This window comes from Amblyraja radiata, chromosome 29 (genome assembly GCF_010909765.2).
Source record: "Amblyraja radiata isolate CabotCenter1 chromosome 29, sAmbRad1.1.pri, whole genome shotgun sequence".
Lineage (NCBI taxonomy): Eukaryota > Metazoa > Chordata > Chondrichthyes > Rajiformes > Rajidae > Amblyraja > Amblyraja radiata.
Window position 1 is genome coordinate 28596535 of NC_045984.1, and position 71657 is coordinate 28668191.

Sequence of the window (71657 nt, forward strand, 5' to 3'; positions counted from 1 at the left end):
AATTTTGTATCCACCAGACACTGTATCCATCATACACTGTATCCACCAGCCACTGTATCCACCACCCACTGTATCCACCACCCACTGTATCCACCACACACTGTATCCACCACCCACTGTATCCACCACCCACTGTATCCACCACCCACTGTATCCACCACCCACTGTATCCACCACCCACTGTATCCACCACCCACTGTATCCACAACACACTGTATCCACAACACACTGTATCCACCACACACTGTATCCACAACACACTGTATCCACCACACACTGTATCCACCACCCACTGTATCCACAACACACTGTATCCACCACACACTGTATCCACCACCCACTGTATCCACAACACACTGTATCCACCACACACTGTATCCACCACCCACTGTATCCACAACACACTGTATCCACCACCCACTGTATCCACCACCCACTGTATCCACAACACACTGTATCCACCACACACTGTATCCACCACCCACTGTATCCACAACACACTGTATCCACCACACACTGTATCCACCACACACTGTATCCACAACACACTGTATCCTTCACTTGGCAACACCCCAGCGACAGTGAAAAGCGCGCCATCCGCCGCTCCAATAGCAACGCGGCCCCGCTTCCGGCTCGCCGCCCATTGGCCGTCGATGCGGTCATCCCCGCATGTGTAATGAGGCGGTGACGTCACGGCGGGGCCGCAGGGGGCGGGGCTGGTCCGGGGCTGGGGCGCGAGCAGGAGATGGTGGTGATGGAGGCGGCGGCGGCGGCAACAGTAGCAACTCCAGCTCCAGCTCCACAACAGCAGCAACAAGCAGGAGGAGGCCGCGCCGCCGGACACATGCAGCCCATTACCCCCACATCCACTCCCCGCCGCCCCCCCTCCTCTCCCAACGCTTCCGCTCTCGTGGTCGTGGCCGAAGCCGGGAGGCCCGAGCTGCTGCCCGACGTGATTGCACAGGTCGAGCGAGGTAGGTTTGCAGCGGGGACCCAGCATGGTGGATGGTGGTGGAAGCAAAAACAGGCGAGGTCTCGGGGAGAGGATGGGGTTGCTGGCTGGGGGAGGGAAGACGTGGGCCGTTGCAAATATGCATTGGTCATTTGCAACTGTGCATTGCCCCTTTTTGCAACTGTGCATTGCCCCTTTTTGCAACTGCATTGCCCCTTTTTGCAACTGCATTGCCCCCTTATGTAACCGGGCAATGTTCCTTTTTGCAAGTGGGCATCGCCCCTTTTGCCGCGGTGTGGCTTTTTGCATTTGGGGGAGTGTTGCAGTCATTGAGGCCTTTTGGGAGGCATTGCAATCTGCGGGCTCGGTGGGCCGAAGGGCCTGTTTACGCCCTGTGTATCTCTAAACTAAACTAACATGGTGTCCGTCATTAACTTAAGGTGGTGTCCTTTATTGCAATGACCGTTGGTTTCTAAGGTACTTTGGGCAGTTTGGTGTGCCCCTTGCTCGTTTAAACTATAGTTTAGTACATCTCAAACACTCATGGAGTATTGTAACGAGTAATCTCATTACCTGCGTGGGTTCATCGGTAGTAATGTACAGCAGTGGCAAGATTGTGTGTGGGAGCTGTGAGTTACACAAAGGGACTTGTTTGTGGACTAAGTGGATTCCATGTTAGGAAGTTGGGTAGATAGGCATCCTCTGGCCAAGTGAAAGACTGTGGACCTTTTTTCAGATGATATGAAGGGCCTGAGATTCTGTGTGCATTTCACAAAAAGCAAGTTAGGAAAAGGTTTAAGGGACGCTGGCCTTAACTTAGACTGGAATACAGGAAATGATGGGGGGGGTGGGGGGTCATTACAGTTCAGAAATAGGCAGAAAATGCTGGAGTAACTTGGCGGGTGAGGCAGCATATCTGGAGGACATGGGTAGGTGACGTTTAGGGTCGGGACCCTTCCTTCAGGCTAATTTTCTGAGATGTTTAAGAAGGAACTGCTGATGCTGGAAAATCGAAGGTAGATTTATGGAGCGAAGGAAATAGGCAACGTTTCGGGCAGAAACGTTGCCTATTTCCATCGCTCCATCGATGCTGCCTCACCCGCTGAGTTTCTGAGATGTTGCCTGACCGGTTGTGTTACTCCAGCTATCATTGGGTTATAAACCCGCACGTTTAATTATAGTTTGGAGGAGTAATTTGATTCTGAGCAGTGTGTCTGCACTTTGGAGTGAACTTGATGCAGACTGGCCTGTAGAAAAGGAATCGGTGATGTTTCGGGTCAAGACCCTTCTTCAGAGTAAAGGGTATTCTCAGGTCTCAGCCCAAACTCTCAGTCTGAAGAAGATTCTCGACCCAAAACGCCAACTATTCCTTTTCTCCAGAGATGCTGCCTGTCCCGCAGAGTTACTCCAGGATGTTGTGTCTATCTTTGGTGTAAACCAGCATCTGCAGTTCCTTCCAACACATGCAGTCTGCACCCTAGCGGCATAAACATTGAATTCACCAATTTCCGGTAGCCCTTGCTGTCTCCTCCCCTTCTCGGCTCTCCCTCAGCCCTCGGGCTTCTCCTCTTCCTTTTTCCTTTCTTCTCCCCGTTTTCCCCACCCCCCCCCCCCCCCCCCGACCCTACACCAGCCTGAAGAAGGGTTTTGGCCCGAAACGTGGCCTATTTCCTTCGCTCCACAGATGCTGCTGCACCCGCTGAGTTTCTCCAGCACTTTTGTCTGCATGCAGACTGACCTGTCTGGTGCTGTGGCTAAAATTGTGCACAGGTTATTCTCGCGATAGAATCTTGCTGACGCTGTCAGCACCGTGAGGATAATTTCCAACTATGTTTTAGGCCCTCTGTTAGTCGTCAATATGCCATGAGCTGTTTTTGTCACCTTTTCAAGCAGCCTGTCAACTAGCCCTGAGACTAGTGCATCTTGGAGTCCAGATCCCTCTGTGTCACCCTCTTGTTCTGCCGCCTCACTGCCTGCCTTTTCTTCCCCTCCAGGAATCCAGTCGTGGGACATCGATGCTGCTGCCTACAGCCTCGACGCAGAGTTGAAGCTCTTTGTGTCCAGACACTCCGCTACCTTTCCAGATGAAGCAAAGGGTGAGGCTGCAGCTTTTAATTTCACTCGTCACAATTAGTGCGACCTGCGCGAAGACGAGTCGCAAACCTAAATCCGAAACAACGATAAAAAGGAAGTGAATATGTGTTAAGTTGGATGTGAGAGCCATGATCTCAGTAACGTGTAGGAAGGAACTGCAGATGCTGGTTTGCACTGAAGATAGACACAAAATGCGGGAGTAACTTAGTGGGACAAGCAGCATCTCTGGATAGGAGGAATGGGCGACGTTTTGGGTCGAGACCCTTCTTCATAGAAACATAGAAAATAAGTGCAGGAGTAGGCCATTAGGTCCTTCGAGCCAGCACCGCCATTCGATATGATCATGGCTGATTATCCAAAATTCTGGCTTTTCCCCCATATCCCTTGATTCAGTTAGCCCTAAGAGCTTAATCCAACTCTCTCTTGAAAACATCCAGTGAATTGGCCTCCACTGTCTTCTGTGACAGATAATTCCACAGATTCACAACTCTCTGGGTGAAAAAGTTTCTCCTCATCTCAGTCCTAAATGGCCTTCCACTTATTCTTCAACTGTGACCCCCTGGTTCTGGACTCCCCCAACATCGGGAGCATGTTTCCTGCCTCTAGTCTGTCCAATTCTCTAAGAATTTTATATGTTTCTATGAGATCCCTTCTCATCCTTCTAAATTCCAGTGAATACAAGCCCAGTCGACCCATTCTTTCATCATACGTCAGTCCTGCCATCCCGGGAATGAACCTGGTGAACCTACGCTACACTCACTCAAGAGCAATAATGTCCTTCCTCAAATTAGGAGACCAAAATTACACACATAACTCCAGATGTGGTCTCACCAGGGCCTGCTGTACCTGCATGCTTACTTTCAGTGACTGATCTTTAGAGAACGGGAGGAAACCGGAGCTCCCGGAGAAGACCCACAGGTCAGGGGGAGAAGGTACAAACTCCATACAGACAGCGCCCGTAGTCAGGATTGAATGTGAGGTTAACTGGTCTTCCATTCCCCATTTCCTCTCTCCCTCCTTAAAAAGCAGTTACATTGGCTACCCCCCAGTCCACAGGAACTGATCCAGAGTCGAGAGAATATTGGAAAATGATCACCACGATTTCTAGGGCCACCTCCTTGAGTACTCTGGGATGCAGACCATCAGGTCCTGGGGATTCATCTGCCTTCAGTCCCAACAGCTTACCTAACACCATTTTCTGACTAATGTGGATTCCCTTCAGTCCCTCCCTCCCTCGGTCCCCTAGTATTTCCAGAAGATTGTTTGTGTCTTCCTTAATGAAGACAGAACCAAAGTATTTGTTGGAAGCTGTGGACGTATTTCTATTCTGACTGGCGATGTTGCAATCCTCTGAACTCGCCCTGGTCTGCCGGGCCCCTTGAATGTTGAAGTGTGAGGCAGGTCTAGTTTTGAATGCAGGATTGTAAAGGCTTTGAGTCGGGAGGAACTGCAGGTGCTGGTTTAAACCAAAGATAGACGCAAAAAGCTGGAGTAACTCCGCGGGGGGGGGGGGGGGGGGGGGGGGTCAGGCAGCATCTTTGGAGAGAAGGAATGGATGACGTTTCTGAAGAGGGGTCTCGAGCCGAAACCTTACATCCATTCCTTCTTTCCAGTGATGCTGCCTGTAAAGATGTTCGAGTCCTGCTCGGGCCATGGGCTAGTATCTTTGTGTTGAATCTTTGAAAATGGAAGCACGATTCTGGGGCCCCCCCCCCCCCCCCCGATGCATTGCGTTGATGTCCATAAAAGTCAGTCAAGTGATGTTCAAGTGTAGGGTGTTATTTTGCAGCATAATATGGCAACCAATTTAGTGCCGAGCCATCGCTTAGTGTGATCGAAGAATGATTTGGTGCAAACTTGCTGCTGGGTCAAACCTAGGGCGGCCTGGTGGAGCAGCGGTAGAGTTGTTGCCTCACTGCGCAAGAAACCCGGGTTCAATCCTGACTACGGGTGCTGTCTGTACGTTCTCACCGTGACCTCGGGGGTTTTCTCCAGCATCTCCGGGTTTCCTCCCACATTCAAAAGACGTCACCTATTCCTTCGCTCCATAGATGCTGCCTCACCCTTAAGGGTCTCGACCCAAAACGTCACCTATTCCTTCGCTCCATAGATGCTGCCTCACCCTTAAGGGTCTCGACCCGAAACGTCACCTATTCCTTCGCTCCATAGATGCTGCCTCACCCGCTGAGTTTCTCCAGCATTTTTGTCTACCTTCAAGTTGTTTCATAGATTCTTTGCCTTTTTATTGCCAAACTGGGGGAAGAGGTTGAGCTGCCAGACCTTTGACCGTTGGTGGCAGGTGTTCAGACTTGTGGCCCAGGGAGGAATGTTGGGAATCTTGCTCGTATGAATTAGTGTCTGCGTGTTTTCTTGTGGCCGCTTCTCTGACCTGTCGGTTTAATGAAGTGGCGCGGTGGCAGAGTGGCTGCCCCGCAGCGCCAGAGACACGGGTTCAATCCTGACCACGGGCGCTGTCTGTAGGGAGTTTGTACCTTCTCCCCCTGACCTGTGGGTCTTCTCCGGGAGCTCCGGTTTCCTCCCACTCCCTAAAGGGTATGGGAGGGGACGGGACGGGAGGGGGGGACTGCTTTCCATGCCTCTTCCCCGGCTACCATCCCCCGAAGAGCAACTGTAAGAGGGGGCTATAAATGAATGTTGCTGTCCTCCCTCCCTCTCACTCCCCACCTTCCCCCTGTTCATGTTCCTTCTCTCCCTGCCCCGTCACTTTCGCCCCTCTTACTTCCCTCTCCCCCCCCCCACCCCACTTCTCTCTGCCTCCCCTCCCTTTGTCACCGACTCTCTTTGTTGTTTAAATGGCATGGGTAACACTGTAAATTGTCCTTAGTGTGTGTAGGATAGTGTTAGTGTGCGGGGATCGCTGGTCGGCACGGACTCGGTGGGCCAAAGGGCCTGTTTCTGCGCTGTATCTCTAACCTAACCTAAGCATTGAGCAGTTAGTACAATGTCCTTGGTGCGACAGACCTAATTACTACATCTGTCTTTATTTACAGGCACTGGGGAAAAGCCCAATGTCTCTCAAACAGCACAAGCTGGTGTCAAATATAGCGACCTAACACCAACGGAGTTAACTATTCAATCCCATACTTGGGCCTCTTTGGAGGGTAGCTTCATTCAGCTTTCCACCTTTGTCAATATAGTGAAATGTTGGCATTTTTCCAACAGTTATCCGTTTTGGCTAGCTCCATTGACTGCACAAGAGAACACTATTGCAGGCAAAAAATGTGGCTTCTGCACCAAATATTTTCACACCTTTGACCTGACATTCGCTGGCCTTGTCCGATGTTGATTTGTTCATTTTTTTAGATTAGTTAGATTTAGATTAGATACAGCGCGGGAATAGACCCTTCAGCCCACCTAGTCCACGCCGGCCAGCCATCCCCGCACACTAACGATGTCCGACACACACCATGGGCAATTTTTACATTTATAACCAAGCCAATTAACCTACAAACCTGTTTGCCTTTGGAATGTGGGAGGGAAACGAAGATCTCGGCAAAGACCTCTGGAGAAGGGTCTCGACCCGAAACGTCAACCATTCCTTCTCCGCAGAGATGCTGCCTGTCCTGCTGAGTTACTCCAGCTATTTGTGTCCATCTCAGAGAAAGCCCAGGTACAAACTCCGTGCAAACAAGCACTCGTAGTCAGCATCGAACCCTAGTCTCTGGCGCTGTAAGAGATCGTGCAGCTCATCTGGGGTGAGTGTAGTTAAAACCATAGGGTGAGCTATGGGAATGCCTATCTCATGGAGGCAAATTGTAGAGTCGGGCCACAGTTTGCTGCTCGTGCAAGAGCAGTGTGAAAGCCTGCATCTCCAGATTCAGAGACAGTTTCGTCCCAGCTGTTATCAGGCAACTGAACCATCCTAATGCCCCAGTGCCAATTAGGAAACCTGAACGGAAACCTCTGGAGACTTTGCGCCCCACCCAAGGTTTCCGTGCGGTTCCCGGAGATTGCAGGTGATTGCCGGAGGTTGCGGGTAGTGGAAGCCGGTAGGGAGACTGACAAAAACCTCCGGGAACCTTGGGTGGGGCACAAAGTCTCCAGAGGTTTCCGTTCAGGTTTCCTAAGTGGGACAGGAGCATTAGGGTTCTGACCAAAAATATCACCTGTTCGTTTTTCTTCCAGAGAAGCAGTCAATGCTATCAATTGTAAAGTGCTTTAATGTCACCTGGAAAAGCCAGAAAATATGCTGTGAAAATGCACCGACAGTTCCTTAAAATGTTCTCATCTCTTCACATTGAGGCTTTGTTAGGGCTGCTCTGAAGTCTGGCCAAGGCAGGGGATGAAATATCAAGGTCATATATCTGGTGTGAATAGACCTTTGTGTGTTGTGCTGTGTCCCAAGTGATGCACTTCCCACATGACGTTGCCGTCCAGAACGTCTCTGCCGATGGTTTCGAGGAGAGGCCCTGGGGGTGGAGGGGGAAAGATCATTTGTATCTGATCTGCTAATTCAGAGACAGCGAGCGGCTCACACAGAATGTTCTGTTCAACACCGCACGTGGGTTAGAGCAAACCTTCCAGCGCAGCCAGTGACATAATCGGCCAGGGCTCTCCATCGTGCTTCCAATGCGCAGGCGTAATGCCGATGATACGGCACGGTGGCGCAGCGGTAGAGTTGCTGCCTCACAGCGCCAGAGACCCAGGTTCGATCCTGACCGTGGGCGCTGTCTGTACGGAGTTTGTACGTTCTCCCCGTGACCCGCGTGGGCTTCTCCGAGATCTTTGGTTTCCTCCCACATTCCAAAGATGCAGAGGTTTGTAGGTTAATTGGCTCTTGGTAAAATTGTCTCTAGCATGTGTAGCATACTGTTAGTGTGTGGGGGTCGCTGGTCGGCGTGGACTCGGAAGAGCCTGTGCTGTATCTCAAAACTAAACTAGAAACCCGGGAATACCGGGAATACTCATCAGGCAGTGCTGCGTGAAGTTCTTGTCCTGGAAGCCAGCCTGTAAACACCGCCACAATGGCCTGTATTGGCGTTGGACACTCTGCATTAGTGTAGAAGTTGGGGCCCATCGAACGACCGTGGGTTTTCTCCGGGTGCTCTGGTTTCCTCCCACACTCCGGTTTGTGGTTTAATTGACCGGTTATGTTGCCCCCTGTGTGTGGGGGGGATAGTGTTAGTGTACGGGCTGATTGCTGGTTTGCGCAGACTCGATGGGCCGAAGGGCCTGTTTCCGCTTTGTGTCTCTCAAGTCTAAGGAGTCGGCTCCGCTATTCAATCACGGCTGATCTATCTTTCCCCCACCTCAAGCGGTTTCTCCTGTCTTCTCCCCATAACCCTTGACACACGTACTCATCAAAAACAGCACCTCATATTCCATCTGGGGACCTTGCGTCCGGATGGCATTAACATTGAATTCTCCCAATTTTGCTAGCCCTTGCTGTCTCCTCCCCTTTCTTAACCCTCTAGCTGTCTCCTCCCATCCGCCCGCCCTCGGGCTCCTCCTCCTCCCCTTTTCCTTCCTTCTCCCCCCCCCCCCCCCCCCCCCCACCCCCCATCAGTCTGAAGAAGGGTTTCGGCTCGAAACGTCGCCTATTTCCTTCGCTCCATAGATGCTGCTGCACCCGCTGAGTTCCCCCAGCAATTTTGTGTAGCTGCCAACTGTGCACAGCTACAGGATTAAGGGTACAACATGTCGTGCAAGATGCATGGGATTAACAGTTCCTTGGTTGTATGGATGTGGAACTGGCTGAAAACAGAAGGCTGTGGTGGAATGACTGGATGTTTGAGTTTAGTTTATTGTCAAGTGTACTGAGGCACAGTGAAAAGCTATTGCTTTTGTTGTGACCAGCAGTATTCTGCAAAGACACACACACACACACACACACACACACACACACACACACACACACACACACACACACACACACACACACACACTCTCTTAGATAGATAGAGAAAAACAATGGTACAATCATAATCGGGTTGGTTAGTAATGCCCCTGTCCCACTTAGGAAACCTGAACGGAAACCTCTGGAGACTTTGCGCCCCGCCCAAGGTTTCCGTGCGGTTCCCGGAGGTTGCAGGTAGTGGAAGCAGTTAGGGAGACTGACAAAAACCTCCCGGATCCGCACGGAAACCTTGGGCGGGGCGCCAAGTCTCCAGAGGTTTCCGTTCAGGTTTCCTAAGTGGGACAGGGGCATTAGTTTGCACACGACACCATGATTGAGGTGACAGACTGACGTCGACTGAATGGGCAGATAAATGGCAGAATGAGTTCAATCTGAGCACGTGTGAGATGTTGCATTTTTGGAGGACAAATATAAGGGGGAAACGTACAATTAATGGCACGGCCCTTAATAGGTGCATTGATGCACAGGGATTGGAGGGGATATGGATCGTGTGCAGGTAGATAAGTGAGGGTCTTGGGATCATGTTCGACACAGACATTGGTGGTGTGGTGTACTGTGGGAAGGAACTGCAGATGCTGCTTCATACCGAAGATAGACGCAACATGATGGAGTAACTCAGCGGGTCAGGCAGCATCTCTGGAGAAAAAGGAATGGATGAGGTTTCGGGTCGGAGCCCTTCTTCAGACTGTGTTACTGCCCTGTGCCGTGGATACCCTTTCACCTTCTGTTCCCCAGTGTGACTTTGTACCAGTCTGTGGGAGAGGTTATTGAAAGCAGCATTGAAAGATGAGTCTCCTGGATCCATATCATTGATTTCCATTGTGCTGGCCAGTGGCTCCCTGCTTCATCTGCAGTCTGGCCGTGAGACTCTTTGTTCCCCAGTCGCTGACCGGGTTAGTTGGTCCCAGCTCGCTCTCGCAGGGTCCAGAGGTTCTGCCTGGTGTTTGACCTCCCCTGAACCTTGGAGGAAGAAGGGTTTCGGCCCGAAACGTCGCCTATTTCCTTCGCTCCATAGATGCTGCTGCACCCGCTGAGTTTCCCCAGCAATTTATGAACCTTGGAGGAATTAACTTTGTTGAACCCTCGCAACAACAGGATCTCGATGTAGAGGCTCCCGTTGCACTCACCCCCCCCCCGCACTTCCACCAGTTTCCCACTGAGCTGGCGCCGTGTGGGGGGGGGGGCTCTCGCCTTCAGGAGGGGGGAAAGCGAGCGGCATGAAGGTGCCGTGAGTACCGGGCCCGTCCCCGTCTCTGTCTCCCCGGCCTGTGAATCGCCGCTTGATTTAAACCCCCCCCCCCCCATTCAATATAATAAGCGAAATTACGATAAATTATTAGCCATCGTACTAGGTAACCATAACCGTCCAATATCAATCTATGTGATGCAACCAAAGACACAGTTCATGCAAAGTCATAGTTGGCGTTAGTCTTGTGTAATGCTGCTGACTGACGTGCAGAAGTTGAAGAAATAATGTTGGGCGAGTCCAGAACCAGGGGCTAATAAAGGGGAGGTCATTTAAGACTGAGGCGAGAAAAAACGTTTTCACCCAGAAAGTTGTGAATTTATGGAATTCCCCGCCACAGAGGGCAGTGGAGGCCAATTCACTGGATGGATTTAAGAGAGAGTTAGATAGAACTCTAGGGGCTAGTGGAGTCAAGGGATATGGGGAGAAGGCAGGCACGGGTTATTGATAGGGGACGATCAGCCGTGATCACAATGAATGGAGGTGCTGGCTCGAAGGGCCGAATGGCTTCCTCCTGCACCTATTTTCTATGTTTCTAAGCTGTTCTTGGTGGCCACGATCATCAGACTCCTGTACTTTCTTCCTGGTGGTCGTTACGTATTGAGAACGTGGCCAAGTTGGTCTTTGAGTCTGTGATACTGGGGGTGCCTTAAAGGCTCCGTCTCTGATCTCTTTGATCCCTTTCCGTGCCAACTGTAACGATGCTGGCATCAGGTTGGCAGTGGATCAAACGGCAGCTCGTTCGCCCTCCCCTGGATTTCTCTCCTCGTGCTCTCTCCTGTGACACCCCAGTGGTTCTCTGGGTACATTTGGACCATTGCCTGATAGCTATGGTTAACCAGATGCCCGGTAATGGATGGAAGTTGTTGGCAGTGCCCCAGCAAGCCTCCTCTTCCTCTGAGATGAGGTTAGTGCCACACATCTGCAGTTTGGACTCTGATCTGGGAATGTATAGACCTGCTGAGAAACCTCCAGCTTGGTTGAGAGAGAGAGAGAGAGAGAGAGAGAGTGTGTGTCTGTGTCTGTGAAATCTGCCTAACCTGTTGAGTGCAGGTGCCGGTGCAGAGTGAGTGCTGCAAATGTCCTTTTATTTAGGTTTATGGTGTTCAAACCAAGTCCGTGTCTGCTCTCGGCAATGTGCAAGATGCCCCGGCACTATTTTTGAAGTACAAGTGAGATTGAACAATAGTTAACCTTCATTCAAGATCGCAAAAACACATGATCTTGCTATTATCGCAGTGCAGTCTGTGGGATTTGCTGCATGCAGCTTGACTGGCATTGGCTGACTCCGGAGCTTGGAATGTATCCCTGTGAATCAGTTTGTGGAAGTCGCTGAGCCCAAATGCCTCATTGAGATGGTTAGAATTTCAGCGCGGAAAACAGGCCCTTTGGCCCACCGAGTTCGCATCGACCAGTAATCCCCGCATGTTAACACACGCACGCACACACACACACACAGACAGACAGACAGACAGACAGACACACACACACACACACACACACTAGGGATAATTTTAAATTTAGTCCACACCAATGAACCTACAAACCTGTATGTGTTTGGAGTGTGGGAGGAAACCGAAGATCTCGGAGAAAACCCTCGCAGATCAGGGATTGAACGTACAGACGAGCGCCCGTAATCAGGATCTAACCCGGGTCCCTGGCGCTGTAAGGTAGCAACTCTACCGCTGATCCACTGTGCCGCCCATGCAAGTCCTTTCTTTCCGCTGCAGGGAGCTGCTGGATACTGAGGTGTTGGACTGTGACCCTCCCTCCCTTCTGTATCGACAGACATCCCTGTTGGGGTGGGTGGACCATCATTAGAACAAAACCCCTCCCTCCCACTCCACAGGGATGCACTAACAAGCCAACTGGCTTGGAGCACATGGGACAGTTGGCCTGCTGATATCCGGCCTGCTAGTGACTATCACTACTTACACGGGACGATCTGCACTATTGCTCATCAGTTACTAGAATCACAGAGTAACACAGCACGGAAACAGGCCCTTCGGCCCAACTTGCCCACCAGGGCCAACATGTCCCATCTACACTAGTCCCACCTGCCTGCATTTGTCCCATATCACTCTAAACCTGTCCTTTCCTTGCACCTGTCTAAATATTTCTTAAACATTGTTATAAAACCTGTCTCAACTTCCTCCCCCGGTAGCCCATTCCATATACCCACCGCCCCATACATGAAACAGTTACCCCTTAGTTTCCTATTTCATCTATCTTCTCCGCCTCTTCCTTTCTTCTTCTCCCCCCCCACCCTAACATCAGTCTGAAGAAGGGTCTCGACCCAAAACGTTGCCTACTTCCTTCACCCCATAGATGCTGCCCCACCCGCTGAGTTTCTCCAGCGTTTTTGTCTACCTGTGCGTCTACCCGACCTGTTCATCTCAAGATTTTGTACATCTCTATAAGTACACCCCCTCATCCTCCTGCGCTCCCAATCTAAACCCTATCCTTTCTTATCCACTGTTAAGCCCAAATGGAATTTCTGGGTGAGGGGGGGGGGGGGGAATTGTCCCAGAGAGTGGGAGCAATATGGGACTTGCTCCCACAGGATGTAATTGAGGGCAATTGTGGAGATGAGTTTGTGAGCAATTGGATAAACCTGAGAGAGTGGAATGAAGGTACGGGAGCAGAACCTCTGCTGGGGACAGATGGGCCGAATGGACTGGGTCTGCCCTTGTGTGTCAACATGGAGAGGTTGGGTTTTTTCTGGTTGCTCCGAGGATGTGTGGTGTTAATTGGCTCTGTAAATTGTCCCTGGTGTGAATTGAATAAATGTTATTGGCCAAGTACGTATAGATACAAGGAGAAGGGTCTGAAGAAGGGTTTCGATCCGAAACGTTGCCTGTTTCCTTCGCTCCATAGATGCTGCTTCACCCGCTGAGTTTCCCCAGCGTTTTTGTCTACCTTTGATTTTCCAACATCTGCGGTTCTTTCTTAAACATACATGCAAGGAATTTGCCTTGGTGCTTTGCTCGCAAGTAACAATGCGTGTAGGATAGATCTAGAGTGAACGGTCGATCACCGGTCGGCACGGACTTGGAAACCGCTCTTCGGCCCACCGAGTCCATGCTAGCCCACACACAAGGGACAATTAACGTACAAACCTGTACGTCTTTGGAGTGTGGGAGGAAACCGGAGCACCCACGTGGTCACAGGGAGAGGGTATAAACTCCATACAGACAGCACCCATAGTCAGGATTGTACCCGGGTCCCTGGTGCTGTAAGGCAGCAACTCCAATGCTGTGCCGCTTGCCCCACTGAGCTCTTGCTCGCTGTGTTTCTATTATGTCGTCTCTGCTCCTAAAAGTTCCCCGTGGGGGCAGTTCGGAGCGATGGGGATAAAACGAAGGCTGGCCATTCCAGGGGTGATGTCAATGGGCACCCCCTCTCTCTCCTCCCGGAAGCGCTATGAGCCGCGTCTAGACGCCGTTGGATTTGTGGAGGAAGTGTTCTGTAGAACTAGTGTGTGTGAATGAATGTTGTGAGGGAGATGTCACAATATCATTGGTGGAACTGTGGTCAGGAGAACTGTGGTCATCTCATTTCCTCAGTTTAACAACGTGTGGATCAAAGAGCGATTGTTGCGTTGAACTGTTAACCTCGCCATCTGCGATGATCTACAAGCTGCTGCTGGTTAAAAATATAATTCCTGATCATTTCTACCTCCACAGCCTGAATGTTATTTAAAAAAACCCAAATCCGTCCAGGTTGGAGATACAACATGGAAACTGACCATTCGGCCCACCCAGTCCATACCGCCCAACAATCACCTCCTGTACACTAGTTCTATCCTTACACACTAGGGACGATTTAATCAAAGCCAATTAACCTACAAACCTGTACGTCCTTGGAGTGTGGGAGGAAACCAGAGCACCCGGAGAAAACCCACGCGGTCACAGTGAGAACGTACAGACACGGTATTTTTAAGGCAGAGCTAGATGGGTTCCCCGGTCGTCAGGGGTAACGGGGAGAAGGCAGGAGAATGGGGTTGAGAGGGAGAGATAGGTCAGCCAGGATTGAATGGCGGAGTATACTTGATGGGCCGAATGGCCTAACCCTGCTCCTACCGCATGACCTTATGACAGCACCCAACTCTACCGCTTTGCCACCCTGTTCTTTTGACGGGGTCAGTGAAAGGCTAGTGGTGTTGGGGTTGGTGTGAGGCTTGTTTAATTATGCCTCATCTCCACAGTGTTCTAATGCTTAATTCCAGGCTTTTTCTGAAAGGTTTTTCTAAAGATTTTGAGTCCAGTTTCGGCACTTGGCAAATCCAGCCTGCCCTGTGTTTGAGCAACTGGAGGATGAGGACCCAGTACACAGTACTTCACTCCACTCAGATCCGCATGTTCAATAAACGTTTCCTTGCCTACCTGGAGTAAAGGATCAGTCCAAAGATGGGTCTCGACCTGAAATGTCACCCATTCATTTTCTCCAGAGATGCTGCCACACCTGCTGAGTTGCTCCAACATTTTGTCTTATCTTCGGTGTAAACCAACATCTGCAGTTCCCGTCCATAGCTTCATAGTTCTTAGTGTCTCATTGTGTAATGGATGGGATTTATATAGCGCCTTTCTAATACTCAAGGCGCTTTACATCGCATTATTCATTCACTCCTCAGTCACACTCGGTGGTGGTAAGCTACTTCTGTAGCCACAGCTGCCCTGGGGCAGACTGACGGAAGCGTGGCTGCCAATCTGCGCCTACGGCCCCTCTGACCACCACCAATCACTCACACACATTCACTCACAGGCAAAGGTGGGTGAAGTGTCTTGCCCAAGGACACAACGACAGTATGCACTCCAAGCGGGATTCGAACCGGCTACCTTCCGGTTGCCAGCCGAACACTTAGCCCATTGTGCCATCTGTAAGGTTAGAGCTGGTTTTAGGCTTAGCTTGAACAGGTACTTCTGGGGTTAGTTCTGGCTTAAGCTGATTATAATTAGGGGTGGCACAGTGGTGCAGCAGTAGTGTGGCTGCCTGACGGGAGCCAGAGACCCCCGGTTCAATCCTGACCACGGGTGCTGTCTGTATGGACTTTACACGTTCTCCCTGTGACCACGTGGGCTTTCTCCAGGTGCTCTGGCTTCCTCCCACACTCCAAAGACCTGCAGGTTAATTGGCTTCAGCAAGAATTGTAAACTATCCCTATTGTATAGTTTAGTGCCTGTGTTCGGGGTGATTGCTGGTCAGCGTGGGCTCGGTGTATCTCAGGTCTAGAAAGCGCTCTGCGGATCCAGCTGGCAGCTGCGTTTAAGAAGGAACTGCAGATGCTGGGAAATCGAAGGTAGACAAAAATGCTGGAGAAACTCAGCGGGTGCAGCAGCATCTACGGAGCGAAGGAAATAGGCAACGTTTCGGCCCGAAACGTTGCCTATTTCCTTCGCTCCATAGATGCTGCTGCACCCGCTGAGTTTCTCCAGCATTTTTGTCTACCAGCTGGCAACTGGATGTGGGCCTGATACTATTGAGCCTTTTTCATAGTCCTTAATGCCTCATTGTGTAAGGTCGGAGCTGGTATTGGGCTTGGCTTGAACATGCACTGCTGGATATTAACTGTGGTCTAACCTGATCCTAGTTTAGTCAAGTGTCTGCCATTCTGGGAATGGAAGTGTTGGATCTGTTGCTTTTGCTTTTCTCAATTTGGTTTTCTCGTTGTTTTGTATCTTAGGTCAGAAAATTCTCCATCATTGCGACGAGGCGCTGGAAGCTCTGGTGCTGATCAACCCCACCAACGAGTCGCTGTGCACTGAGGTGAGATCCAAATCCTCTCCTTCCACGCTCCCCAGATCTCATGGTTTCTCGTGCAATGTCTGACTTCCACACGCTGACTAACTGCACAAACTGTCCCGTGAGTTTAATGGTTCAACTGCTGGAAGCAGATGGTTCATAGCTCATAAGAGAGCTAGATAGGGCTCTTAAAGAGTGTGGGGTCAGGGGATATGGGGAGAAGGCAGGAACGGGGTTGATCAGCCATGAACCCATTGAATGGCGGTGCTGGCTCGAAGGGCCAAATGGCCTACCCCTGCACCTATTGTCTATTGTCTAAGTTCTAGGAGCAGAATTCGGCCCATCAGGTCGACTCTGCCATTCAATTATGGATGATCTTTCTTTCACTCGCAACCCAATTCTCCTGCCTTCTCCCCATAACCCCTGACACTCGCACTGATCAAGAATCTGTCAAACTTTGACCTCAAATTATTCATTGTCTGCGCCTCCACAGCCTTCTGTGGCAATGAAATCCACAGATTCACCACCCTCTGACCAAATAAATTTCTTCTCAACTCCTTTCTAAAGGTACATCCTTTTAGGATTATTTTTTGATGAGGGTGACTTGTGGCAAAGCTGGTGCCTTGATGGCATCTTGGCAGGTGACCATTGACCAATCTAACTGGATTATATTATAAATGTCTTTATTTAAGTTCGGGGCACGAGTTTCTGACCCAAGTTTCTTACCCCGAACTAAGTTTGAGATTGCAGCTTGCAAAGAGGTCACTCTTGGCATGATATAGTTATTTGCTCAAGTGTCACAAATTAATCTTGTCTCATTACATGATATCAGACCTAAAATAGCCTGGTCCCTGATTGAGGAAACATTGTCCACCTTTGTCCACCTTCTTTCTACATCCTAAAAGAACTCCGGCAAATTTCTCAAATGCTTTTTCACTTCCGTAAAAACGCATTATGTCTGCTTGAGTGCCTTGTGACGTTCGTAATGCCTAAAGGGCCGTCGACTTGCCGGCACCCGTCATAGTTACAGCAGGTCTCTGAAAATTTTCAACATGTTGAAAATCCAGCGGCGACCAGAAAAAAAGATACGACCCTTAGGGCGACCACCCACCACCAAACGGGCGTCACCTATTTTGCCCACTGTACTTAGTTTGACTGAGTAGCTATGTAGCACAGTATGATCATCTTTGAAATAGATGGATCATCATTTTCATCCTAACTGTTACGAGTTGGATTTGAAATTAATTTGGTGTTTGAATACAATGGTAAAGGATAATACTGCTCTGTAATTAGAGTAAACAGGCAAGGAACAGGTATCATCTTACAAGTAGGTGTAGGTGTCGTATATAAAATATTTCCAATATGACAAATGTAAATAAGCAAGGAGTTGAGGTATGATTATCAAATATTTTCTGTGTAACTTAAGAAGTGATAAACAAGTAAAATGTGCTATGTGTCATTAACAGAGAGAGTGGTGAATCTCTGGAATTCTCTGCCACAGAAGGTAGTTGAGGCCAGTTCATTGGCTATATTTAAGAGGGAGTTAGATGTGGCCCTTGTGGCTAAAGGGACCAGGGGGTATGGAGAGAAGGCAGGTACAGGATACTGAGTTGGATGATCAGCCATGATCATATTGAATGACGGTGCAGGCTCGAAGGGCCGAATGGCCTACTCCTGCACCTATTTTCTATGTTTCTATTAACAAAAATGACAGTCTAAATTAAGGGTAAACGGGCAATAAAACTCTGTCATTTTAAGTTAGCAATTATCAAAAAATGTCTGCCTTTTATCCAATTATCCAAAAATGCCCCCTTTTACCCCGGTCTGGGGCATTGCCCCTTGGAACCCTACCAGGGGGCGTTGACCACCGGACCCCCATCTCTCTTCCTCTTCTTTCCGGTGTTTCCTGTCTCATGCCTGAGTTGCAGGAAGAGCACCTCATCTCTATTTTCCATTCCAGGTTCGGACTCTGATATCGTCAGCCTCGCGGCACAAGCTGCTGGTGTTGGCCGGGCCGTGCTTGGAAGAATCGGGGGATCTCCTCTTGCAGAAAGGGTCTTTCACGTTCCACGATTTCATCCAGATCTTCGCTGATAAGGAGGTTGTCTATTGCAATATTCCATCTTGTCTGCTTATCCATTAACCTTGGGCGCAGTGCGTTTCTGTCTATGGTTGCGATGTACAAAGGGCCTAGATTTCAGCAAAGCTCACTTCAATGATGAGATAAAAACAGCATATTTGGGCATCTTAGTATTTGTACTGCCCAAGGCACTTCAATTTTGCATAACCATATGAAATGTTGAATAATTTAAGGAAACATTATGCAGGTGTCCAAAACATTAGCACAAGAGAGATAGCTGAGGTGATTTCCGAGGACTCTAATCCTAACGCCAGGATTCTTGGTCTGCAAGTGCGGACTCCTAATAACCCCAACTTAAATCCCCACTCTCCTCCGGGAAGAGGAATTCCAGCTTCCCAGAACATCCCGTTTCCCTCGAGTGCCCGTGCCTTCACCTTTTGAACCCAAAGTCTGAAATCCTCTCCAAACCACCTTGCCCTCAATTCCTGTTCCTCAAAGCCTGCAGCACCTTATTTGATGTATCTCCCTGCACCCTCTATTGATCACACCCGCGCCCTTTAGATTTTGTTTATTGCACCTCTATTAGAGGGGACGGGTCCTTTACACTTACTCCAGCTGTTCCTGAACCTCCTCCATTCCAAGTACCCCCCCCCCCCCCCCATCTTATTCTTGTGTGGGTTTTCTCCGAGGTCTTCGGTTTCCTCCCACACTCCAAAGACGTGCAGCAACTTATGGCCCACGTGCTGGGTCCCAAATCATCCAGCCCGCAGGCGTTTGTTTTTTTTTTCCAATTAGTTTTTGCAATCTGGGAACTGTAGCAATTCCCGGGGCATGCAAGCTGATCTGGAAACTGCAGCCAGTCCCGGTGACCTGGGAACTGCAGAAAACTAATTGAAAAACACGTGAAAACTAATGCGAAAACCAACACTCTGTGACACTATGGCGATAGATGTGGCCCGCCATCCGCTCACAGACGGGTCCTGGCCCCTATGCAGAGCAAGGTTGCCGACTCCTGACGTACAGGCTTGTAGGTTAACTGGCTTGGTAAATGTAAAAATTGTCTCTAGTGGGTGTAGGATAGTGTTAATTGTGCGGGGATCGCTGGTCGGCGCGGACCCGCTGGGCCGAAAGGGCCCGTTTCCGCGCTGTATCTCTAAACTAAACTAAAAATTCCTCCGGGATAAAATGTTCCAATGTGTAGGCTGCTGGTTTACACCAAAGATAGACACAAGATGCCGGAGTAACTCAGACGGACAAGCAGCATCTCTGGAGACTAGGAATGGGTGATGTTTTGGTTCGAAACCCTTCTTCAGATCGAGTTAATTTAGTAGTAAAGATGAGGAACGTTCTCTCCAGAGATGCTGCCTGGGCCGCTGAGATACTCCAGCATTTTGTGACGATCTTAAAGTGTTCCGTTTCTGGCGTTGGGATTAGGGTTCTTGTGAATCACCTGGGCGATCACTCTTGTAGCAGCACATCTTCCTTGTAAAGTGATGAGGACAGAGTTGGAGGAGCCCTGGGCCCTGGAGATGGGGAGCATTGATGCTGTGAAGTTATTTAGTAACGAGGTTCAGACTTGTTCTAATCCCAGAAGCACAAGACTGGGAGTTACTGTGGGCTGGAGAAGACAGGGGAGTGGATGAGCAAAATGTTTCAGCGGACCATTGGGTGGGCTGAAGTATATGCGTATAGATGGGTTGGATGGTGCGTTGACGAGTTGACCTTGTGTTGCTGTTAGATCGGAGAGCTGTTGAGCTTCACGCCTCCCGCTGACAAGGCCAGCCTTTGCCTCTGCTGCCCTGACCTGGGCGAATGGAAACGATCCAGCCTGGAGCAGCACAGCCTGCAGGAGTTCATCGAGATCAAGGTGAACCCTCCGGCCACGCTGTCTGAGATGGAAGGGCTGCAGGAGTTCTTGGAGTACCTGGCCGAGTCGCTGGAGGCGTCGTCTCCCTTTGACCTGCTGGAGCCCCCGGCCACAGTGGGCTTCCTCAAGCTCTCCAAGCCGTGTTGCTACATCTTCCCGGGCGGCCGTGGCGACTCGGCCTTCTTCGCCGTCAACGGCTTCAACATCCTGGTGGGCGGAGGCTCGGACCAGAAGTCCTCCTTCTGGAAGCTGGTGCGCCACTTGGACAGGATCGACTCGGTCCTGTTGACCCACGTCGGCACCGACAACTTGCCCGGGGTCAACAGCCTGCTGCAGAGGAAGCTGGCCGAACTGGACGAGGACCAGTCGCAAGGCTCGGAAACGAACGGCGACTGGGCCAAGAACCTCATCTCGCCCGAGGTCGGCGTGGTGTTCCTCAACGCCCCGAGCCGACTCCTGGACACGGAGAGGGAGAAGGCCAGGCGGGGAGTGGACGAGGCCAGAGTCTTGCTTCACTATCTGGACCTTCTGGACATTAACCCTCTCCCACTGCACAGGAGCGTTGGCAACTCCATCGACCCGATCATCCTCTTTCAGAAAATGGGTGTTGGTCGCTTGGAGCTGTACGTCCTTAACCCCGGCAAGGACAGCAAGGACTTGGACTTCATGCTGAACCAGTGGACGGGCAGCAGTTGGCCGAAGGGAAGGGAACTGCCCATTCAGTGCCTGGTCTCCATCTGTGCCCTGGTGGCCTGGCATCCGGCCAGCCGAACAGAGAAGATAATCCGGGTGCTGTTCCCGGGGTGCGCTCCGCAGGGCAAGATACTGGAGGGGCTGGAGAGGGTCAAGCACCTGGAGTTCCTGAAGCATCCGGCGGCGAAGCGCAGCGACCTGGAGGCCCTGCAGAAGGAGAAGGGCAGCAAGGTCAAGCGTACGGGCAGCCGGGAGAGTCTCCAGAGCCTGACCAGGGGCTCGTCGGGCAGGCCGCCATCGGCCAAAGACAAGCCGGCAAGGCCGGAGAAGAAGGAGAACGCCACCGGCAAAGCCAAAGCCGCGGGCAAGGCGGGCGCGACTGAGACTGGAGAGAAACCGAAGGCAAAAACAGCAGCCAAGGAGAAACTGGTGAAGAAGGAAGCCCGGCCCGCTAAGGTGGAGGAGGGCAAAGACGCCAGGGTGGCGAAAAAGGAAGACGGCAAAGAAGCGGAGGACAAGAAGCCGACGAGGAAGGACCCGGTTAAAAAGGAGCCCAAGAGGTTTGAGAAAATAGTGGCCAAGCCCCCTGCCCGAAGACCATCGTCAGCTGCAGAGACCAGGAAGGGTTCGGCCAAGATCGGGGCATCTGCCAGCTCCAGAGAGGCCAAGAAGGACCGGGCGGCTGCTGCTGCTGCGGGGACGGAGCCGGCCAGAGCCAAGAGCGGGCCGGTCAAGAGGGGGGTGGGGGCTGAGCCGGATGGGAGGGGGGGGAGGGGAGTCACAGCCACGCCCTCCGGGATGTCCACTCCAGAAGACATGACGGCAGAGTTTGAGAAGCTGGAGCTGGAAGGGGGCGGAGACCCGGCGGTCGGTCAGCAGGTCCGTGCCCAGGGTCCGGCGGGGCTGGGGGAGACCTTGCCCGAGGAGGTTGGGAGACAAGAGCAAGACGTCGCTGTGGAAAACGGAGAGGAGCAGGAGGAGGCTGGGGAGCAAGAGACTGGCATGGAGCGGTCAGCCGGGGATGGTGCCAGAGCAGTGGGTGTTGAAGGTATGCTACCAATCCATCCCGTTAATGGTCAGATCTGTGACACTGACAATGGCCATGACTGTTTTGAGCTGGAAAGTCCCGACAAGTTCAGGCACTTTGACGAGAGTCTGACCCCCGGCGGGAACGTGGCCGCCCTGTCCCCCCTGGCCAGAACGCCGAGGAGTGACCGCAGCGTTAACTTTGACCTGACGCCCACCGAGGTCCCGGGGCCGGCCCCTGCCGCCAGCCGGGACGATGCGGAGGACGAGCCCTACGCCAGCTCCGAGGAGAAGACCCTGGAGATGGTCACCCCTCCAGGCTCCGGCCCCACCAGCGCTGGCCACACCCCGTTCCACCAGTCGCCGACCGATGGCGTCCTCCCCGGGAGCGAAGACGGCCTAATCGAGGGCGTTTCCAGCCGCCTGCGCGGGGGGGAGTGCAATACGCCGGCAGACGGAGCCCTCCCCCTGCCTGACCCGAGACCACCGTCTGAGAGTGCCAGCACACCACAGGACAGACACACTGGCTTCCTGAGCCTGAGCCCGTTCAAGGAGGCGGCCCCCGACATCTCGCCCACCCTGACCACCCCGTCTCTGCCCGCGGAGGTCGGCTCCCCTCAGTCCACCGAAGTGGACGAGTCTCTGTCCGTCTCCTTCGAGCAGGTCCTGCCGCCGCTGACCGAGGTGGTGCCGGAGGGGGGACCCAGGGTCCTGGCCAACGGCGCCTCCCCCGAGCACGACGTCCTCTCCGGGGCGTGCGACCCACCCCACCCCATGACCCTTCCCCTCCGGTCACTGCAGGACGCCTTCCGCCCCCTGGTCCCCGGCCCCGCGGACGGAGACGGGACGGACGGGCCCGGACCCCCGGCAGTCACGTTCCCCTCCGAATCCCCTCACGACGTTGACCTGTGCCTGGTGTCACCGTGCGAGTTCAAACACCCGAAGACTGAAGTGTCCCACGCGCCCTACGCCAACCCCAGCCCGAGAGACGCGTCGGACGACAGCGACTTGTCCCAGGAGAGCGCCAAGATGGCAGGGCGGCCCCTCACCTGCGGGAAAGTGTCGATGGACCAGACCACCACCCCCACCTCCGCCAGCGAGTCCCTCCCGTCCCACCTGGGCTGCGACGCTGCGCCCGCAACCGAGGACTGCCCGTCCATCACGGCTGACGACGGCATGGACTCTGAGGACAACTCCGAGAGTTTGCCCCTGGGCCGCTCGGCTCTGGGTCTGGCCCCCAGCTCCTGCGACCCACCTCCCTCCCCGCTGAAGGACCCCCGCCCGCCCCCGCCCCAGCCCGGCATCTGCATGGTCGACCCCGAGGCATTGACCCAGAGATCTCACCCAGTCGTGGTGGAGAAGTCTAAAGGGCGGAGGCCAGGGTCTAAGCCGACCGTGGCCGCTCCGAGTCGCAGAGGTGAGAATGCTAAACAGGCAACTTTGTCCAAACCAAAAGGTCCCCAGCCCACATCCAAAGAGGCGGAAAAACAGGCTGCGGCCAGCAAGACTGAGCAGCCGGGGACAGTCTCCAGGGTCAGCTCCAGCCAGTCCATCAACTCGGAGGAGAAGAGGGGAAAGAACTTCCAGGCGTCGAGTTACAGATCGGTTTACAGCGCCTCTCGCAGCTCAACGGCAGGTCAGTTGTGTGATGTGGGTGGGATCTCCTGGCCCAAAGATCGACACAAAAACCTGGAGTAATGCAGCGGGTCTGACCTCATAGAAAAAAGGTGCATTCGGCCCTTTGGGCCAGCACCGCCATTCATTATGATCACGGCTGATCATCCGCTACCAGTATCAGAATCGCACTTTATTCGCCAAGTATGTTTTGCAACATGCGAGGAATTTCATTGGCCAGGTCAGTCATACAATTAAAAGCAACAAATCACCCAAATCCCCAGATCCCCTCCCTCCCTCTCCCCACATAAGATAAATCGAAGAACATTCAGTATCGAGCTCCTGTTTTCTCCCCCCCCCGTATCCCTTGATTCCGTTAGCCCCAAGAGCTAAATCTAACTCGCTCTTGAAAACATCCAGTCAATTGGCCTCCACTGCCTTCTGTGGCAGAGAATTCCACAGATCCACAACTCTCTGGGTTAAAATGTTTTTCCTCATCTCAGTCCTAAATGGCCGACCCCTTATTCTTAAACTGTGACCCCTGGTTTTGGACTATCCCAACATCGGGAACATTTTTCCTGCCATTAAGAATTTTATGTTTCTGTAAGAAACCCTCTCATCCTTCTAAATTCCAGCGAATACAAGCCCAGTTGATCCATTGTTTCATCAAATGACAGTCCCGCCATCCCGGGAATTAACTTGGTGAACCTATGCTGCACTCCCTCAATAGCAAGAATGTCCTTCCTCGTATTAGGAGACAAAAACTGCGCACAATACTCCAGGTATGGTCTCACCAGGGCCCTGTACAACTGCAGTAGGACCTCCTTGCTCCTATACTCAAATCCTCTCGCAATGAAGGCCAACATGCCATTAGCTTTCTTCACTGCGTGCTGGACCTGCATGCTTACTTTCAGTGACTGCAAGGACACCCAGTCTCTGGGGTAAAAGAAATAGGTGAAGTTTCGGGTCGAGACCCTTCTTCAGACTCAACCAGAAATGTCACCCATTCCTTTTCTCCAGCGATGCTGCCTGACCTGCTGAGTTACTCCAGCTTTTTGTGTCTATCTTTGTTTTAAACCAGCATCTGCAGTTCCTTCCCACACAGATCGCTTGGCCCATTTGGTTTAGTTTATTGTTGCATGCTCATCAGTCAGCGGGAAGCGAGCGAGTTCAAGTCTGGAGAAGGGTTTCGGCCCGAAACGTTGCCAATTTCCTTCGCTCCATAGATGCTGCTGCACCCGCTGAGTTTCTCCCAACATTTTTGTGTACCTTCGATTTTCCAGCATCTGCAGTTCCTTCTTAAACAGTCAGCGGAAAGACACTGCTTGGCCAAGTCAATGGATATTTTTAATGCGGAGCGAAGGATTCTTGATTAGTACTGGTATCAGATGTTGTGGGGAAGGCAGGAGAATGGGGTTGAGAGGGAGCGATCGATCAGCCTGATTGAATGGCGGAGTAGACTTGATGGGCCGCAGGGCCTAATTCTGCTCCTAGTGTATTGATGCAGGATAGAGTATATTCAGTGCAAGATATAGTCTTATTTAAAGATAATCCAAGAGTCTCCAACAATGAAGATGGCAGGACAGGACCGCTCTCTAGTTGGTGGTAGGATGGTTCCGTTGACTGATAACAGCTGGGAAGAAACTGTCCCTGAATCTGGAGGTGTGCACATTCACATTTCTGTCCCGCATGCCACCTCTCACCTGGTGGTGAAGTCACATTTACAGTATTGTGTTCAGTTTTGGTCACCCTAGGAAAGATGTTGTTAAAAACTGGAAAGGGTTCAGAGAAGATTTGCAAGGATGACGCCAGGACTCGAGGGCCTGAGCCATAGGGAGAGGTTGAGCAGGCTAGGACTCCATTCCTTGGAGCACAGGAGGCTTTAGGGTGATCTCATAGAGGTGTACAAAATCATGAGAGGAATAGATAGGGGGAATGCACAGTCTTTTACCCAGAGTTACCATACGAAAATAAAGCCACAAGCCACACAACTACATAAGTTGACATATGGCCACCGCAGAGGATTCCCCACATTCCTCACCGTGATGGAAGGCACAAAAAGTCCAGACTACTTCCTCTTTATTCTCCCACGGTCGGGGCAGTCGAAACTCCCGTGTCGAGGCGATCGAAACTCCTGCGGCTTGGAGTTCCCAAAGTCGGCCTCTGACCAGAGGCCGTGGACTCCGAGTTGGATCCCTGGCAAAGGGATCGCGGGCTCCGCGATGTTAGAGTCCCACAGCCACCCGCGGTGGAGCGCTCGATGTCTGTCTCTCCAGCAAAGGCCGCCAACTCCTCGATGTTAGGCCGCAGTGCGGACGGAGATACGATACGGAAAGAAAATCGTGTCTCCGTCTAGGTGAGAGATTAGAAAAAATCCTCCTACCCCTCCCTCCCCCACACATAAAACCAGCTAAAGAACACTAAAAACATCCATGTAACACATACGACTAAAACACAATGAAGGAAAGGACAGACAGACTGTTGGCGAGGCAGCCATTGCTGGCGCCACCAAGTGGCAGATTTTATAGGAACCTCAGGAACAATGTTTTTTTTATTTTTATTTTTTTTAATTTTATTAGAAGTTAATACAGTACAAAACAGTACAGTGGAACCTAATTTTAGGTGCCAACTATGTCATACCGTAATCCATTCTATGTACAACCTCTAGATTTATGTTTTGAGAAGGAAGTAAGCAAGACAAGAAAAAGAAAACAACAGAAAGGGGAAAAAGAGGAAAAATAGATGGTAGAGAATAGAAAAACGTGAAGTGTGTATATAAAAAAAAAAAGAAAAAGTGGGAAGTAGAAATGGGAAAGAAGGCCCCTTAAAAGAGAAATTTTCAATTCTTTATTCGGAGATGTAGATCTATCCACGGCATGAACTGAAATCAGCAATCTTTACCGTACAGAGGAGCAATGTTTTTACACAAAGGGTGGTAGGTATATGTAATCTTGCCAGTTGAGGCAGGTACTATCACAGTGTTTGACAAAACCATTTGGACAGATACATGGATCGCAAAGGTTTGGATGGAGATGGGTCAAACACAGGCTGGTGAGACTAGTGTAGATGGGAGATGTTGGTCGATGTGGGCCGGAGGGCCTGTTCTAATCGGGGTTGGTGCTTCTGTACGATGATAGTCTTGCTGAGCTGTGAGCAAACCTTGGTACCTGTGATATAAAAGGAACTATTGGAGATGCAAGGAACTGCAGATCTGTACTCTTAAACAAAACAGAAACTGCTGGAGGAACTCAGTTGGTCAGGCAACATCTGTGGGGGGGGGAGGGAAGGGCACTTTGGGTCGAGACTTTTCTCCATTCTGAAGATGGGCCCCGACCCAAAACATTGCCTGTCCCTTCCCTCCGCAGATGCTACCTGATGCCTGTTGATGAATCTAACTCCAGCATTGTAATTACTAAAGGGCCTGTCCCACTGTACGAGCTAATTCAAGAGTTCTCCCGAGTTTAAAAAAAAAAAATCAAGCTCGTGGTAAGCACGTAGAATGTACGTAGCGGGTACGTCGGAGCTCGGGGCGGCTCGTAACGCTAACGGCAGGTACTCAGGGAACACGGTAAGCTCGTGAAGATGTTTCAACACGAGAGCCCCGAGTACCTACGAGTGGCTATTACCGTAATTCTCCGAGTTCGAATTGGGGAAACTCGGGAGAATTACCTCGTACAGTGGGACGGGCTCTTTACATCAGCAGTTGCTGAATAAGTAGGGCATGTTAACACCTTCTAGGGCCAACAACTCATTCATTCATAGACACAAGATGCCGTAGTAACTCCAGCAGGTCAGGCAGCATCTCTGGAGAAAAGGAATGACTAGGTGACGTTGTGTGTCGAGACCCTTCCTCAGACTCCCTTCTTGGGTCGAGAGCCGAAACGTCACTTATTCATTCCTTCTCTCCAGAGATGCTCCCTCGCCCGCTGAGTTACTCCGGCATTTTGTGTACATCTCTGGTGTAAACCAGCATCTGCAGTTCCTGCCAAACCCGTTCATTCCACGGGTTATATTTACAGGTGCGGTGAGCAAGTGCCCTCCAGTGTACGTGGATCTGGCGTACATCCCCAACAGCCACGGCGCCACGACAATCAACACCGACTTCTTCAGGCGGCTCCGATCATCCATCTATGTGATAAGTGGAGATGACCCTCAGAAGGAAGGGGCCATGAGGAACATTCTAGATTCACTCCTGGAAGGCAAAGCGGTGTGGAACAACAACATGCAGGTGAGCACCCACTCCGACATGGGCCATCACGCCCAAGTCAGTGGAGGCCAAGTCAATGGATGCTTTTACGGCAGAGGTTGATAGATTCTTGATTAGTACAGGTGTCAGGGGTTTTAGTGTAGTTTAGAGATACAGCGCGGAAACAGGCCCTTCGGCCCACCGAGTCCGCACTGACCAGCGATCCCTGCACATTAAAAAACACACACACACACACACACACACACACACACACACACACACGCACACACGACAATTTCCACATAAACCAAGCCAATTAACCTACACACCTGCACGACTTTGGAATTTGGGAGGAAACCGAAGACCTTGGAGAAAAGCCACGCAGGTCACGGGGAGAACGTACTAACTCCGTACAGACAGCGCCCGTAGTCGGGTTCCAAGCCGGGTCTCTGGCGCTGCATTCGCTGTAAGGCAGCAACTCTACCGCTGCGCCACCTTGGCTGCCCTATGGGGAGAAGGCAGGAGAATGGGGTTGGGAGGGAAAGATAGATCAGCCATGAATGATAGCCAGGTAGCAGGCTGGAGAATTTTCACCCACCAACTGGCAAGTAACACACTCGATATCACAATGATAAATAATCTGATTGTTGTCGTAGGGCTGTTTGTGGGCGTGTACAACGTTGGCTGCCTGTTACCTGTGCTGCATTGACCGCATTTAAAGTCACTTCATGTCCCAAGGTCATTGGAGGTTGCTGGATGAATGAAAGTATTGGGAGTTGCGTGGAAGATTGCTGACGCAATTTCTGTAACTTGCTGATGTCGTGCGTGCAGTACACAGTATTTCTGTCGTGCAAAGCAATGTTCTCGCACGGCTCATGGGCGGTGCAGCGGTAGAGTTGCTGCCTTACAGCGCCAGGGACCCGGGTTTGATCCTGACTGTGGATGCTGTCTGTACAGAGTTGGTACGTTCTCCCCATCACCTGCATTTGATTCATGCGGCATCTCTGGTTTCCTCCCACACTCCAAAAGATGTACAGGTTTGTAGGTTAATTGGCTTTAGTTAGAATTGTGAATTGCCGTGTGTGTGTCATACGTCATGACGCCGTGTTACAGCTGCGTCATGCGCTCATTTCTATGACCGTCTGACTGACACTTGAGTCAATGATGCCGGCAGCCGCAGAGAAAATCGGCAATTCTGACAGACCATTTAGTCTGCGGGAATTGCTGGTTGGCACGGACCTGCCGGGCAGAGGGGCCCCTTTTCGCACTGTATCTGGAAACTAAGCTGAGATGTGCTCAAGCCAAGATGGTGATGAAGCTACACGACATTGCGTGCTGGTTGTAGATCTACAATCTTTCATTACAATCGCTCCAATCTTTTACATCCTTATTTCAACATCAGCATTTATCTTGCTCTAAACATTATCCCCTTTATGCTGGGCACAGTGGGTGGCTTGATTGTGATCATGTACTAGGTAGCAAGCAACAAAAAGGCTTTTAAACAGGACCTTGGTACAGCTTACAATAATAATCTAAATGTAAACACTTGGACAGATGATACTGTGCTTTTGGCGGACGAGAGGCCATTGGGCACAACAAATGTTTGCTCGCCTAACACCATCTAACAGTCGTGAATTTTGTAATGGAACATAGAACGGTACAGCACAGGGACAGGCCATTCGGCCCACAATGCCTGTGCTGACCACGGTGCCAACTTACACTGATCTCATCTGCCTGTACATGATTCACAAGTTATAGGAGTAGAATTAGGCCATTGGACTCGGTGGAGGCAGGTTCTCTGGATGCTTTCAAGAGAGCTGGATAGGGCTCTTAAAAATAGCGGAGTCGGGGAATATGGGGAGAAGACAGGAACGGGGCACTGATTGGGGATGATCAGCCATGATCACATTGAATGGCGGTGCTGGCTCGAAGGGCCAAATGGCCTACTCATGCACCTATTGTCTATTGACCCATCGAGTCTGCTCCGCCATTCAATCATGGCTGATCTCTGCCTCCTAATCTCATTTTCTTGCCTTCTCCCCACAAGTGGACTTTATTGCCTTCCAGCCTCCCATCACAGTGAGGAATGTTGATTCCTCTGGGGTGGGTGGACATTCATGATAAACTTTTTTATGTGCTGTGTGTATTTTTGTTTTTCACTTACTACGGCTGTCTGGCGACTAAAATATCACTGTACCTTAATTGGTGCATGTGATGATAGATGTGAACTTGAACTTGAACTTGAACTAACCCTTGACGCCCGTTCTAATCAAGAATCCATATCCATGTATTTCTTGCACTTCCATGTGCCTCTCTTAAATGCCACTAAGGTATCTGCCTCCACCCTCACCACCACCGCCGCAGGCAATGGGATCCAGACCCCTGTTAAAAAACACCACCCACATTTATCCATTAAACTTTCCCCCTCTCGCCTTATAGTTCTGCCCTCACCCTGTGGGAAAGAAAGGTTCTGAATGTCTACCCTATCGCTGCCTCTCATTTTATATACTGCTTCTATCAAGTCTCTCCTCAACCTTTAACGTTCCAGGGAAAACGATCCGAATGTATCCAACTTCTCCCTGTAGCCGAATCCTGCTACTCCAGCGTTCCGGTAGACCTTCCCCTGCATCCTCTCTAAAGCCTCCGCGTCCTTGCTGTAACGGGACGACTAGAAATACTCACAGTTTAGCCACAGTCGTTAATGTCCTGCCCACCGACTCTTGTGGATTGCTGGGGCAGTGGGCTGTTGTAACTGAACCACCCGAACACAGCCTGAGGGCAGGTCCTGAACTACCATCTACCTCTTTGGTGACCCCCAGACTATCCTTGTAGGACTTTGCTGGCTTTACCTTGCACTAAATGTTATTCCCTTTTCATGTTTATGGCCTCACTATATATTCGCTCTCGCTCTCTCTCTCTCGCTCTCTCTCTCGCTCTCTCGCTCTCTCTCTCTCACTCTCTCTCTCACTCGCTCTCTCCCGCTCTCCCTCTCCCTCTCCCGCTCTCTTTAAATTCAATTCAATTTCAATTTTAAAACTTTATTGGCATGATAAAAACATTGTTATATTGCCAAAGTATAAAACATGACATATATATTTAAAATGCATAAATATAAATACAAGTATACAGTGCATGGATAGATATGTCCCTGTACATAAACTCGCAATAGGCCTATAGCCCTTTATTGATTGCTACACGTTCTTGCAGCTGTAAGCAGTACAACACAAGAGCAAGTTTAGCAATTCAATATTAATTTCTTAGTGTTAGTTAATGTCGATTAGTGTGTGCGTACATACGTGCATGTTGGTCATTCACCGTCTCTCAGGTTATGGCATGCTGTTACGTATTGTGCACCAAGATGTGCCGTATTTCCTTCGCCAAGGATTATTCTCAGTTTTGATGTATCGTCTAGGTCTTTAAAATCAGGGGTTGCCACACTGAGTTTGTCAAAGTATGCTTTCCTTGTTTTGTCAAAAAAAAATTGCATTTTAGGAGGAAGTGCACCTCTGTTTCAACCTCATCTGTCGAACAGTGGCCGCATATTCTGTTTTCTCTTGGTTGCCAGAATCTCTTCTGTCTTCCTTTTTCAACTGCCAAATAGTGGTCACTTAACCTGTATTTGGTGAGGGTCTGTCTCTGCTTTATGTCTCTAACAGTTGAGAGATAGTCTGCCAATTTATAATCTCTTTTTAGGGCACGGTAACATTCTAATCTGCTTTGGCTTTTGGTTTCTTTATCCCAATGTTCCAAATATGTTTCTTTACATTGTTTGATAATTTGGTTCACTCTAACTGGTGATTGGGAGTAGTCAGTATTGATCTTGAGGCGGGTCAGGTTTAACCTGGATAGGGGTTTTTAACTGGTAGGGGTAGTTAGTCTCAGTACCAACCTGACACAGGAACTCTTTTCTGGGCTCCCTCTTGTGTTTGAGGGCTTTAATAACTAGAGGGTATCTGGGGGGAGAGATTTAGGTGATTACAAAAAGTAGTGCGCTGTTTATGGATATGTATTATCAGTGGGTATCTGCCTAGTTCGCCCCACGTGCATTTGTGGGTGGTGCTCTTTCCTCTCGAGCCTCTCTCAGCGTCGAAAAGATCGCGACAAGATCCAAGAACCAGAGAGAAAGAGAAACGAGAGCAAGAGAGTATAAGAGATGAATAGAGAGAAGAGAGAATAGGGAAGCGAGATCCGACACCGAAGAAAGACGAGACCCACGAGAGCAAAAGAAATATCTCCCGGACTCTCCCATCTCGCCCTAGACCCGCATCTCATCTTCACCGTCGCCTCCATCTAGCAATGCCCTCTCTCCCTCTCTCCCTCTCCCTCTCTCACTCTCTCCCTCTCTCCATACACACACCCACACAGTCTCACTATATTAAAGTATCACTAATGACTATTGTAATCATGTATTGTCTCTGCTGACGGTTCACGAGACAACAGCTTTTCACTGTACCTCGATGACATGTGACGATAAACTAAAAGATTTTGTGACTCTCCCCCTCGTCCCTTATCTTTTGCAGGTGACTCTAATCCCGACCTTTGACTCTCCCATCATGCACGAATGGTACCAGGAGACACACGAGAGGCAGCAGTCGATGAACATCACCGTGCTGGGCAGTAACAGCACCGTCGTTATGCAGGAGGAGACATTCCCAGCGTGCAAAGTTGAATTCTGATGGGCGGGCGCAAAGACTGTGGAACGCTCTGCTTTTGCCAAGGACCCAGAGACAGAGCCAGGCAGGCTTCCCTTCAACACCAGCCTGCCCCCTTACCCCCCTCTCCCCCCCTCCCCCCCCCTCCCCCCCCCACCCCCCCCCCCCCCCTCCCCCGGGAAATACGTAGGCCACTTTCTGAATTGTTTTGTTTCTAGTGATGATGCGTTGGGTAATGCACAAAACCACGGAATCTTTGTCCCAGTTCCTGTCAAACCTCTCTTTCAGTTGCACAATTGTATTGGCCGACTGGGTGTAGTCCACACGAGAGCGGCAGTGAACTGGGTCAAGCGGCAGAACTAACCCTGACCGTGGTGGGAGGGTGAGACTGACCCGGGACCAAGGGTGTGAGATGGGAGCTGCTGTCCACCCATCATTCTGAAGTGGCGACACTTTGGTGTACGTGTGTTGTATTTTTTACTGCTTTCATCCCCGGCACAGACGGCACAGACACACATCACTCTGGAACAGAAATCTGAAGCGATCTGTTCTGGTCAAGTGGAGTTGACATTCTTGACGTCAATATGCATCCCGGCTGCTGGTTGGACTCCAAGCCGCTTTGAAGCAGTGAGGGCGGAGACACTGTTACGCCTTTTCTTGGCTTGCGACCGTTGTCGTTTAGACCTGGCCACCCAGTGAATCTGTCCACCTGATCCTCTGAGCCCGAGACCATCTTGGCTGCTGCACCACCCGAGGTGTGAGTCTGGTACATCTAAGACGTGCCACACTGTAAAAGTCCCGGCCTTCAAGCCTCGGTGGACAACCTGGTGGGACAGCCCGGTGGCTGGTTTGGTCTTGAGCTGGTGCTGTGTCGATGCACGATAACCAGAGGCTAGGTTGGTTCTGTTTCACCATCGTCAAATTGTCCCTTTGGCCCAGGTCCAAAACTGGGCAAAGTGAACAAAATCTGTGCAGTGTCCCGATCCTCACTAATGTCACTTGATATTCGTTTTCCAATGAAAATGGTGCCTGAAGGCAATCCACTGGAAAGGGTCTAATTTAGTTATTCAGCCATTGATACCACCATTGACCACAAGATCTTCTGACTTCTCTTTGATTGTCATGTGTTCTTGAGGCAAATGACCATTCAATCATTAGAGTCTTATCACCGGTTGTAGGATGGTTGTCCAGTGTCATTAGTCAATAAGGCTAGTACTAGTTAAGAAACTGTATTCATTTGGTTGTGTTGGGCAGTATTAGAGTCGGCTTTGACTCTTGGAGAAAACAGAAAAATGCCCCTAGATTGTTACGTCACCACTTCTAGAAACCTCAATCAGTGAGGATCTCGGGTGCTGCTTGACATATTAAATATATATTGCATGTTAATTAGCTTGGGTAGGTTAAATGTTTGTCAAGGAAGGCAAGTGGTGGGAGATGGGTGGAGATTAAGTGCCCACCAGAGGGCAGATCTGGGGACAAGTTGCATATGAGGGCTTACAAGCTGCCATTGGAAGCTCACTGAGGAGTAGACGGTGAATTAGAGGGTCCCTGATTAACACACGCACACACAAGCTCCAATTGCATGTCTGCCACTCCACCCTCTCACGAGGAGTTAATTAAAGCTACAGTCTGTGAAATAGTTTTTAAGATAAAATCCCCTCCTCTCCATTCTGGCCTCCCAGCAGCCTGTACTCCAGAGTAACCATCACATTCTGGTTTCTAAGTGCGGGTCTGAAGCTAGTGATGCAGATCAGAGAATAACGCTTTGCTCGGAGAGTTCCTGCCATAGATAGATAGGGCTTTGTGGCTGAGAACTGTTGGGGGAGAGGACATTGGCTTTGGAAAGTTTTGCTTAAAGGTCTTGGATGAGAATGTTAGCGTGCTTCTGATCTCTGGAGTTGAGGGAGTTGTGTTGGGTTGTGGAGGACTTGTGAATGTCTCCTCCGTGGAGATCCCACCATGAGGCCGTTAGCGCTGGTCACTTTGTCCGCTATCCTTGAAGCTCGGCCTCTGTTCCAAGATGGTGGCTTGTCACCCAGGCCAAGGCTGGTGGCTCAACGGGGGAGCCTTGTGTCAGGAGCGTGTGATGGTTCGGGTAAGTAGTAGAGGGGAGAGGAGGATGTATTGTGAAATGAGTTAAGTCGGCCATGGTGAAGGCAGGGGAAGGGACAGAATGATTGTAGAAAAAAATGTAGAAATTAAAAACAAAAGATTTGTACCAAAGGCGAGACGGGCAGCATCTCTGGAGAAAAATGATGGGTGATGTTTCGGGTTGGGACCCTTCCTCAGACTGAACGCTAACAATGACAGTCAGTGAATGGCAATGTGTCAATTGAAAGTCTGAAGAAGGGTCAGGACAAGGGAACATCACCCTTCCTTTCTCCACCGAGATGCTGCCTGACCTGCTGAGCTACGCCAGGCCAGCACTTTGTGTCTGATCTTTGATTGAATGTGAGTTGTACTGAGAGCACAGAACCTCGTTTATACGTGGACTGGACAAAGCATTAATACAAATGTCTCCGGTCTAATGGGGTACAGGGTCCCTCAAAGTGGGGTTCAGCAATGTTTTGGAATCGAGCACTGTTCCTTTTGCCCGCACGCTCCCACATGCCCAACCTGTCTCCCATTGTTCCAGAGGATAGACACACAACAAATGCAGGAGTGGTTCAGCAGGACCGGCAGCATCTGTGGAGAGAAGAAATGGGGTCGAAGCCATTCTTCAGACCAGAAACGTCACCCGTTCCCTTCCCTCTCTCCAGAGATGCCGCCTGTCCCGCAGAGTTACTCCAGCATTTTGTGTCTATCTTCGGTTTAATCCACCATCTGCACTTCCTTTTCCTGCCATTGTTCCAGACCTTGTCCAGAAGACCGTCGCTCACTGCAAGACCACCACCTGGAGTGAACGGTCTGTTCATAGTTTACATCCTGTGCTCTAGAGAGAGCTCGAGTCTCGAACACCTTGCTTGCCCCCTGATTCCAGTTCCTCAAGTTGACATGCACTCCAGTGAGCGTCTGTACTGAAAGCTAATGACGATCAGTGTAATCGATGCCGCGATTCCAATCTAGTTATTTATTATTCAAATTAATATATAAGCTGGTTTACACTATTTTGTAATTGCTGCTTTGTGTCGGAGCAGCACTGTTGATCTTTTGTGTCGAGCTTACCGATTTTTAACAGAAATATTTTTAACGTGAGGCTAATCAGTATTAAACACTAATTAATGATAGTTCCAGGTTAAACGCAACATGTAGCTCGACTTGATTCGTGCATTTCATTGGGGCCACACGTACAGTGTCCTTGGACGTCCCGTGCTAGCTGACTGCCGAGCGACTCAAGCCATGCGATGAGGGGGGAGCTCTGTGTTTCTGTTGCAACTGTTTACAAGTCGCCCTGTGAGAATTTGGCCCGGGTTTGGAACCGGTGATGTGGGTCACCAGACTGAGAGATAGCAGGTCCTGCTCGACATCTGCCATGGTGGAGAGATCTAAGGTGCGGTGGAAGTTGGAGAAACTCTGCTCCACCCACCCTGCTGAGGGACAATTGACTGATTCTCAGTTCCTCCCCTTAACCCGTGAAGCTGGGAGCCCAGGTGGAAGGATGTCACTTTGACTCGCTGCGTTGAACGTTGATCAGTACCCGCACTCTCTAGTCTGAGTTCAATGTGAAGAAGGATTTGCCGTTCCACATTTCACTTTAGCCGGGAAGCTGTCTGCACTGGTTGGCTTGGATCACTTTCTGTGCAGGCTACTAATCCCTATCACTTGCTTTTAAAGATTGTTCTGTGTGCATACACTGACATGTCTCTTAGCACTACCTTACAATTCCTGGCTTTAATATAGAGTTGAACAATAAAATATTTCAATAAAGGGACTAATTTTCATTGTTTGCTTTCATTATATTTTTTGGGACTGCATTTTCTAAACCGTTGAATTGATACAAAGTTGTCGCTACACAGCCGGAAGTCTGGAAATGTATGAACTTATGAAATGCAACAAATATGACATTCTTGCCATAGAGGGAGTACAGAGAAGGTTCATCAGACTGATTCCTGGAATGGCAGGACTTTCATATGAAGAAAGTCTGGATAGACTCGGCTTGTATTCGCTAGAATTTAGAAGATTTGAGGGGGGGATCTTATAGAAACTTACAAAATTCTTAAGGGGTTGGACAGGCTAGATGCAGGAAGATTGTTCCCGATCTTGGGGAAGTCCAGAACAAGGGGTCACAGTTTAAGGGGGAAGGAAGTCTTTTAGGACCAAGATGAGAACATTTTTCACACAGAGAGTGGTGAATCTCTGGAGTTCTCTGCCACAGAAGGTAGTTGAGGCCAGTTCATGGGCTATATTTAAGAGGGAGTTAGATGTGGCTAAGGGGATCGGGGTATGGAGAGAAGGCAGGTACAGGATACTGAGTTGGATGATCAGCCATGATCATATTGAATGGCGGTGCAGGCTCGAATGGCCGAATGGCCTACTCCTGCACCTATTTTCTATGTTTCTATAATTTATTCAGTGGTGGGCGTCTCAGACATTTGGTGGCCACCTTCCAGTTGCCCATTTAGGGTGGTCCAATGGTAATGTTCCTTCCTTACAACGCCAAGAGTCCCGGGTTCGGTCCTGGCTGCGGGTGCTGTTTGTCTGGAGTTTGCGCGTTCTCCCTGTGACCGCGTGGGTTTTCTCCTGGTTTCTTCCCACACCCCAAAAACTCGGACACTGGCCTTTCACCCCACTGAGTCCGAGCTGACCATCGATTTAAAAAAAATCTCCTCCCGTTACACATGAGTACACATTCGGGACAAGTTACAATTAACCTACAAACCTGTACGCCTTTGGAGTGTGAGAGGAAACCGGAGCACCCGGGGAAAACCCACGTCGGTCACGGGAAGAATGTACACTGGGGAAGTTCTGTACATTTTGGGGCCTGTGTGACCAAGTCAATGTTGGTTAAACCATTGCAAAGAGTTTTGTCCACTGATCATGAAAGAGCAATCATAGATATCCCAAATTGGGAAAGAGGGATCTCGGGAGAAACGAGGTGACGTCTCGTGTGAATCTGCACACTGCCAGATGGAGGTGATGCCAAGTGGTGGGGAAGTCTTTGAGAAAGTTGGCTGCATTGCCCAAAGGTTTATTAACCAGCGTGGAAACAGGCCCTTCAGCACACAGTCCAGACCAGCCAATGATCACCCAAACACTAGTTCCATCCTACACACTAGGGGAAATGTACAGAATTTCCCCAGTGTAGGTTCTCCCCCTGACCACATGGGGGTTCTCCAGGTGTACAGGCTTCGGTAAAATTGTAAAATGGACCAAGTGTGTACTCGTGTATGGGGGGGGGGAGGAGGGGGGATGGGGATGGGGATGGTCGGCTCGGACTCAGTGGGACAAAAGGCCAGTGTCCGAGTTGTATCTCTAAAATAAAGAAGCCAATTAATCTACAAACCTATATGTTTTTTTGTGGTGTGGGGGGGGAAACCGTAGAAACCCGCGCGGTTTTAAATTAACATAAACATCCACCACAGCGGATTCCTCACGGCAATAAAGCCCAATCATCTTCCTCATTTATTCTCCCGTGATTGGGGCAGTCGAGGCGATCGAAGCTCCCAAAGTCAGTCTCGAACCAGAGACCGCGAGCTCCACGATGGTAAGTCCGCAGGCTCCCGCTGTTGGGGCACCAAGGCCGGTCTCCAGCAAAGGCCGCCAACTCCACCATGTTAGACCCGCAGTGCCTCATCTCCGTTCTAAATGGCCTACCCCTTATTCTGAAACTGTGGCCCCAGGGTTTGTACTTCCTCCAACATCAGCAACCCAGAACCAGGGGTCACAGTTTAAAAATAGGGGGTAAGCCATTTAGAACGGAGACGTGGAAAAACTTTTTCACCCAGAGAGTTGTGAGTCTGTGAAATTCTCTTCAATCCTTTTGTCTCACACCTGGTTTAATCTGTCCTTTGCCTATCAGGACCCCCCCCCCTCTCCTGTGTCCGCTTGTTGCCCCCCCCCCCCCAAGCAATTAGTCTAATGAGGAGTCCCGACCCAAAACGTTACCATATCCACTCTCTCCAGAGATGCTGCCTGAACCCAGAATCAGGGGCCACCGTTTAAGAATAAGGGGTAAGCCATTTAAACGGATTTGAGTAAAGGAGCAGGGAGGTTCTACTGCAGTTGTACATGGTCTTGGTGAGACCACACCTGGAGTATTGCGTACAGTTTTGGTCTCCAAATCTGAGGAAAGACATTCTTGCCATAGAGGGAGTACAGAGAAGGTTCACCAGACTGATTCCTGGGATGTCAGGACTTTCATATGAAGAAAGACTGGATAGTATAGTAAGGGGATCTTATAGAAACGTACAAAATTCTTAATAATAAATAATAATAATGCATTTTATTTGCTGGCGCCTTTCTGGACACCCAAGGACACCTTACAGGACATAAAATCACAATACATTTATCAATATTAAAATCAAGTTGATTAAAAACAAAAGAAAACAAAAAATACACAAAACATTTTAAGTCATTAAAATCAGGGTGAACATGGTGGAAGTTATGTCGGGTATGCTAATCTAAACAGGTGTGTTTTGAGTTGTGATTTGAATTGATCGATAGTGTCCAGGTGACGGATGGGAGGTGGGAGAGTGTTCCAGAGACGTGGGGCAGAGCAGCTGAAGGCTCTGGCACCCATGGTGCTGAGTCTAAATGTGGGGACAGTTAAAATTGCAGCTGAGGAGGAACAAAGTGGAGTGTATGGTAGCAGCAGGTCAGAGAGGTATTGGGGAGCAAGGTGGTGTAGGGCTTTGAAGGTCAGCAGTAAAATCTTGTAGTTAATCCGGTGGTGCACAGGGAGCCAGTGGAGCTGAGTGAGGATGGGTGTGATGTGGTCCGATGATCTGGTGCGGGTGATGATCCGGGCTGCAGAGTTCTGAATGCATTGGAGGCGATGAAGAAGTTTATTGGAGGTGCAAGTGAGGAGGGCGTTGCAGTAATCGATGCGGGATGTGACCAGAGCGTGGATGAGGACTTTTGTATTGCCTTTGGAGAGGGAGGGGCGGAGTCTGGAGATGTTGCGGAGATGAAAGTATGCAGAGCGTGTGATATTGCTGATGTGGGGGCCAAAGGAAAGTGTACTGTCCAGAATGACGCCGAGACTTTTGACATGGGAGGAGGTGGGTATGGGTGAGCCATCAACTGAAATGGTGAACGGGTGGGTATTGGAGAGTGTGGACTTTGAGCCAATTAGCATGATTTCTGTTTTATTTCCATTGAGTTTTAGAAGGTTGAGTGACATCCAGTTGCTCTTAAGGGGTTAGACAGACTAGATGCAGGAAGATTGTTCCCAATGTTGGGGAAGTCCAGAGCAAGGGGGTCACAGTTTAAGGATAAGGGGGAAATCTTTTAGGACTGAGATGAGAAAAAAAAAATTTACACAGTGAGTAGTGAATCTGTGGAATTCTCTGCCACAGAAGGTAGTTGAGGCCATAGTTCATTGGCTATATTTAAGAGGGAGTTAGATGTGACCCTTGTGGCTAAAGGGATCAGGGGGTATGGAGAGAAGGCAGGTACAGGATACTGAGTTGGATGATCAGCCATGATCATATTGAATGGCGGTGCAGGCTCGAAGGGCCGAATGGCCTACTCCTGCACCTATTTTCTATGTTTCTATGACATGGCTGGGACCTGCACTACATTGAGTTGCTGCAAGTTGTGCAACAATACTGCACCCTGCTGGTGACCTGGATAACGTCAGGCAGCTGTGCTCGGGCCGTCACTGGGAGACAGCTTCACCCCTGGCCAGATGTGCCAGTGGGAATGTGGGAGATGGCATTTTAAACCTGTCGCTTTTTTTGTCTCACTTTAACCTTTTTGTTTCCATGGTGGAGACTCGTGAGTGGTGAAGTCTGCTGCACGATCTAATCGGGCTGTCTGCAAAACAAGGCATTTTCACTGTACATGTGAATATAGAGTATCTTGGAATCAATGAACTTCAAGTTCCTGGGCGTGCACATCTCTGAGGATCTGTCCTCCTGGACCCAATACATTGATGCACTCATTAAGAAAAACCATCAGTCAAAGACAATAGACAATAGGTGCAGGAGTAGGCCATTCGGCCCTTCGATCCATTCATAGAAACATAGAAACAAAGAAAATAGGTGCAGGAGTAGGCCATTCGGCCCTTCGAGCCAGCACCGCCATTCACTGTGATCATGGCTGATCATCCACAATCAGTACCCCGTTCCTGCCTTCTCCCCATATCCCTTGACTCCGCTATTTTTAGGAGCCCTGTCTAACTCTCTCTTGTAAGCATCCAAAGAATTGGCCTCCACTGCCATCTGAGGCAGAGAATTCCACAGATTCACAACTCTCCGGGTGAAAAAGTTTTTCCTCATCTCCGTTCTAAATGGCTTACCCCTTATTCTTAAACTGTGTGGCCCCTGGTTCTGGACTCTGCCAACATCGGGAACATGTTTCCTGCCTCTAGCGTGTCCAAACCCTTAATAATCTTATATGTTTCAATGAGATCGCCTCTCATCCTTCTAAATTCCGGTGTATACAAGCCCAGCCGCTCCATTCTTTCAACATATGACAGTCCCGCCATCTCGTGAACCTACGCTGCACTCCCTCAATAGCAAGAATGTTTTCATAAAGAAAGCACATCAAAGCCATTACTTCCTTCGAAGATTGAGGAGGTGTCGATGAACACCTGAGCTTCTACAGGTAGAGCACACATTGACAGGTTGCATCACGGCCTGGTTTGGCAACTCGAACGCGGTGGACGTGCCCGGTCCATCGCGGGTATCGAACTCCCCACCATCGAAGGGATCCACAGGAGTGGCTGCCTCTAAAAGGCAGCCAGCATCACCACACCACCCTGGCCACACTCTCATTTCCACTCCTGCCATCGGGAAGAAGGTACAGGAGCCTGAAAACTGTAACGTCCAGGTTCAGGAGCAGCTTCTTCCCAACAATCACAGGCTCTTGAACACCACAAACACCAACTAAACTACAAAGTTTAAACTATCGTGGTTGCACTAGGGACTTCAGGCTTTTGTTTCAAGTTCAAGTTCAAGTGAGTTTATTGTCATGTGTCCCTGATAGGACAATGAAATTCTTGCTTTGCTTCAGCACAACAGAACATAGTAGGCATTGACTACAAAACAGATCAGTGTGTCCATATACCATTATGTTTTGCACTAATATTGTTTTAATTTATTGAACCTTGTTTTGTTTACTGTGCTATCTATTGGGTACTGTACTCACTCACCTGTTGTGCTGCTGCCAGTAAGAATTTCAACGTTCCGTTTGCGGTACATATGACAATTAAACACTCTTATTGACACATTTTTTCATGTTATATTTTCTTAATGATTTGACTGATTTCCTTCTGTTTCTCCTCTCTGGAACACAACCTGTTGCTGAAGCCATCGTCTCTAGATTCACCAATGGCAGCACCGCTCCAAGCCCGTTCTCCATCGTGTCGGGGTCTGTGGGAACATCAAACTCCGTAAATTCACCCCCCGCAGACTTGTCGAGGCTTGACCACCGGAGGTATTCCAAGAGGTTAATCCATTTTTGAAAGATGCAGGAATTGAAGAATATAGTGAACGGGCAGAGTAGGTGGTGTGATGCTGAGGGCATGATCACATCAGTGGGCGACACGGTGGTGGTGCAGCGGTACTTTGTATAACTTTGTTTTTGCCCTTTATGTGGCGACTATTTGCATACCTTGGGTATTTGCAAGCAACGAGTTTCACTGCGACTACTGTGAATGAACGATTAAAGTATTCGTTCATTCACAGCAGAATGAGATATTTTTGTAGGGATCATGCCGGGTCCTCCTTTGCTCCTTCGCCCGGCAACAGCGTCCACGCTCCCACGTGGTCCGTCAGTCGGCGCCATCATCGGCCACCGTCATCCACGATCGCGGCTGGGTCCTCTCTGGACTCCTCCGCGGTGCCGACCCAGGCCCCAGCCGCAGGCTCCGTCGACCCAGGGGCCGGGCGCTGACACCGTTGACCCAGGGGCCGGGCGCGGACACCGTCGACCCAGGGGCCGGGCGCGGACACCGTCGACCGCGGGCTCCCTTCACTCCGACCTGGCCTTCTCCGCGGGCTGCTGGGACGAGTAGATACAAGGAACTGCAGATGGTGGATTCCAAAAAAAAAGACACAATGACAAATGCAGCATCTGTGGGGAACAGGGACAGGCAACGTTACGTTTCGGGTCAGGAATGAACCAGGTCGGTTAAGCTGGAAAGGGCGCAGAGAAGATTTACCTGGATGTTGCCAGGGCTCGAGGGTCTGAGCTAAAGGGAGAGGTTGGGCTGGCTGGGACTCTATTCCTTGGAGCACAGGAGGATTATAGATCATCATCATCGTTGAAAACATCAACGGGCCTTACGATGTTACGTACGACAGTGATCGCAACTTCTATTGAAGTGTGGATGGCCATTGGCTCAACAGGAGCTCATCCGCCCTTATCGAGGTGTATCAAATCATGAGAGGAATAGATCGGGTAGTCTTTTACCCAGATTAGGGGTATCAGGAACAAGAGGACATAGATTTAATAGGAACCTGAGGAGTAACTTTTCTACACAAAGGATGGTAGGTGTATGGAACGAGCTGCAGGAGGAGGTAGTCAAGGCAGGTACCATCACAACTTTTAAAACACATTTGGACAGGTAATTGCAGGCAGGTGGGACTAGTGTCGATGGGGCACGTTGGTCAGCGTGAACAGGTTGGGCCGAAGGGCCTGTTTTGATGCAGTGTGACTCTATGGGGTGGGTTGGGTTAGAATGATACGGGCCAAACGCAGGCAGGTGGGACTCGTGTCGATGGGGCGTGTTAGTCTGTGAGGGGCAAGTTTGGCCGAAGGGCCAGTTTCTACCCTGTGTGACTCTATGACTCTTCTTCAGTGTGACCCCGCTAAGTTACGATAGCATTTTGTCTCTCTCTCTCTGCTGCCTACGTTCTAACTAGATCCCATCTACCCTGCTCCTTAATACTATGCCCTTATTTCAAAATGTTGATTCTGGTGTCCAAATCCTAATATTGCCATGTTCCTCAGCATCTCTGCAGCCTCCACAACCCTTTACATCCCCAGGAGATCTTTATCTTCCCACATCCCTGGGGCCCATCAAAGCAGTTCATTCTTCCAGCAGCCTGGAATTCTCTCCCTTGGAATTCCCTTCATAAGTTCATAGTTGTATAGGGCTCTGGTGAGACCACATCTGGAGTATTGTGTCCAGTTTTGGTCTCCTAGTGTGAGGAAGGACATCCTTGTGATTGAGGCAGTGCAGCGTAGGTTCACGAGATTGATCCCTGGGATGGCGGGACTGTCATATGAGGAAAGATTGGAAATACTAGGCTTGTATTCACTGGAGTTTAGAAGGATGAGGGAGGATCTTATAGAAACATATAAAATTATAAAAGGACTGGACAAGCTAGATGCAGGAAAAATGTTCCCAATGTTGGGCGAGTCCAGAACCAGGGGCCACAGTCTTAGAATAAAGGGGAGGTCATTTAAGACAGAGGTGAGAAAAAAACATTTTCACGCAGAGAGTTGTGAATTTATGGAATTCCCTGCCACAGAGGGCAGTGGAGGCCAAGTCACCGGATGGATTAAAGAGAGAGTTAGGTAGAGCTCTAGGGGCTAGAGGTGTCAAGGGATATGGGGAGAAGGCAGGCACGGGTTATTGATAGGGGACGATCAGCCATGATCACAATGAATGGCGGTGCTGGCTCGAAGGGCCGAATGGCCTCCTCCTGCATTTATTTTCTATGTTTCTATAGGGATAGGAGCAGAATTAGGCCATTCAGCCCATCACGTCCACTCTGCCATTCAATCATGGCTGCCCGATGCTCTCTCAGGGGCGCAAGGGCAGCGCGTGGCACAGCACTGGAGTTGCTGCCTTACATCGCCGGAGACCCGGGTTCAATCCTGACCTCGGATGCTGTCTGTACAAAAATTTGTACGTTCTCCCTGTAAGATTGTTAAGGGCTTGGACACGCTAGAGGCAGGAAACATGTTCCCGATGTTGCGGGAGTCCAGAACCAGGGGCCACACACAGTTTAAGAATAAGGAGTAAGCCATTTAGAACGGAGACGAGGAAACACTTTTTCTCACAGAGAGTGAGTCTGTGGAATTCTCTGCCTCAGAGGGCGGTGGAGGACAGTTCTCTGGATGCTTTCAAGAGAGAGCTAGATAGGGCTCTTAAAAATAGCGGAGTCAGAGGATATGGGGAGAAGGCAGGAACGGGGTACTGATTGGGGATGATCAGCCATGATCACATTGAATGGCGGTGCTGGCTCGAAGGGCCGAATGGCCTACTCCTGCACCTATTGTCTATTGTCTATTGACAATGTGGGTTTCCGCTGGGTGCTCCGTAAATGGTTTGCGTAAAATGGAATACTTAGTAACTTTGTCAGTGCCCTTTCTGTGGCCCCTCTTTGCATACCTTGGCCGTGTAAAACAAAGAATATCAACGTGACTTGTCACATGTTACAATTGGAAAGCATCAGTCATTCAAGTGCTAGTGTACGGGGTGATCGCTGGTCGGCGCGGACTCGGTGGGCCGAAGGGCCTGTTTCCGCGCTGTATCTCTAAAGCCCAAACCCTACTCTTATGAGTGAGCTTTTGGTTAATGGGTCTAATGCTATTTTTTAATGTGGATCAGCATTAAATGTTGCTTGTTCAAGCTTCAGCGAAGATCCTGGAATATGTTTACGTTTTAAGAAGTGTATCTAAAATTAGATGATTGTGCGTTTGATTAAGGAGATACGGTGAGTCACATCAATCACCCTGCTCCCCGAAGTCTCAATATCTCTGCTGTCTCAGTATCCACTCACGATTCCTGCACACAGGGGCATAAACATCTCTGAGCAGAAGTTGCTGGAATGCATAATTAATCAGGCGGCATGTAATGCCTGCATCAACAAAATCCTGCCTGCCTTTCTGTTCCGTGTGGAAATGGATTGGGGTGTTTACTGCGCAGAAACAGGCCATTCAGCCCCTCCACTTGCACTGTGCTGGCGTTTATACTCACTCCATCACCGCACCCTTCACACATTCAACCGAGCGGAGGTGTTGGGCAAAGCAATCGCCAAGCCTACGCTTGGTCTCACCGATGTAGAGCAGCTGACACCTAGAGCAGCGGATGCAATGGTTAGGTTCATCTGGTTCTTGATTCACCTACTCTGGGCAAGAGACTCTGTGCGGCTACCCGATCTATTCCTCTCATGACCTTGTACAGCTCTATAAGATCACCCCCTCATCCTCCTGGGCTCCAGCCTTTTGTGGCCAGACCCTGATGTTGGTAGTTTGTACAGGTCAGGCAACACTGAATACATGAGGTGACCAACCAGGCAAATCGTGGCTCAAAACATGACAGGGGCAGAGACTCTAAGAAGGGCGGTACGGTGGCGCAGCGGTAGAGTTGCTGCCTTACAGCGCTTGCAGCGCCCGAGACCGGGGGTTCGATCCTGACTACGGGTGCCGTCTGTGCAGAGTTTGTACGTTCTCCCCGTGACCCGCGCTGGTTTTCTCCGAGATCTTCGGTTTCCTCCCACACTCCAAAGACGTACAGGTTTGTAGGTTAATTGGCTTGGTGTAAATGTAAATTGTCCCTAGTGTGTGTAGGATAAGTGTTAATGTGCGGGGATCGCTGGTCAGCACGGACTCGGTGGGCCGAAGGGCCTGTTTCCGCGCTGTATCTCTAAACTAAACTAAAGGTCATAATCAAGTGTTTAAGAAGGAACTGCACATGCTGGAAAATCGAAGGTACACAAAAATGCTGGAGAAACTCAGCGGGTGCAGCAGCATCTATGGAGCGAAGGAAATAGGCAATGTTTGGGGAAGGAAATAGGCAACGTTTCGGGAAGGAAATAGGCAACGTTTGGGGAAGGAAATAGGCAACGTTTCGGGAAGGAAATAGGCAACGTTTCGGGAAGGAAATAGGCAACGTTTCGGGAAGGAAATAGGCAACGTTTCGGGAAGGAAATAGGCAACGTTTTGTGAAGGAAATAGGCAACGTTTCGGGAAGGAAATAGGCAACGTTTTGGGAAGGAAATAGGCAACGTTTCGGGAAGGAAATAGGTAACGTTTCGGGAAGGAAATAGGCAATGTTTGGGGAAGGAAATAGGCAACGTTTGGGGAAGGAAATAGGCAACGTTTGGGGAAGGAAATAGGCAATGTTTGGGGAAGGAAATAGGCAACGTTTGGGGAAGGAAATAGGCAACGTTTCGGGAAGGAAATAGGCAACGTTTTGTGAAGGAAATAGGCAACGTTTCGGGAAGGAAATAGGCAATGTTTGGGGAAGGAAATAGGCAACGTTTGGGGAAGGAAATAGGCAACGTTTCGGGAAGGAAATAGGCAACGTTTTGTGAAGGAAATAGGCAACGTTTCGGGAAGGAAATAGGCAATGTTTGGGGAAGGAAATAGGCAACGTTTGGGGAAGGAAATAGGCAACGTTTCGGGCCGAAACCCGGAAGGGATTCGGCCCGAAACGTTGCCTATTTCCTTCGCTCCATAGATGCTGCTGCACCCGCTGAGTTTCTCCAGCATTTTTGTGTACCTTTAAAGGTCAAGATCACCATGGTGTGGTGGGCTGGATCTGTTTATACGTCAACCCCTCGATGTAATATCTCCATCTTTGCAAATAGAGACCACACAGGGCAGCGAGGCAGAGTTACTGACCTACAGCGCCAGGGATCCGTGTTCGATCGTGACTACGGGCGCGGTCTGTACGGAGAAAACCCACATGGCACATGGTCATGGGGAAAACTAGCGAACTCCGTACACAAAGCACCCGTAGTCAGGATCGAACCCGGGTCTCCGGCGCTGCAAGGCAGTAACTCTGTACCGCTGCACCACCGTGTTACACGCCCAAGATATCCTCTGTCTTCACAATTCGCATCTCTTCCAACCTTTCTCTGTATCCACCTATCACTCACCAGTCTTTGTCTCAGCCCACCTCTCATCCAGCTTTCTCTCTCCCCTCCCCCCTCCCCCTCCAACGACAACCAGTTAAGAATGGTCCCAACCTGAAATATCGCCTATCCATGTCCTCCAGATATGCTGCCTGGCCCTCCAAGTTACTCCAGCACTTTTGTGCCTTTTTTTTGTTTTAAACCTGCATCTGCAATTCCCTGTGCCTCCAATGTTGAAATCGCCTCTTTATCCGGAGTGAGCATAAACGTTGATGAAATTGCACAGGGTTGCTCGGTTACAGGATTGTCCAAACTCCATAAATATAGATATAGATATATTTACAGATATATATATATATATATCCATTTAAAGAAGTATATATATATCCATTTAAATAAAGAAGGATATATATATATCTGTGTATATATATATCTGTGTATATATATATATATATATATATATATATATATATATCTGTAAATATATCTATATGTATATCTATGGAGTTTGGACAATCCTGTAACCGAGCGACCCTGTGCAATTTCATCAACGTTTCTGCTCACTCCGGATAAAGAGGCGATTTCAACATCTGTATATATATATATATATATCTGTATATATATATACTAGACTAAGTGGGACCCGTTGGGTCCCAGCATCACATGGGAGGGCTGGTCACCAACGCAATATTCCACCTCCCCACCAATTCCAATCTTGCTCGCCAGTGGGGGGGGCTGTCTGTTGCGCTAGTATGGGTGTTGCGGGCCGAAGGTACTGGTTTCCAGAGGGCTAGTATAGACATTGTGGGCCGAATGGATACTTGGGCTGGCATGCGACTGTTGCAACGATTTTAAAAGCCCAGTCAAGGCAAACAATTGGGCTGCAGCCACCTGACACCCAAAATTCACTTTGAAAACTATACTTTTTAAAAAGGCGAGGCAAACAATTGGGCAGCAGCCACTTTACAGCCGCATCGAGGGGACTCACCGTGGAGTAGACATACGTTCAGTGTTATTCGCAGCTCAGAGAGCCGTGACCCTCTCGCTTCCTAGGTCTGGCAGAGACTGAGTGAGGGACAACACTTCCAGGTTTTATAGTCCCTCCCCCCTGCCGCCAGCAGGAGCAGCAGAGAGAATGGCGATTTAAAAAAAAACATTAAAATCTCTCTGATTTTCTATCGATGGGAAAAATCCTCCGGTCCCGGAAGGCGGAGGGGAGCTCTGAGCGAGGTGGCCAAAAATGACGGCCGTAGGTGGCGGCGTTCTCTCGGAAATCGCAGCACAGTGGGCCAAAAGCGGTCAAGATCAGACTTTTAGTAATATAGATATATATATATTAAATATATTAAAGATAGACACAAAATGCTGGAGTAACTCAGCGGGACGGGCAGCATCTGTGGAGAGAAGGGAATGGGTGACGTTGCAGGCCGGGACACCCTTAAAGTGAGAGACTAGTCTAAAGAAGGGTCTCGACCAGAAACGTCACCCATTCCTTCTCTCTAGAGACGCTGCCTGTCCCGCTGAGTTACTCCAGCATTTTGTGTCTACCTTCGATTTAAACCGGCATCTGCAGTTCTTTCCTGCACATGAAACGAGAGAGGCAGGTTTCCGAGACGTGGAAACCTTTTTGAAAGCCAACCAGCATCTACTAATGTGCAGAGCCGACCAATACACACTAGATATTTGCCGGCCGTTCTTAAAACAGGCCAATTGAAATATAGAGAGAGGGTTACTTTCAAGGGTGGGTGGGTGGGTGGGTTCTGTGGCCCGAATGACGGCCTCTGTGTCCAATAGAGACCGGGGTTTGGTGTGGGGAGCTTGATGGACGAGTGTGGAGCCCAATGAAGGCACAGGAGGTGTAGCGAGCGCTGTGTCAGTTTCTTGCAGTGTATCAGTTTTGCTGCGGCTCCCGGGGTCGACATGCAACACTTTGGGGGCAACTTTTGGGTGAGTAATGGGGTTAATGCATGGGGAGGGGGTTAATAACCGGGGAGGGGGGTAGGTGAAGGGGTGAAGCCGGCTCAGCAGAGGGGGGTACTAGCCCCCCGAGTTGTAGCCACAGCAGAGAGAGGAGAAGAGAGGACCGTGCAGAAAGAGGGGCGGCTGTGATCGTGTGTGTGTCGCCCCGCGGTTTCCACATGGAAACCCTCTCCGTTGGGGGACACTGCTGGCTCCATATCGCCCCTCTCTCTGCCCGTCCGGCCTGGGCGACAGCTAGCGAGCGGCACCCAACAAATGCCCGACTGTTCCATGCAACAACAAAAAATGCAAATTAAATGCATCAGAATTTCTTGCAGCCGAGCGTGTGTGAGTCTCCCTCTCTCCGCGTGTGTGTGTGTGTGTGTGCCTCTACATGTCGCTGCCTCTCTCTGCCCCTGTCACCCTCTCTTTAAAGGTGTGTGTGTCTCTTTAACTCTTTGTACACTCGTCTTTCTGTCACCCCCTTTGTGCAGTCGTGTCTCTTTCCCACCTCTGTGCCTTTGACTCTGTATGTGTGTGTGTGTATATATGTGTGTGTGTGTATATATGTGTGTGTGTGTATATGTGCATGTGTGTATACATGCGTGTGTGTGTATATGTACGTGTGTGTACATGTGCGTGTGTACATGTGTGTGTATATATCTCCGTGTGTATATGCGTGTGTATATGCATATATACATCTGTGTACGTGTGTGTGTACATGTGTGTGTTTATGCGCGTGTGTTTATGTGTGTATACATGTGTGTGTGCGTATATATATGTGTGTATATACGCGCGCATGTGTATATATATATATATGCGTGTGTATGTATATATGCGTGTGTATGTATATGCGCGTGTGTGTATATGCGTGTGTGTGTATATGCGTGTGTGTGTATATGCGTGTGTGTATGCGAGTGTGTGTGTATATGCGTGTGTGTGTATTTGCGTGTGTGTGTATATTCGTTTGTGTGTATATGCGTGTGTGTGTATATGCGTGTGTGTGTGTATATGCGTGTGTGTGTAGGTTTGTGTGTGTGTATATGCGTGTGTGTGTATGTGCGTGTGTATATGCGTGTGTGTGCGTGTATGCGCGTGTGTGTGTGTATATGCGTGTGTATGTATATGTGTGTGTGTGTGTATATGTGTGTGAGTGTGTGTGTGCGTGTATATGTGTATATGTGTGTGTGTGCGCGTGTGCGTGTATATGTGTGTGTGTGTGTGTGTGTGCGTGTGTGTGTGTGCGTGTGTGTGTGTATATGTGTATATGTGTGTGTGTCCATATATCTCTACCTGTATGAATCTCCCAATATCGGGTAATTGGAATTTTTGTGCGCTTTATGCAATAAATATTGTGGTGAAATAATGATTTTGTTTTTGCTAAATCTAACGATGAAATATTGGGTTATGTGCTCCTCATATCTTTGGCCACTTCATTTGGAGACGGGGTGGGGGGGGGGGGCTGGGTGGGAGAGGTACGAATTACCGAAGAAGGGCTTCCCGACCCAAAACATGTCCTTTCCTTTCCTGCAAGATGCCTGCCCGCCCTCTGAGTTACTCCAGCATATTTGATCTATCTTCCTCGGAAACAGATCCCATCGGCCTGTCATTTCTGACAATTAGTTCCGTTTCCGGTGATGCTTTCACAATCAAACCCCCCCCACCCTTCAACAAAACCACGCCCCCCCCCCCTCTTTCCAAAAATGTCACCCTAATCATCTCCTCCATCGCCCTCACCCCCTACCTCCATCCCCCCCCTCCTCCGTCCTCCCCCCCCTCCATCCCCCCCCCCATCCTCCATCCACCCCCTCAATTTCATCCCCTCCTCAATCCCCCCCCCCCCCCCCCCCCAGTCGCTTTGCGCTGTCTGGGACATTGTAGGATATTAGCAAGGCTCACAACAATACTCACATCGTGGGCACGTCCAGTTAGATTGGGACGGATCCCTACCATTCCTCTGTCTGCTCGCCATGTTCCTTGAGGACTCTTCCACCCAGAGGATGGTGGCCACAGGGAAGGAGCTGCCAGAGGGAAGAGGCAGGAGCGGAGATGGGTACAAATACAAAATAAATAAATCCCTTGGACAGGTGCAGGGAAGGGAGGTTGGTTTGCGGTATTATGGTCTGGGCTGTGTCCACGATTCTCTGCAATTTCTTCAAGATTCAAGAGAGTTTATTGTCACGTGTCCCAGATCAATGAAATTCTTGCTTTTCTTGCTGTCCTGGCTGGAGCTGTTCCTGAACCCTGCTGCGAGGATGGTTTGGAGGGAGATGGGCCTGGTGGAACTAGCTAGGGTTAGATGACTTGGCCGGCATGGGCGTGCTGGGCCGAAGGGCCTGCTTCTGTGGAAGATAGGCACAAAAATGCTGGAGTAACTCAGGGGGGCAGGCAGCCATCTCTGGAGAAAAGGGAATCGGTGACATTTCGGGTCGGGACCCTTGATCAGACTATTTCTATTTCTGCCCTGGCCTGTGTCTGTGTTGTGTAACTCTGCGACGGCGTCAACGATTCTATGTGTTTGGTGAATAGCAATTGGCAGAGACAGCACCCTCTCCTCACACCAGTGGCCGTTGTGCGTCAGTAACAGATAGAGTTACCTTGTGTCAAACACACTGCATGGGACAATAGTGGCACACATCAAGAGTCTTGTGTGATTTTGCATTCAACAGTATCTGATTATGTTGCTATTGCTTTGTATTCCCCTGAGTTGGGAAGATTAAGGGATGATCTAATTTTGTGATGTTTTCAGGATGATTGAGATTTGATACAATTCGCCTCGGTTTGCAATAACCAACCTGATCTCTCGGTGGCTCAGCACTTCAACTCCCCCTCCCATTCCGAAGCCGACTTTTCTGTCCTGGGCCTCCTCCATGGCCAGAGTGAGTCTCACCGTAAATTGGAGGAGCAGCACCTCGTATTTCGCTTGGGTAGTTTACACCCCAGCGGTATGAACATTGACTTCTCCAATTTCAGGTAGTCCCTGCTTTCTCCTCCCCTTCCCAGCTCTTCCTCAGCCCACTGTCTCCGCCTCTTCCTTTCTTCTTCCCCACCACCCCCACATCAGCCTGAAGAAGGGTCTCGACCCGAAACGTCGCCTATTCCTTCGCTCCATAGATGCTGCCTCACCCGCTGAGTTTCTCCAGCATTTTTGTCCACCTGAGATTTGATACAGAATCTGTTTCTGTTGACTGGGGAATGATGAAGAGGAAAGGGCAACGTTGAACTGTGGCCAAGATGTTTGGGGTGATGTAAGGAAGCAAGTCCTTGCACAGAGCATTGGAATGGAGGAACCCCTCCCTAAAGTAGCCGCTGAAGCTGTTTTTAGTTTAATTTTGAGATACGGCGTGGAAACAGGCCCTTCGGCCCACCGGGTCCGTGCCGACCTGCGATCCCCGCACATTAACAATATCCTACACACACTAGGGACATTTGTTACATTTACACCAAGCCAATTAACCTACAAACCTGAACGTCTTTGGAGTGTGGGAGGAAATCGAAGATCCCGGAGACAACCCACGCTGGTCACGGGGAGAACGTGCAAACTCTGTACAGACAGCACCCGTAGTCGGGATCGAACCCAGTTCTCTGGCGCTGCATTTTCTGTGAGGCAGCAACTCTACCGCTGTACGCGCCACCGTGAACGCCCATGTTTACTTCCATTCATTGGTCCTGAGTACCGTCTAGATCTCTCATTCCCCTTTACCCTGACTCTCAGTCTGAAGAAGGGTCTCGGCACAAAACGTCACCTGGTCCTTCTCGCCAGAGACACTGCCTGACCCACTGAGTTACTCCAGCCTTTTGTGTCTGTTTTCAGTTCAAAGCTGCGTCTGCAGTTTCTCCCTACACATTAGGTATCCAGTCAGCGGGAAGACTATACATGATCACAATCATTTATTTCAAGGGGGCTCGTATACAAAAACAGGGATGTAATGCTGAGGCTCTAGAAGGCGCTGGTCAGGCCGTATTTGGAATATTGTGAGCAGTTTTGGGCCCCCATATCTGAGGAAGGATGTGTTGGCTCTGGAGAGGGGCCAGAGGAGGTTTACAAGAATGATCCCAGGAATGAGTGGGTTAACCTATGATGAGCATTTGACCGCACTGGGCCTGCACTCACTGGAGTTTAGAAGAATGAGCGGGGAACATCATTGAAACGTACAGAATAGTGAAAGGCTTGGATAGAGTGGATGTGGAGAGGATGTTTCCACTAGTTGGAGAGTCTCGGACTAGAGGTGTCAGCCTCGGAATGAAAGGTCGTTCTTTTAGGAAGGAGATGAGAAGAAATCTCTTTAATCAGAGGGTGGTGAATCTGTGGAATTCTTTGCCACAGAAGGCTTTGGAGGCCAAGTCAGTGGATATTTTTAAGGCAGAGACAGATGGTACTGGTTAGTACTGGTATCAGAGATTATGGAGAGAAGTCAGGAGAATGGGGTTAAGAGGGAGAGATAGATCAGCCATGATTGAATGGCGGAGTAGACTTGATGGGCTGAATGGCCTAATTCTGCTCCTATCTCTTATGACCTTATGACCTAATCAAACCACCCACAGTGTACAGATACAGGATAAAGGGAATAACGTTTGGTGCAAGGTAAAGTCCGATTTAAAGATAGTCCGAGGGTCTCCAATGACGTAGATGTTAGCTCAGATGTTCTCTAGTTGGTGATGGGATTATTCATCTGTTGCCTGATAACAGCTGGAAAGAAATTGTCCCTGAATCTGGATGTGTGGGTTTCATAATCACAATCACTGTATTAGCCAAGTATGTTTTGCAACATACGAGGAATTTCATTTTGCCACACAGTCGTCATACCAATAAAAACCAACAGAACACACAAAACACATTTTACCAGAAACATCCACCACAGTGACTCCTCCACAATCTCTTCCCTTCCTTGTTCTCCAGCGATCGGGGGGCCTCGATCCTTCCGTTGACGGGACGATCTTGACTCTCAGAGCCGGCGGCGTTTGAGCCCTCCGCGTCGGGCCGATCAAGCTCCACCATCGGGGGGGAAGAATACCACCCTTCTGTACATCTTGCCTGATGGGGAGAGGGGAGAGGAGGGAGTGGCCGGGGTGCGACTCGTCCTTGGTTATGCTGCTGGCCTTGCCGGGGCAGCGTGAGGTGTAGATGGAGTCAATGTGTGTGAGTGATTGGTGGTGGTCGGAGGGGCCGTAGGCGCAGATTGGCAGCCACGCTTCCGTCAGTCTGCCCCAGGGCAGCTGTGGCTACAGAAGTAACTTACCACCACCGAGTGTGACTGAGGAGTGAATGAATAATGCGATGTAAAGCGCCTTGAGTATTAGAAAGGCGCTATATAAATCCCATCCATTATTATTATTATTAATGGAAGGGAGGTTGGTTTGCGGTGATGGTCCGGGCTGCTGCGTCCGCAACTCTCGGCAATTCCTTGCGGTCTGGGATGGAGCTGTTCCCAAACCGAGCTGCGATGCCTCTCTCTACGGCGCATCTGTAGAAGTTGGTGAGAGGTGTAGGGGGACATGCCGAACTTCCTGCGCTTCCAAAGCCTTGTTGTTGGTTTCTTGGTCATTGTTTCGGTGGGGAAGGGGGGGGGGGGGGGGGGGAGGGAGGGTGGGGGGGCTTGGTGGAAAATCTTGATTTTTGTTAGATGAAGATTTCTGTATGTGTCACAGAAACAAGTGAGGCATTGAAATTAAGATCAAAGTGAAAGGTAGCACTACGGAATGTCCTTCTGTAGACTCGGGTATAGGGTTCACTGTTTGCAAAGTGAACCACAGGGGCATCTTTGAAAAGTACCATAGCTGACAGCTGGCCTGGAAGATGCTGTGGTGTAAAGGATTCCTCTTTAACACAGAATCTATGTCTGGTTTCAGAGGTTCCCTGCCAGAGAGCTGTCACCTCTTGTACCCTACGCAGCATGCAAAGTGCTGGAGTAACTCATCGGATCAGGCAGCATTTCTGGATAGGTGACGTTTCGGGTCGAAAGGTCGCCTATGAGTCTGAAGAAAGGTCTTGATCCAAAACGAAGCCCTTCTGTATCCTCCAAAGATGCTGCCTGACGTTAGACATTAGAGATACAGTGTGGGGAACAGGCCCGTCGCCCCACCGCGTCCGCGCCGACCAGCGATCACCCCGTACACTTGCGCTATCCTACACACTAGGGACAATTTACAATTTTATCAAAGCCAATTAACCTACAAAATCTGCATGTCTCTGGGATGTGGGAGGAAACTGGAGCATCCGGGGAAAACCCACGCGGTCACAGGGAGAACGTGGAGACTGCGTACAGACAGCACCCGTAGTCAGGATCGAACCCGGGTCTCCGGTGCTGTGAGGCACCAACTCTACCGCTGCGCCACCCCTTGTGCTGACCCGTGGAGTTACTCCAGCACTTTGAGTTCTAGGCAAGATTGCAGGACCCTGCCTGTCTGTGCAGCCCCTCACTCAGCTTCAGATGGGGGGGGGGGGGGGGGGGGGATCAACTCTCCCCAGCTCGGCTCAAGGCCACTCCCTCTTCTCCCCTCTCCCATCGGGCAAGGCGTGGAGAAGTGTGAAAACGCACACCTCCAGATTCAGGGACCGTTTCTTCCCAGCTGTTATCAGACAACCGAACCATCCCACCACAACCAGAGAGCAGTGCTGAACTACTGTCCTCCTCTTTGGTGACCCTCAGACTATCCTTGATCGGACTTTGCTGGCTTTACTTTGCACTAAACGTTATTCCCTCATCATGTATCTGTACACTGTGGTTGGATCGATTGTAATCATGTATAGTCTTCCCGCTGACTGGTTAGCACGCAACAAAAGCTTTTCACTGTACCTCGGTACACGTGACAATAAACTCCACATTGTAATTGGGCTTTAACCCCAATCCCTCATGCATTCCCCATCAAACAAGCCAAGCTCGCAGCACGAGAGCTTATCAGATATTATTCAGTGTCGCAGCGGTCGAGTTGCTGACTTTCAGCGCCAGAGACCTGGGTTCCATCTTGGCTCCTGGTAACTTGCTTGTACGTTCTCCCCGTGACTTGCGTGGGATTTTCACCTGGATCTCCGGTTTCCTCCCACGCTCCAAATACCTACAGGTCTGTAGGCCTATTGGCTTGGTTCAATTGTAAATTGTCCCCTTGCGTGTGTAGAATAGCGTTAGTGTGCGGGGATCGCTGGTCGGCGCGGACTCGGTGGGCTGAAGGGCCTGTTTCCCTGCTGTACCTGTAAACTAAACAAGTTCTCCGAGAGTCTCGGACGATGGATTTGGTGAGATAGTCCGACTCGTATGTCTGTCAGGAGTTTCCATCTGCCTAAATGTTCATTTCCCCCATCACCAGCAGTTCCTCCATCACAGCATCTGCTGTTGACAAAATGCCTTTTAATTTAATAAATGTATGGAAGTTGGCAAGGCATGTTGTGGAAGACATTGATAAGACCACATTTGGAGTAGTGTGTTCAGATTTGGTCACCCTGTTATTGGGAAGATGTCAAGTTGGGGCAGGTTTACGAGGATGTTGCCTGGACTCGAGGGCCTGAGCTACAGAGACAGGTTGGGCAGGCTCGGACATTATTCCTTGGAACGCAGGAGGATGAGTAAGTAAGTAAGTTTATTGGCCAAGTATTCACATACAAGGAATTTGCCTTGGCGCTCGGCCCACAAGTAACAACATGACATACAGTGACAGTTACCAATGACTCAGAAAACACTAAACATTCATAATAATAAGACATTAATGATAAAACACCATTGATCAAGCATGTGAACCAACACAATACCAGATCACAGGGAGGCTACAGATTTTTGGCTGTTGAGGGGTGATCTGCTGATGAATGAGGGGAGGAGGGGTGCAGAAGACGAAGGGTCCCAGCCGGAAACGTCACCCAGCCCAGCGATGCTGTCTGACCCGCTGAGTTTGTGTCTATCCCTGGTTTAAACCAACATCTGCAGTTCCTTCCTCCCCATCCCACACAAAGCTACAGGTAGCGGGGGTCTCTGATTGAAACTCCCGACCGGCAGTGAGAGACGACTCCAGGGATGTTGGCCTGAGGTACGAAGTGAATCTGGGATCAAGTCCGGGTAGACACAAAAATGCTGGAGTAACTCAGCGGAACAGGCAGCATCTCTGGAGAGGAGGAACGGGTGACGTTTCGGGGTCGAGACCTTTCCTCAGACTGAGAGTCAGGGGAGAAGGAGACTAGAGATATGGAAGGGTGAGGTGTGAAAAGGACAGATCAAAGCAGACGATGCTCAAGGAGAATGTAGGACGGTTCATTGCTGGCTGTGAGGGGGAGGTGACAAGGAGGCGTACACAACTAGAAACATTAAGGGAAAGAGGAGGAGATGAGTTGTAACTGAATAGGCTAACGAAGCTCTGGGAAACGGAACAGTCTCCTCCCTTCCCCGTCTTTTGCGACCTTTAATGCACCAAATAGAATGGAATGAACCCGGCAGCCTGAATAATTCAGTGTTCTCCTAACTCTATGCATAAACCAAACGCGCATGTAATTAATAGAATGGAAATGGAACTCCTAGAAGTAACGAGCGCGGCGCTGGCGTGTTGAATGATTACAGGCACCGCTCCCTGTGCACCTGCCCTCATTTCCTTCAATATTCCTGCATCCATTCTGCTGGGCCCCGTTCCCCAGAGACTGCACATAATCACAGCCAGTGTGTGGAGAGGATGTGCCGGCCCAAACACAGGGCTGGCTGCCAGCCACTTCCTGCATGTTTCCACCTCTTGTCCGATTCTCTTTTCCATCTTTTCTGGTTTTCTCCACAAAAGAGAAAGGTTTTCCCCGCCTCTCCAAACTTCTCTCACAAAATCGTGTGTGTGAGCGCGTGTCTGTGTGTGCATCTCTGTCTCTGTTTGTGTCTATCTGTGTTTCTCTGTTTGTTTCAATCTATCTGTCTGTCTGTGTCTCTGTGTCCGTGTCTGTGTCTGTGTCCGTGTCTCTGTCCATGTCTCTGTCTCTGTCTGTCTGTGTGTCTGTCTCTGTCTATCTGTGTGTCTGTGTTTGTTTCTATCTATCTGTCTGTCTCTGGCTGTGTCTGTGTCTATCTGTGTGTCTGTGTCTTTCTGTGTGTGTCTGTGTCTATCTATGTGTCTGTGTCTGTCTGTGTGTCTGTGTCTGTGTCTATCTGTGTGTGTCTGTGTCTGTCTGTGTCTGTGTCTATCTGTGTGTGTGTGTCTGTGTCTATCTGTGTGTGTCTGTGTCTGTCTGTGTGTCTGTGTCTGTGTCTATCTGTGTGTGTCTGTCTGTCTGTGTCTGTCTGTGTCTGTGTCTATCTGTGTGTGTGTGTCTGTGTCTATCTGTGTGTCTGTGTCTGTGTCTATCTGTGTGTGTGTGTCTGTGTCTATCTGTGTGTCTGTGTCTGTGTCTATCTGTGTGTGTGTGTCTGTGTCTATCTGTGTGTCTGTCTGTGTGTGTCTGTGTCTGTCTGTGTGTGTCTGTGTCTATCTGTGTGTGTCTGTGTCTATCTGTGTGTCTGTGTCTGTGTCCGTGACTCTCTCAAGATATGATCAGCCATGATCACATTGAATGGCTCGAAGGGCCGAATGGCCTACTCCTGCACCTATTGTCTATTGACACTACTCTGTGTTACTACAAAGATCAAGAAGACGCAAGCATTTTTGTAGTGTCTATCATTTTAGTTTGATTTTTGTAGTGTCCTCCTTACCTGTCAAAGACCAGTCTTTCTGAACAGTTCACCTTGTAGCATTGGGAGGGCTGGCAGGCCGGCTGGCAGGTCCCTGAGCAGAAATACATACCTCCCACCACTCTGCAGTACAGATATCCTCTTCCAGCCTTGTCGGTGGGTTTCCACAGGAACGCTTGCCCCATCGTCTTATTCCTAAGCAGCGGCGATCTTATTTTTTAATAAAATATATACCTTTCAAAGTTGGAACATCTTGAATGCTCCTCGAGTGATACAGCGTGGAAACGGGTCCTTCGGCCCAACTTGCCCACACCGGCCAACATGCCCCATCTACACTAGTCCCACCCGCCTGCGTTTGGCCCATATCCCTCCAAATCTGTCCTATCCACGTACAGACTAAACGTCTCTCTTAACTGATGCGATAGTGCATCTTGTTTGAGAAGGAACTGCAGATGCTGGAAAAATCGAAGGTTGGACAAAAATGCTGGAGAAACTCAGCGGGTGAGGCAGCATCTGTGGAGCGCAGGAATAGGCGACGTTTCGGGTCGAGACCCTTCGTCGAAGGAATAGGTGACGTTTCGGGTCGAGACCCTTCGTCGAAGGAATAGGTGACGTTTCGGGTCGAGACCCTTCGAAGAAGGAATAGGTGACGTTTCGGGTCGAGACCCTTCGAAGAAGGAATAGGTGATGTTTCGGATCGAGACCCTTCTTCGAAGGGTCTCGACCCGAAACGTCACCTATTCCTTCACTCCACAGATGCTGCCTCACCCGCTGAGTTTCTCCAGCATTTTTGTCTACCTGCGCTAGTGCATCTTTGCATTTTTGCCATGTTGCGTTTCAATGTTAGAATGTTTATTCACGAGCGCTCACTATCCAAAGACGGCGGCGCAGCGGTAGAGTTGCTGCCTCACAGCGCCAGAGACACCCTGACCACGGGTGCTGTCCGTGCGGAGTTTGCACGTTCTCCCCGTGACCTGCGTGGGTTTTCTCCGGGTGCTTCCGTTTCCTCCCACACTCCAAGGACGTACAGGTTTGTAGGTTCATTGGCTTTGGTAAAAATTGTAAATTGTCCCCGTTGTGTAGGTTAGTGCTAGTGTACACGGGGTCGCTGGTCGGCACGGACTCGGTGGGCCGAAGAGCCTGTCTCCACGCTGTATCTCTAAACTGAACTAATTATCAACAGGACTGTCAATAGTTCACGGACAAGTTTCACGGGCCACAGTTTAAGAATAAGGAGTAAGCCATTTAGAACGGAGACGAGGAAACACTTTTTCTCACAGAGAGTGGTGAGTCTGTGGAATTCTCTGCCTCAGAGGGCGGTGGAGGCAGGTTCTCTGGATGGTTTCAAGAGAGAGCGAGATAGGGCTCTTAAAAATAGTGGAGTCAGGGGATATGGGGAGAAGGGAGGAACAGGGTACTGATCGGGGATGATCAGCCATGATCACATTGAATGGCGGTGCTGGCTCGAAGGGCCGAATGGCCTACTCCTGCAGCTATTGTCTATTGTCTAAGACTGCAATGCCTGTAGTCCCGTGCATGTAATGGCAGAAGTCTTGAGCATAAACATTAGTTCCTTTCCCAACTGCATGGGAGGTCAGAATCATGGCAGTTCCTTTCCTATGGCTTATTTACAAGAGCAATCTGCACAATTTAGGCCAGAGAAGGCAGAAAAATGACCATTGATTTCAGTAGAGGAGAACGGCCCTGTGGAACCAAAATAGGGAGAGTCTAAATTAGAATTGTGAAACTGATTTGGTTCTATATAAATGCTATCAGTAACATTAAGTTCTGTACATCCAGCAAGTGCTATTTCTGCTCTGGTACGGTTTGGTGGGTGCGTGTCGAGGGAGCCTTGCTCTCTGTAGTCATGTGAGTTGATCCATTTCCTGATTAGATAACCCTCCTCTAGATATTATAAACATAAAAAGGAAAATGTGTTCACTTGAACTCTTGAACTCTTGAGAGTTGAACCTAATCAGTTACGAGCCGCTGCGATAAAATGTGAAGGAAGTCCATGAGTTCTGCATGAGTTCAGAGTCTGAAGAAGGGTCTCACCCCGAAACCTCACCCATTCTCTGGAATTCTCTGCCTCAGAGGGCGGTGGAGGTGGGTTCTCTGGATACTTTCAAGAGAGAGCTAGATAGGGCTCTTAAAGAAAGTCAGGGGATATGGGGAGAAGGCAGGAATGGGGATGATCAGCCATGATCACATTGAATGGCGGTGCTGGCTCGAAGGGCCGAATGGACTACTCCTGCACCTATTGTCTATTGTCATTCCTTCTCTCCAGAGATGCTGCCCGTCCCGCTGAGTTACTCCAGCTTTTTGTGTCTATCCTCGCATTAAAATGTGAAACGTTTCATTAGGCGATTGTTAGGTAGGGCTAATCTATGCAAGCCAGAGCGATTCCGAGAATGGTTAGAGTCGCGGAGTGATACAGTGTGGAAACAGGCCTAACCTGCCCACACCGACCAACATGTCCCAGCTACACTAGGCCCACCTGCCTGCGTTTGGCCCATATCCCTCCAAACCTGTCCTATCCATGTACCTGTCTAACTGTTTAAGTACTGAATGCATAGAAACAGCCTACTGAGTCCCAGGTTTTGATGCCATTTTCAAAGTCCCAGCTGCTGCTGGCCACTTAAAGGACCGTTGCAGCCGTAGCCATGATCTATAGAGTGGTAGAGTTGCTGCCTTACATATAAGATTTGGAACATATGGTTTGAAACATATAAGATTGTTAAGGGCTTGGACACGCTAGAGGCAGGAAACAGGTTCCCGATGTTGGGGGAGTCCAGAACCAGGGGCCACAGTTTAAGAATAAGGAGTGAGCCATTTAGAACGGAGACGAGGAAACACTTTTTCTCACAGAGAGTGGTGAGTCTGTGGAATTCTCTGACTCAGAGGGCAGTGGAGGCAGGTTCTCTGGATGCTTTCAAGAGAGAGCTAGATAGGGCTCTTAAAAATAGCGGAGTCAGGGGATATGGGGAGAAGGCAGGAACGGGGTACTGATTGGGGATGATCAGCCATGATCACATTGAATGGCGGTGCTGGCTCGAAGAGCCAAATGGCCTACTCCTGCACCTATTGTCTATTGTCTTACAGCACCAGGGACCCAGGTTCGATCCTGACCATGGGTGATGTCTGTATGGAGTTTGTACGTTCTCCCTGTGAGCTGCGTGGGTTTGCCTCTGGTGCTCCAGTATCCTCCCACATCCCAAAGACGTGTAGGTTTGTGGGTTAATTGGCTTCTGTAAATTGTCCCTAGCGTGTAGGATAGTGCGAGTGTACGGGCTGATCGCTAGTCGGCGTGGACTCGCTGGGCCGAGGGGCCTGTTTACTCATTGTATCTCCAAAGTCTAAAGAGCAACTGAGGTTTGTGGTAGTTATTGATGCTGAGTTGGTTTAAGGATTGGCTTAGCAGCTCAGGAAATGGAAGGGGAAGCGGTGACTTACACAGTAATATATCACCCGCCCGCCTTACCTGTTCACATGCTCCACATCCTGTTTCATGTTACTTTCCTCTTCGTCTAACCCTCTCTCTTGCCTGTGTGCCCTGGGGCCTGAGCTGAGTAGGATACTGACTAAAATATCAACACTAATCCCTTTGTATTTCCATCTGAAGATAGACACAAAAAGATGGAGTAACTCAGCGGGACAGGCAGCATTCTCTTGAGAGAAGGAACGGATGACGTGTCGGGTCAAGACCCTTCTTCAGATTGGAGGGATATGGGCCAAACGCGGGCAGGTAGCGTTAGGATTAGTGTAGATGGGACATGTTGGCCGGTGTGGGCAAGTTGGGCCGAAGGGCCTGTTTTCATGCTGTATCTCTATGACTCTCAGTCTGAAGAAGTGTCTCGACCCGAAATGTCACCTATTCCGTTTCTCTAGAGACGCTGCCTGACTCACTGAGTTATGGGCCTGTCCCACTTGGGCGACTTTTTAGGCAACTACAGGAGACTGTGCGGTCGCTGGTGATTGCCGGGGTGTCGCCTGTATGGTCGTGAGTAGTCTTCTCAGTCGCCCAAAGAGTCGTAGCGTCTTTCTGGTGGCCGAAATTTTTTCAACATGTTGAAACATTTTTGGCGACAGTGGCGACCTTGGGTTTGATGCCAAATGTACGTAGCTTGACGTCGGTGCTGTCGTAGGTTGTCGCCAGGTTAATGCGCTGACATCGGTGAATCTCAATGTTGTATTCATCGGCAGTCGCCTAAGTGGGAGAGGCCCATTAATCCAGCATCATTTTGTGACTATCTTCGGTGTAAACCAGCATCTGCAGTGCTTTCCAACACCTGTATTCCCATCTGTGTCTCTTTAATCTAGTACTATGTTAAAGGCACAGATCCCGTAGAAATACACATCAGTGTTGGTGCCTGGAGTGGTGTTTACGAAGGCCTGTGGGACGAGAAACATAATTAGATCGTCCTTCCTCCAACAAGTATTCCCCTCAAGGAACAAAGCCGTGTGTAAAGCTACACAGGAGGCCACTTGACTCCATTGTACTCGAGTCAGAACTTAAGTCTGCTCCCGTGAATTAGAGCTGCTCCCTGCTCTTTCCCCGCTGGCCTGCAAATCTTTTATTTTCTCTTTCCTCCAGGCGATCTAATTTAAGTTTAGTTCAGTTCAGAGATACAGCGCGGAAAACAGGCCCTTCGGCCCACCGGGTCTGTGCCGACCAGAGACCACCCCGTATACTAACACTATCCTGCACACACTCGGGGAAAATGTACAATTTTTTACCAAAGCTAATTACCCTATAAACCTGCACGTCTTTGGAGTGTGGGAGGAAGCCGGAGCAACCCGGAGAAAACCCACGCGGTCACGGGGAGAACGTACAAACTCCATACGGACTGCGCCCGTGGTCAGGATTAAACCCGGGTCTCTGGCGCTGTGAGGCAGCAACTCTACCGCTGCACCACCGTGCCACCCTACACATGACAATAAACTAAACAAAATCTACTTCAAACACTCTGGGCTGAGGTTCGATTAGCAACTTCATGCACAGATGGCTTGCAAACAAAAACGAGCTGTTTGTGAGAAAGCTGTGGTTTCGTCGGCACCAGGATTGACACCGTAATCCTGTCCACACTCACTTGGCAATTCGGGGTTAAAATGAGGATTTCAAAGTCTGTTTGAGAAATTATTTTTTTTGTTGCGGGTGGGGGTGGGGGGGGGGAGGGGGGATGGGGAGGGAGGGAGAGATAACGAGATGGTGTGGGGGTGTTCGGGAGCGACGGCAGCTGAGACGGACCGGGGAATAAAGAGACACTTGTCTTGCACCTGCTGTTCTTGGAACCGTTACAACTCACTTCTTGCATCCAATTTGAGATCGTTGCTTGCTTCAAACTGTCTGACATCATCAAATATTGTACTTCATTGGACAAATCGCCGTGATAGTTAACTCATTCAGGGACCATACAATGGCGCTACGCACTTGGTGAATCTTCCTCTGCGCATACACAGAGTCATCGGGTCTTAAGGGCCTGTCCCACCTGGGCGTAATTTGCGCGTCATTTACCGGACATAATTTACGTGTCACGACGCGCACGTGATGCGCGCACGGTGTGCGTGGTGACGTAGGCCGTGGCACGCGGTCGCCCCAGGATTTTGGGATTCACAAAATCTTTGCGCGCCACCTGCCCAACTTGCCCACACCGGCCAACATGTCCCATGTACACTAGTCCCACCTGCCTGTGTTTGGCCCATATCCCTCCAAACCTGCCCCTATCCATGTACCTGTCCAAATGTTTTTTTAGCATTGTGATACTAACTGCCTCAACTACCTCCTCTGGCAGCTCGTTCCATACACCCACCACCCTTTGTGTGAAAAAGTTACCCCTCAGATTCCCATTAAATCTTTCCCCCCTCATCTTAATCCCATATCCTCTGCTTTGCGATTCCTCTATTATGGGCTAGAGACTCTGTGCGTCTATCCGATCTATTCCTCTCATGATTTTATACACCTCTATAAGATCACCCCTCATCCTCCTGCGCTCCAAGGAATAGAGTCCCAGCCTGCTCAACCTCTCCCTATAGCTCAGGCCCTCAAGACCTGGCAACATCCTGGTAAATCTTCACTGCACCCTTTCCAGCTTGACAATATCCTATAACATGGTGCCCAGAACTGGACACAATACTCTAAATGTGGCCTCACCAACGTCTTGTACAACTGCAACATGACCTCACAACTTCTATCCACTGGGATGTGGGACACTCTCATGGACAATTAGTTTAGTTTAAATTAAGAAATGCAGTGTGAAAACAGGCCCTTCGGCCCACTGAGTCCATGCCGACCAGCGATCCCCGCACATTTACACAATCCTAAAACGATGGGCCCGATTGCACCATTATGGGACAGAAGAAGGGTGTTTACTGAGTCTGACGAAGGGTCCCGACTCGAAACGTCACCCGTCCTTTTTCTCCAGAGATGCTGCCTGACCCGCCGAGTAATGCCCCTGTCCCACTTAGGAAACCTGAACGGAAACCTCTGGAGACTTTGCGCCCCGCCCAAGGTCTCCGTGCGGTTCCCGCAGGTTTTTGTCAGCCTCCCTACCTGCTTCCACTACCTGCAACCTCCGGCAACCACCTGCAACCTCCGGGAACCGCACGGAAACCTTGGGTGGGGCGCAAAGTCTCCAGAGGTTTCCGTTCAGGTTTCCTAAGTGGGACAGGGGCATAACTCCACCACTTTGTGTGTGTGTGTCGGACGGGTGTTTGTGATGGCTGCCTCTCCTGCTGCTAACGGACTTTGAACGGGGTTTGTGCTCTCTTCCACATGCCGCTGTTTAACGTTACATGGGCCTTTGCATCCACTTGGATAAGGCCGGTTGCTGGGCAACCGTGTTGCTTGGCAGCCAGGCCTGGTAGAATGACAGCGTTGTGCTGGGTCATGTTGGCCCTCCCCACTCCAGCACATTGCCCCTCTCTCACTGGCCTGCAACCCCATGCAGTACAATGAGGGTCTGTGTTACTGACTGCGGCCCTCCTTCCTTGTCTGTCCCTCCTTCTAGGAACTGACTGCCTTTTTGTAGAATGTGCTTCCTCTACCACTGACATGGGATGGGATGGTCAAAAATATTCGGGCTAACGGAAGCAAATCTGACTCTTCCCCCTCCCTCTTCCCACCTCTCTCTGTCATGTGACAGGAGCAGAATTAGGCCATTTGGCCCATCAAGTCTACTCCGCCATTCAATCATGGCTGATCTACAGCATCTCTCCCACCTAACCCCATTCTCCTGCCTTCTCCCCGTAACTTCTGACACCCGTACTAATCAAGAGACCCACCTGTCATTGCGCGTCTCGACCCGAAATGTCCCCCATTCCGTTCCTCCAGAGATGCTGCCTGACCCGCTGAGTTACTCCAGCACTCGGTGACTCTCGGTCCGGGCAACACTTCAAGTGAATGTGGCAAGTTGCAAAAAAGCAGCAGAGGTTTCCCTATCTCCTCTCTGATTCCTGTATAGACTTGTTGTTCACAAGAGTCATGTTTCCAGCATGGAAACAGGCCCCTTTGGCCCACCTTACCCACACCGACCAACATGCCCCATTCATCCCTAAAACCCTGCCACTGCTACTCTGCACCTCAATGCCGTTTCTCAATTAACCACAGCCACCTCTACTCTCACATCCTTATAGTTTAGCTTAGTTTGGGGATACAGTGCGGAAACAGGCCCATTGGCCCACCGAGGCCGCACCAACCAGCGATCCCCGTATACACACACACACACACACACACACACACACACACACACACACACACACACACACACACGACACACACACACACACACACACACACACACACACACACACACACACACACACACACGACACACACACACACACACACACACACACACACACACACACACACACACACACACGACACACACACACACACACACACACACACACACACACACACACACACGACACACACACACACGCACGCACGCACGCACGCACGCACGCACGCACGCACACACACACACACACACACACACACACACGCACGCACGCACACACACACACACACACACACGCACACACACACACTAGGAACAATTTAAAATGTTACTGAAGGACAATTAACCGACAAACCTGCAGGTCTTTGGAAGGTAGGAGGAAGCCCGCAGCACCCGGAGAAAACCCACACGGTCACAGGGAGAACGTACAAACTCTGTACAGACAGCACCGGCAGTCAGGATCGAACCCTGAACTATGGCGCCGTAAGGCAGCAGCTCTACCATTGTGCCACAGTGCAGCCCAGGAAATGTATAATATTTTTAAAGCAAATTTGATTTGACTAGATTTGTATGCAAGTTAATTTCCCAATTATTATTCTCTTGCGCCTGTTTCGTGCCACACCCACTGGTGTTTTGTGCCCAATGCTGGTACAAGTTGATCCCAGGTCCACATCCTGATCTGTCAAGTCAAGATAAGCTTAATTCTCTCATCTACAACCGTCTCCCTTATTAATGGCAATGTTTATGCATTAGAGGAGATGGCCTTCAATTGGAGGTTAGTTAGAGGGCAGCACAGCGGTAGAGTTGCTGCCTTATGTCCCTGTCCCACTTAGGAAACCTGAACGGAAACCTCTGGAGACTTTGCGCCCTACCCAAGGTTTCCGTGCGGTTCCCGGAGGTTGCAGGCGGTTGCTGGAGGTTGCGGGTAGTGGAAGCAGGTAGGGAGACTGACAAAAACCTCCGGGAACCGCACGGAAACCTTGGGTGGGGCGCAAAGTCTCCAGAGGTTTCCGTTCAGGTTTCCTAAGTGGGACAGGGGCATTACAGTGAATGCAGCGCCAGAGACCCAGGTTCCATCCTGACCATGGGGGCTGTCTGTGCATAGATTGTACATTCGCCCCATGACCAGCGGTGGGTCTCCTCCCACACTCGTACAGGTTTGTAGGCTATTGGCTTGGTATCAACGTACACTTGCCCCGAGTGTGTGTAGGATAGTGTTTAAGAAAGAACTGCAGATGCTGGAAAAATCGAAGGCAGACAAAAATGCTGGAGAAGCTCAGCGGGTGAGGCAGCATCTATGGAGCGAAGGAATAGGTGACGTTCGGGTTCTGAAGAAGGGTCTCGACCCGAAACGTCACCTATTCCTTCGCTCCATAGATGCTGCCTCACCCGCTGAGTTTCTCCAGCATTTTTGTCTACCTGCGGGATAGTGTTAATGTGTGGGGATCACTGGTCGGCGCGGACCCCGGTCCTGCCTTCTCCCCATATCCCCCGACTCCGCTATCTTTAAGAGCCCTATCTAGCTCTCTTGAAAGTATCCAAAGAACCTTCCTCCACCGCCCTCTGAGGCAGAGAATTCCACACACTCACAACTCTCTGGGTGAAAAAGTGTTTCCTCATCTCCGTTCTAAAGGGCTTACCCATTATTCTTCAACTGTGGCCCCTGGTTCTGGACTCCCCCAACATCGGGAACATGTTTCCTGCCTCTAGTGTGTCCAAACCCGTAATAATCTTGCATGTTTCAATAAGATACCCTCTCATCCTTCTCATCCTTGGGTTGAGAAGGAAGAGAGGAACCCCAAGGAACGACAGATGCTGGTTTGTAGAAAAACGCAGAGTGCTGGAGTAACGTGGCAGGTCAGGCATCATGTCTAGGGAAGGTTTCAGGTGAGGACCCCTCTCTTCAGATCCTAAACGCTACCCATCCCTGTTCTCCAGCGATGCTGCCTGACCCGTTGAGCTATTCCCCTGTCCCACTTAGGAAACCTGAACAGGAAACCTCTGGAGACTTTGCGCCCCACCCAAGGTTTCCGCGCGGTTCCTGGAGGTTTGCCGGAGGTTGCAGGTAGTGGAAGCAGGTAGGGAGACTGGCAAAAACCCTCTGGGAACCGCACGGAAACCTTGGGCGGGGCGCAAAGTCTCCAGAGGTTTCCGTTCAGGTTTCCCAAGTGGGACAGGGGCATTAACTCCAGTGCTTTGTGTGAGATTTTGGCATGGGTTGGAAGCGTCTGGTTGGAGTTTAAACCGGGCGGAGGCCGAGCCATGGGCATCGCGGTGGGGATGGACTTGGGCTGGAGATGACCAGGTCCCGTGGCCTGATCTTTCTCTCTCTCTCTCTCTCTGGAGGCACCCTTCATTTGTCCGTCTCCGTGGCTGCCGTTTCCATGTATGGTCCTCATTAAATGTTGATGACGGATTGAATGGCACCAGCATCTTAACTATCAGCGGCTCACTTTACACGCTCTTGATTAATTGATGAAAGAGGAGAAGAAAATCCACGCGCAGTGGCGTGGAGACAGGCCAGTGTTTACATCTCGTGATCCCCCAGCCCATCCTCCCACTGACTGTAATCCTCTCATCGAGACATCAAGCCTCATCTCCGGCCACCTAACCTTCCCGTCCCGAAGTAATCCTTCTTGCCCCTCCCCCTATCTAGTATCTCACTCACCCACCTACTATGTTTATGAACATAGACATAGAAACATAGAAAATAGGTACAGGAGTAGAGGCCATTCGGAACCTTCGAGCCTGCACCGCCATTCAATATGATCATGGCTGATCGTCCAACTCAGTATCTTGTACCTGCCCTCTCTCCATGCCCCCCTGATCCCTTTAGCCACATTTAACTCCCTCTTAAATATAGCCAAATGAACTGGCCTCAACTGCCTTCTGTGGCAGAGAATTCCAGAGATTCACCACTCTCTGTGTGAAAAATGTTTTCCTCATCTCGGTCCTAAAAGATTTCCCCCTTATCCTTAAAAGAAGGTTCGCAAAAAAATGCTGGAGAAACTCAGCGGGTGCAGCAGCATCTTTGGAGCGAAGGAAATAGGCAACGTTTTGGGCCGAAACCCTTTGGTTTTCGACCCGAAACGTTGCCTATTTCCTTTGGGTTTCGGCCCGAAACGTTGCCCATTTCCTTTGCTCCATAGATGCTGCTGCACCCGCTGAGTTTCTCCAGCATTTCTTTGTGTACCTTCGATTTTCCAGCATCTGCAGTTCCTTCTTAAATACTATGTTTATGAGTTGAGTTTATTGTCCCGTGTACCGAGGTACAGGGAAAAGCTTTTGTTGCGCGCTAACCAGTCAGCGGAAAGACAGTACATGATTACAATCAAGTTCTCCACAGTGTACAGATGATACATGATAAAGGGAATAAATGCGAATAGCGTTTAGGGCAAGGTTAAGCCCGATCGAAGATAGTCCGAGGGTCACCAATGAGGTCGATAGTAGTTCAGCGCTGCTCTCTGGTTGTGGTGGGATGGTTCAGTTGCCTGATAACAGCTGGGAAGAAACTGTCCCTGAATCTGGAGGTGTGCGTTTTCGCACTTCTGTACCTTTTGCCCGATGGTAGAGGGGAGAAGAGGGAGTGGGCAGGGGGCAACTTGTCCTTGATTATGCTGCTGGCCTGACATAGAAACATAGACCCGTTTACTCCTACTCTTTGCAGACAGGAAGCAAAGAGTAGGAGTAAACGGGTCCTTTTCAGAATGGCAGGCAGTGACTAGTGGGGTACCGCAAGGCTCGGTGCTGGGACCCCAGCTATTTACAATATATATTAATGATTTGGATGAGGGAATTGAATGCAACATCTCCAAGTTTGCGGATGACACGAAGCTGGGGGGCAGTGTTAGCTGTGACAATTAGCTACTGCCAAGAAAAGTCCTGTTTCAACAGAGTATGGGGCGAAGCCATAAAACTCAGAACGAGGGGTGGGGGGGGAAGGACGCAAAGTGCTGGAGTAACTCTGGAGAACGTGGACAGGTGTCGTTTCTTTGTAAGAACGGTCTCAACCCGAAACGTCATCTCTCCATCTCTCCAGGGATGCTGCCTGAGAACAGCTGAGTTACTCCAGCACTTTGTCTATTAACCAGCGCCTGCAGTTGCTTGCTTCCCACTTCTTCAGAAAGACAGAGGGAGTTTGGATCCCCCAAGTCAGTGACTGGAGGCTGTAATGGGAGGGAGAGGGAAGAAAGTTCAACTGTGACAAAGGAAGAATAGGATCAGGAAGAGGCCATTCATCCCCTCTAGTCTATCTTGCCGCTGTTAGATCCTGGCAGTGTAGTTTAGTTACTTCAGAGATCGAGCATGGTATTATGCCATATGCCGCTGGTTATATTTTTATACACTTGCTTCTAATAAATTAAAAAAAAAAGGGATAGAGCATGGAAACAGGCCCTTCGGCCCATCGAGTCCACGCCAAACTGCGATCCCTATAGTTTCCATCCAGTTTCCATCCCACTTTCCCCACTAGGAATGATTTACAGGAACCCAATGAACCTACAAACCTGCACGTCTTTGGAGTGTGGGAGGAAGCTCACGAATCTTGCAGCATGGAAACAGGCCCTTCGGCCCACCTTGCCAACGCCAACCAACATGCCCCATCTACAGCAGTCCCACCTCCTGGGCAAAAGGTATAGAAGTGTGAAAACGCACACATCCAGATTCAGGGTCAACTTCTTCCCAGCTGTTATCAGGCTGAGGAACTATCCTACCAACAACCAGAGAGCAGTCCTGAACTACTATCTACCTCATTGAAAACCCTTGGACCATCCATGATTGGGCTTTACCTTGCACTAAATGTTATTCCTTCTATCCTGTATCTGTACACTATGGAGGGCTCGATTGTAATCACGTATTGTCTTTCCGCTGACTGGATAGCACGCAACAAAAAAGCCTGTCACTGTACCTCGGTAGAGTCATAGAGTGATACCGGCTGGAAACAGGCCCTTCGGCCCAACTTGCCCACACCGGCCAACATGTCCCAGCTACACTAGTCCCACCTGCCTGCGTTTCGCCCCTCTCCCTCTAAACCTATCCTATCCAGACACCATATAATATAACCATATAATAATTACAGCACGGAAACAGGCCATCTCGACCCTTCTAGTCCGTGCCGAACACATAATCTCCCCTAGTCCCATATACCTGCGCTCAGACCATAACCCTCCATTCCTTTCCCATCCATATAACTATCCAATTTATTTTTAAATGATAAAAACGAACCTGCCTCCACCACCTTCACTGGAAGCTCATTCCACACAGCCACCACTCTCTGAGTAAAGAAGTTCCCCCTCATGTTACCCCTAAACTTCAGTCCCTTAATTCTCAAGTCATGTCCCCTTGTTTGAATCTTCCCTACTCTCAGTGGGAAAAGCTTTTCCA

At 50.0% G+C, this 71657-nt stretch overlaps 2 protein-coding genes across 5 annotated transcripts in view; both read left to right on the plus strand.

The window, feature by feature from the left end:
* The first annotated feature begins 725 nt into the window (after positions 1-725).
* Positions 726-32146, plus strand: map1s (microtubule associated protein 1S). The gene is made up of 7 exons (XM_033047054.1): positions 726-974; positions 2947-3048; positions 15854-15936; positions 17873-18013; positions 19731-23214; positions 27212-27420; positions 31899-32146. Exons 1-7 carry the CDS (start codon positions 746-748, stop codon positions 32052-32054), a joined length of 4404 nt encoding a protein of 1467 aa, XP_032902945.1. The 5' UTR covers positions 726-745; the 3' UTR covers positions 32055-32146.
* A 16635-nt stretch (positions 32147-48781) lies between these two features.
* The window catches only part of LOC116989559 (F-BAR domain only protein 2-like), an 80582-nt gene continuing 57706 nt past the window's right edge, over positions 48782-71657 (plus strand). For all 4 annotated transcript variants that reach the window (XM_033047056.1, XM_033047059.1, XM_033047057.1 and 1 more), the window contains exon 1: positions 48782-48895. In XM_033047056.1, the coding sequence (XP_032902947.1) occupies positions 48869-48895 (27 nt within the window). In that variant the 5' untranslated portion in view covers positions 48782-48868. The remainder of the gene's footprint in view (positions 48896-71657) is intronic.

What these genes read in the sequence shown, in the direction of transcription:
- map1s (XM_033047054.1), top strand. Translation starts at nt 746, where the DNA reads ATGGTGGTGATGGAGGCGGCGGCGGCGGCAACAGTAGCAACTCCAGCT. An exon ending in CTTTCCAGATGAAGCAAAGG is followed by an intron (nt 3,049 to 15,853) that starts GTGAGGCTGCAG and finishes TTTGTATCTTAG; the next exon opens with GTCAGAAAATTCTCCATCAT. An exon ending in AGATCTTCGCTGATAAGGAG is followed by an intron (nt 18,014 to 19,730) that starts GTTGTCTATTGC and finishes TGTTGCTGTTAG; the next exon opens with ATCGGAGAGCTGTTGAGCTT.